This window comes from Ranitomeya imitator, chromosome 6, assembly GCF_032444005.1.
Source record: "Ranitomeya imitator isolate aRanImi1 chromosome 6, aRanImi1.pri, whole genome shotgun sequence".
NCBI classification, from domain to species: Eukaryota; Metazoa; Chordata; class Amphibia; order Anura; family Dendrobatidae; genus Ranitomeya; species Ranitomeya imitator.
Window position 1 is genome coordinate 19,172,097 of NC_091287.1, and position 72,089 is coordinate 19,244,185.

Here is a 72,089-nt window from a genome sequence, read left to right on the forward strand (position 1 = left end):
GCTGAGCGACGTCCTCGGCCAGAGACAGACGCTGAGCGACGTCCTCGGCCAGAGACAGACTGACGCTGAGCGACGTCCTAGTGTAGAGACAGACTGACGCTGAGCGACGTCCTCGGCCAGAGACAGACTGACGCTGAGCGACGTCCTCGGCCAGAGACAGACTGACGCTGAGCGACGTCCTAGTGTAGAGACAGACTGACGCTGAGCGACGTCCTAGTGTAGACAGACGCTGAGCGACATCCTAGTGTAGACAGACTGACGCTGAGCGACGTCCTAGTGTAGACAGACTGACGCTGAGCGACGTCCTAGTGTAGACAGATTGACGCTGAGTGACGTCCTCGGCCAGAGACAGACTGACGCTGAGCGACGTCCTAGTGTAGAGACAGACTGACACTGAGCGACGTCCTAGTGTAGAGACAGACTGACGCTGAGCGACGTCCTCGGCCAGAGACACTGACGCTGAGTGACGTCCTAGTGTAGAGACAGACTGACGTCCTAGTGTAGAGACAGACTGACACTGAGCGACGTCCTAGTGTAGAGACAGACTGACGCTGAGCGACGTCCTCGGCCAGAGACAGACTGACGCTGAGCGACGTCCTCGGCCAGAGACAGACTGACGCTGAGCGACGTCCTCGGCCAGAGACAGACTGACGCTGAGCGACGTCCTAGTGTAGGCAGACGCTGAGCGACGTCCTAGTGTAGACAGACTGATGCTGAGCGACGTCCTAGTGTAGACAGACTGACGCTGAGCGACGTCCTAGTGTAGAGACAGACTGATGCTGAGTGACGTCCTCGGCCAGAGACAGACTGACGCTGAGTGACGTCCTAGTGTAGAGACAGACTGACGCTGAGCGACGTCCTAGTGTAGAGACAGACTGACGCTGAGTGACGTCCTAGTGTAGATAGACTGACGCTGAGCGACGTCCTAGTGTAGACAGACTGACGCTGAGCGACGTCCTAGTGTAGAGACAGACTGACGCTGAGCGACGTCCTCAGCCAGAGACAGACTGACGCTGAGCGACGTCCTAGTGTAGAGACAGACTGACGCTGAGCGACATCCTTGGCCAGAGACAGACTGACGCTGAGCGACGTCCTAGTCCAGAGACAGACTGACGCTGAGCGACGTCCTGGTCCAGAGACAGACTGACGCTGAGCGACGTCCTAGTCCAGAGACAGACTGACGCTGAGCGACGTCCTAGTGTAGACAGGCTGACGCTGAGCGACGTCCTCGGCCAGAGACACTGACGCTGAGTGACGTCCTAGTGTAGAGACAGACTGACGCTGAGCGACGTCCTAGTGTAGAGACAGACTGACACTGAGCGACGTCCTAGTGTAGAGACAGACTGACGCTGAGCGACGTCCTCGGCCAGAGACAGACTGACGCTGAGCGACGTCCTCGGCCAGAGACAGACTGACGCTGAGCGACGTCCTCGGCCAGAGACAGACTGACGCTGAGCGACGTCCTAGTGTAGACAGACGCTGAGCGACGTCCTAGTGTAGACAGACTGATGCTGAGCGACGTCCTAGTGTAGACAGACTGATGCTGAGCGACGTCCTAGTGTAGACAGACTGATGCTGAGCGACGTCCTAGTGTAGACTGACTGACGCTGAGCGACGTCCTAGTGTAGAGACAGACTGACGCTGAGCGACGTCCTCGGCCAGAGACAGACTGACGCTGAGTGACGTCCTAGTGTAGAGACAGACTGACGCTGAGCGACGTCCTAGTGTAGAGACAGACTGACGCTGAGTGACGTCCTAGTGTAGACAGACTGACGCTGAGCGACGTCCTAGTGTAGACAGACTGACACTGAGCGACGTCCTAGTGTAGAGACAGACTGACGCTGAGCGACGTCCTCAGCCAGAGACAGACTGACGCTGAGCGACGTCCTAGTGTAGAGACAGACTGACACTGAGCGACGTCCTAGTGTAGAGACAGACTGACGCTGAGCGACATCCTTGGCCAGAGACAGACTGACGCTGAGCGACGTCCTAGTCCAGAGACAGATGACGCTGAGCGACGTCCTAGTGTAGAGACAGACTGACGCTGAGCGACATCCTTGGCCAGAGACAGACTGACGCTGAGCGACGTCCTGGTCCAGAGACAGGCTGACGCTGAGCGACGTCCTAGTGTAGAGACAGACTGACGCTGAGCGACGTCCTAGTCCAGAGACAGGCTGACGCTGAGCGACGTCCTAGTGTAGACAGACTGATGCTGAGCGACGTCCTAGTGTAGACAGGCTGACGCTGAGCGACGTCCTAGTGTAGACAGGCTGACGCTGAGCGACGTCCTAGTGTAGAGACAGACTGGATGTGAGCGGAGTAAGAAGCAGGAATCAATTCCCCACAGACCAGATGTTTAATTGATAAGATGTGCAAAAAAGCTCCGAGATCCTCAAGGACATCCTCGTCCTCCTCATCACCTAGGAGGAGGCACGTGTCATGAGAGCGAAGGAGCCGCTGCTTAAAGAGGCCGTCCGGTCACATTATTGCAGGACAAGATAGTCCTCTAGATTCTATGTATTGACTCTGTTACATCCAGAGCTGCATTCACAATTCTGCTCAAATCTCGTCCCCCTCCTGCTTGTTCAGTGTCTATAAAGATCATCTGCTACATTGCACTGAAGGAGATGGAGTCGTCCCTCCCAACAGACAGAGGGGCAGAAGCCTCCATCTCCCCCCATGTACCTACACCCAGAGCTGTATTCATAATCCTGAAAGTTGAAGGAGCTCTAACCGGTCATGGTCAGCCCCTGCTGGTTCATGTTCTGCGTGGACAGAAAAGTAATAATCCCAGCCAGCACTGCACTGCACCCTCCATCTGCCATCGTGCACGTTTGCTTCCCAGCTGATTTTGAGAACTATGATCCCTTTAAGAAATGTATCCGCCATTCCCATGTATAATACCGTATATTGTTCTCCGTTATCAGGCAGTCTAATTCAGTAAGTGTTAAAAATTGAAGAAGGTCGGACTGCAGCACAGGGGAATTCTCACTATTGCTCCCTGTTATCAGCCACGTCAGACTGACCGGGACCCTGCATAGAGGACAGGCAGCATATTCTACTGCCACATTCTGCATTCTAGAAGAGGAAAGATCTAGACATTTTATTGCTCTCTGTTATCATGATAAAAACGTCCTCGGCCCGTGATCACAATTCAATTTGCTTTATTGACAATTAAGTCCCGGAAGCTTGAGGTATAAAACAGTCCAGTGTCGGCCGCTCGGGTCTATTTCTTCGCTTGTCCGTCCAGCAAATCCTTTGCTTCGTTAATCTTGGCCGCGATATACGGAGATCCGCCTGGAAAATAGGGAGACGGGCGTATGTAAAACGCAAAGGAAGGACAGACAACAGCCAATCACACTGCACAAATGAGCGACTTCTGCGTCCCCATGACAACTCTGCCTGTCACTAGGAAGTGGTGAAGCTGCAGATTACCATCCAGATCTGCATCGCAGAGGAGAGAACTCCACACAATGTACCAAGACAAGAAGTGTTACCATAGGGTCACAAACATGATTGAATGACAGGCTTCAGGCCCTACATTCTGCACCAACCCCGTATTGTCACGCACATCCATTTCTGTGCACCCATGATAACACTTCCTGTCATCAATGCCCACACATTATGCACACACAGCAGCCACTATTAATGGTAGCTATCAGCCACACACACCGTCCCTGTGACAGGAAGTGTTATCATAAGGACACAGGTGAAGATTGGCTTCAGATCAGTCATTACAGCAGCACATTCCCATTGTTAGAGTTCATCCTCTGTACATTCAAAAAGATTTTAATAAAAATATTCCTTTAGTCTGGAAATTAGGCTTCTGGATTATCAGACAAGTCTCGCATGGAAAAGGTCGTAGATGTCAGAATTTTTGGATTATCAGATGCCAAATCAAACCTTTTGAGAGAGCTAGTTTTCAGGGGGGGTTCCGCCAATTTTTTTTTTTTTGCAGGGACAAGATGCAGTTCTACATTATTTTACTGTATAAAGGACTTACTGCACTGGAAAAAAAAATCCAAGTAAAATGGTAAAAACTAAATTGCAGTTTTTTATTTCCGCAGAGCAGTGTAGTTTACTAGTGAAAGATCATACTGGCAGTTAAAAAAAAAAAAATATTCTCCTCTTTGTACATAAAAATAAAAATCTGAGACCAAGAACTTTTCTTTTATCCTTTATTGGAGGTGCGTCCGGCCTCGTGTTTTGCTCGGTGACCTGAACCTTTTGTTACTATTTTTGGGGTTAATTTGATGTTTAGATCTTTTTTTTTTTCGATTTTTTTTTTTGTGAAGGGTGCGGTGACTTAAAAAAATGCAATTCTAGCTTTTCACTATATTATTTCAAGCAGATTACTGTCTGGGTTACTTTCTTTTTATTTTCATAGTGATTCCAAACATGTATATTTTAAGTACTGAAGTATTTTGGATAGGAAAAGTAGTATTTTTTTTTTTAATATATATCTTTTTAGTATAATTTAATTATATTTCACGTTAAAAAACAAATTGCCTCCCAGGGTAATTGACCGGCGTTTAATAACTTAAAAAGGGAAGGAAGAGGGTGAAAGCAGAGGGCGCCTGATTGTGTCTACGGTAGGTGATGAAGCCATTAAATGCCGCAGTCAGTCAGTGTAAGGCACTGGCATCTAAATGGTTAAGCAGCAGTGATCGGAGCTCTCTGTGATCGCTGCTGGATATACAAACAATGGAACGGTTTCGGGGCGGGCGCGGGAAGGGGATTAGGGACCGCCACACGTGCGTTTACCTTTGTCGGGGTGATTGAGCAGCATGATCCGCCTGTGAGCTTCCCGGATCTTCAGTTTATTTGCCGTGGGGCTACAAGAAAACAGATGGGAGTCAACGCCAGCACGGAGAAGTCACCAACCACCATTTTTCCTCCACTTGTAAGATCTCCGCTTGCTTTCAGTGAATTTGGACACTAGTTTGAATTTAACACGTTCTCCCGCCACAGCTGAGGGTTTGCTCCAATTGTATCCAGTCTACACCATCCCTTAATGTATGGCTGGCGCCTACCTCACTCCGAGGACCAGTGCAGCTTCCCTTTTGGTCATTTTGGGTTCAAATCCACCTTTGTAATAACCGGCAAATGCCTAAAAGGAGAAGAAAGATTCATTTACTTCCCGAAAAAAATAAAAATTATCAAAAAGGGGTTGTTGTTGTAGTCGTCTCAGGACAGATCTGTGCGAGAGGAGAAATGAACCACACAGGGGAATGTATGCCACCAGCTCCAGACCTTGTCACCTAACATGACCATGTGCATGATGCCAGGACGCAGGGTAGATCTCTTACCGACTGGGGCAGGGTCTGGATCGCCTGCTTGACCTGAGGCTCCAGGTGTTTGAAGGCCTGCAGCGCGTACCGGCCTGGAGACAAGAAAGACACGGACTCAGATGTCATGTAATATATTATTATAATCCGGAGGAGGAGCTTCGCGCTTCCATATGTTTATCACACGGCCGCTTTCCTCCGGAAACACCTGTCCACAGAACATGTATTGCTGCTCAGCCTCAATGGAGCTGTAATACCAGACACGACCCAAGGGCACGGGTGGCGCTGTTTCTGGAAGATAGCAGCCATGTTCCTGTACAATGCATTTATTCAACTTGAATTCCTGTATCAGTGTGTTCGGTACCTGCAAATCCCGCCACTGCAATGGTGAGACCGGCTGCGATCAAGGAGCTTGCCTGGGGAGAAAAAAAAAAACAAACAAGAAACGTTTACCTGCTGTGTTTTAGGATAATGGATCAATATCAGATCGGTGCGACTCCTCCACAAATCAGCCGTTTGCAGCCAACATAGCACAGCTCCGTCTAGTGGATGTTCTCGGTACTGCAGCTCAGATCACATTCACTTCTGTAGGAGCTGATTGAGCTGCAGGACCGACTGCGGCCACTATACAGTGTACATCCAAACAACTGAATTCATGGTGCCGGAGGGGCCTCACTCTGCCCTGCGGGGAGGGGGAAGAGAGTGTCCATTCCAAGCCCCCTCAGCCCCATGCGGATGGTGGTATAGAGGCAAGGTGTCAGCGGCGTTTGATCCACTTGGCTCATAGGCGATATTGCAATATTACACTGTGTTGTAAAAGTGATCACGGGTTCATGTCCCCACAGAAACCAATAAAATGGGGGGAAAAGGAATACAAAATTAATTAAATTTCACATCATCCTCTTTTTTCCCCAAAAGAGAAATACAATTTAAAAGAAACAACACTTGGCATCGCATCGTCAAAGGGTCAGAACTAATAAAGCATCAGAATATTTATCTAATATGGTGAACTGCAGAGGGGTGACACCACAGCATCCTCCCCAGCACCAGTGCCCGGGGGCAGAGGGGCGACACCACAGCATCCTCCCCAGTGCTCGGGGGCAGAGGGGTGACACCACAGCATCCTCCCCAGTGCCCGGGGGCAGAGAGGCGACACCACAGCATCCTCCCCAGTGCCCGGGGGCAGAGGGGCGACACCACAGCATCCTCCCCAGTGCCCGGGGGCAGAGGGGTGACACCACAGCATCCTCCCCAGTGCCCGGGGGCAGAGGGGCGACACCACAGCATCCTCCCCAGTGCCCGGGGGCAGAGGGGCGACACCACAGCATCCTCCCCAGTGCCCGGGGGCAGAGGGGTGACACCACAGCATCCTCCCCAGTGCCCGGGGGCAGAGGGGCGACACCACAGCATCCTCCCCAGTGCCCGGGGGCAGAGGGGCGACACCACAGCATCCTCCCCAGTGCCCGGGGGCAGAGGGGCGACACCACAGCATCCTCCCCAGTGCCCGGGGGCAGAGGGGCGACACCACAGCATCCTTCCCAGTGCCCGGGGGCAGAGAGGTGACACCACAGCATCCTCCCCAGCACCAGTGCCCGGGGGCAGAGGGGTGACACCACAGCATCCTCCCCAGTGCCCGGGGGCAGAGAGGTGACACCACAGCATCCTCCCCAGCACCAGTGCCCGGGGGCAGAGGGGTGACACCACAGCATCCTCCCCAGCACCAGTGCCCGGGGGCAGAGGGGTGACACCACAGCATCCTCCCCAGTGCCCGGGGGCAGAGAGGTGACACCACAGCATCCTCCCCAGCACCAGTGCCCGGGGGCAGAGTGGTGACACCACAGCATCCTCCCCAGTGCCCGGGGGCAGAGAGGTGACACCACAGCATCCTCCCCAGCACCAGTGCCCGGGGGCAGAGGGGTGTCACCACAGCATCCTCCCCAGTGCCCGGGGGCAGAGGGGTGTCACCACAGCATCCTCCCCAGTGCCCGGGGGCAGAGGGGTGACACCACAGCATCCTCCCCAGCACCAGTGCCCGGGGCAGAGGTGTGACACCACAGCATCCTCCCCAGCACCAGTGCCCGGGGGCAGAGGGGTGTCACCACAGCATCCTCCCCAGTGCCCGGGGCAGAGGGGTGACACCACAGCATCCTCCCCAGCACCGGTGCCCGGGGGCAGAGGGGTGTCACCACAGCATCCTCCCCAGTGCCCGGGGCAGAGGGGTGTCACCACAGCATCCTCCCCAGTGCCCAGGGCAGAGGGGTGTCACCACAGCATCCTCCCCAGTGCCCGGGGCAGAGGGGTGTCACCACAGCATCCTCCCCAGTGCCCGGGGGCAGAGGGGTGACACCACAGCATCCTCCCCAGCACCAGTGCCCGGGGGCAGAGGGGAGACACCACAGCATCCTCCCCAGCACCAGTGCCCGGGGGCAGAGGGGAGACACCACAGCATCCTCCCCAGCACCAGTGCCCGGGGGCAGAGGGGAGACACCACAGCATCCTCCCCAGCACCAGTGCCCGGGGGCAGAGGGGTGACACCACAGCATCCTCCCCAGCACCAGTGCCCGGGGGCAGAGGGGTGACACCACAGCATCCTCCCCAGCACCAGTGCCCGGGGGCAGAGGGGTGACACCACAGCATCCTCCCCAGTGCCCGGGGCAGAGGGGTGACACCACAGCATCCTCCCCAGTGCCCGGGGCAGAGGGGTGACACCACAGCATCCTCCCCAGCACCAGTGCCCGGGGGCAGAGGGGTGACACCACAGCATCCTCCCCAGCACCAGTGCCCGGGGGCAGAGGGGAGACACCACAGCATCCTCCCCAGCACCAGTGCCCGGGGGCAGAGGGGTGACACCACAGCATCCTCCCCAGTGCCCGGGGCAGAGGGGTGACACCACAGCATCCTCCCCAGTGCCCGGGGCAGAGGGGTGTCACCACAGCATCCTCCCCAGTGCCCGGGGGCAGAGGGGTGACACCACAGCATCCTCCCCAGTGCCCGGGGGCAGAGGGGTGACACCACAGCATCCTCCCCAGTGCCCGGGGGCAGAGGGGTGACACCACAGCATCCTCCCCAGTGCCCGGGGGCAGAGGGGTGACACCACAGCATCCTCCCCAGTGCCCGGGGGCAGAGGGGTGACACCACAGCATCCTCCCCAGTGCCCGGGGCAGAGGGGTGTCACCACAGCATCCTCCCCAGTGCCCGGGGCAGAGGGGTGTCACCACAGCATCCTCCCCAGTGCCCGGGGCAGAGGGGTGACACCACAGCATCCTCCCCAGTGCCCGGGGGCAGAGGGGTGACACCACAGCATCCTCCCCAGTGCCCGGAGGCAGAGGGGTGTCACCACAGCATCCTCCCCAGTGCCCGGGGGCAGAGGGGTGACACCACAGCATCCTCCCCAGTGCCCGGGGGCAGAGGGGTGACACCACAGCATCCTCCCCAGTGCCCGGGGGCAGAGGGGTGACACCACAGCATCCTCCCCAGTGCCCGGGGGCAGAGGGGTGACACCACAGCATCCTCCCCAGTGCCCGGGGGCAGAGGGGTGACACCACAGCATCCTCCCCAGTGCCCGGGGGCAGAGGGGTGTCACCACAGCATCCTCCCCAGTGCCCGGGGGCAGAGGGGTGACACCACAGCATCCTCCCCAGTGCCCGGGGGCAGAGGGGTGACACCACAGCATCCTCCCCAGTGCCCGGGGGCAGAGGGGTGACACCACAGCATCCTCCCCAGCACCGGTGCCCGGGGGCAGAGGGGTGACACCACAGCATCCTCCCCAGTGCCCGGGGGCAGAGGGGTGACACCACAGCATCCTCCCCAGCACCAGTGCCCGGGGCAGAGGGGTGACACCACAGCATCCTCCCCAGTGCCCGGGGCAGAGGGGTGACACCACAGCATCCTCCCCAGTGCCCGGGGGCAGAGGGGTGACACCACAGCATCCTCCCCAGTGCCCGGGGGCAGAGGGGTGACACCACAGCATCCTCCCCAGTGCCCGGGGGCAGAGGGGTGACACCACAGCATCCTCCCCAGTGCCCGGGGGCAGAGGGGTGACACCACAGCATCCTCCCCAGTGCCCGGGGGCAGAGGGGTGACACCACAGCATCCTCCCCAGTGCCCGGGGGCAGAGGGGTGACACCACAGCATCCTCCCCAGTGCCCGGGGGCAGAGGGGTGACACCACAGCATCCTCCCCAGTGCCCGGGGGCAGAGGGGTGACACCACAGCATCCTCCCCAGCACCAGTGCCCGGGGGCAGAGGGGTGTCACCACAGCATCCTCCCCAGCACCAGTGCCCGGGGGCAGAGGGGTGACACCACAGCATCCTCCCCAGTGCCCGGGGCAGAGGGGTGTCACCACAGCATCCTCCCCAGCACCAGTGCCCGGGGGCAGAGGGGTGTCACCACAGCATCCTCCCCAGTGCCCGGGGGCAGAGGGGTGACACCACAGCATCCTCCCCAGTGCCCGGGGGCAGAGGGGTGACACCACAGCATCCTCCCCAGCACCAGTGCCCGGGGGCAGAGGGGTGTCACCACAGCATCCTCCCCAGCACCAGTGCCCGGGGGCAGAGGGGTGACACCACAGCATCCTCCCCAGTGCCCGGGGGCAGAGGGGTGACACCACAGCATCCTCCCCAGCACCAGTGCCCGGGGGCAGAGGGGTGACACCACAGCATCCTCCCCAGTGCCCGGGGGCAGAGGGGTGACACCACAGCATCCTCCCCAGCACCAGTGCCCGGGGGCAGAGGGGTGACACCACAGCATCCTCCCCAGTGCCCGGGGGCAGAGAGGTGACACCACAGCATCCTCCCCAGTGCCCGGGGGCAGAGGGGTGACACCACAGCATCCTCCCCAGTGCCCGGGGGCAGAGGGGTGTCACCACAGCATCCTCCCCAGCACCAGTGCCCGGGGGCAGAGGGGTGACACCACAGCATCCTCCCCAGTGCCCGGGGCAGAGGGGTGACACCACAGCATCCTCCCCAGTGCCCGGGGGCAGAGGGGTGACACCACAGCATCCTCCCCAGTGCCCGGGGCAGAGGGGCGACACCACAGCATCCTCCCCAGTGCCCGGGGGCAGAGAGGTGACACCACAGCATCCTCCCCAGTGCCCGGGGGCAGAGGGGTGACACCACAGCATCCTCCCCAGTGCCCGGGGGCAGAGGGGTGACACCACAGCATCCTCCCCAGCACCAGTGCACAGGCTTTTATCACAGGATTAAACGTTCTCCTTCGCTGACAGCAAGCAGAGATTATGGGGGGGGGAACACAAGATAATTGACAGCTCAGAGCACACAGGTCATGTGACCACATGGGGACACGTGACCACCTGTGTGACAATGTCAGCTACAGAGACACGTGACCTGTCCATGGCGCCTTCCCTGCACCGCAGCCGAGCCCAGTCCCTCCCGTCTCCTCACCATGCTGACAGGCGCTAAACGCACCGGAGCCGCAGCGTCACCGCCCGCACACCATGACCAGCAGGAGCCGCCGCACTTTGCGCCCGAAGCACCTCCCTTTCCGTCACTAACCCCGCCCACTGTATGGGACAGTTAAAAAGTCAAGGTTAGGTTGCGCCAAAAGATTTTTTTTTTTTTTTAAACTTTATTGTTCACAGACACACGGTCACGCATAGATAATTGTCAATCTGATCGCTCGGGATTGTGAGCGACTTTTCCTTCCTTATTGCGCTTTCCTATGGTGTCAATGGAAGAAGTGGGAAAGAGACGATTGTGGCAATCTGATCTGCGATGGAAGATAATGATGGTTATTTACTTACGGTTCATTTATCAAAGAAAAGGGAAAATAAATGTCTGACTATGAATGAGGAGCGTCCACGTGTGACTATGAATGAGAAGTGTGCACCTGTGACTGAATGAGGAGCGTGCACGTGTGATTATGAATGAGGAACGTGCACATGTGACTATGAGGAGCGTGCACGTGTGACTATGAATGATGAGCGAGCACGTGTGACTATGAATGAGGAGCGTGCACATGTGACTATGAATGAGGAGCGTGCACGTGTGACTATGAATGAGGAGCGTGCACGTGTGACTATGAATGATGAGCGAGCACGTGTGACTATGAATGAGAAGTGTGCACGTGTGACTATGAATGAGAAGTGTGCACGGTTGACTATGAATGAGGAGCGTGCACGTGTGACTGAATGAGGAGCGTGCATGTGTGATTATGAATGATGAGCGAGCACGGTTGACTATGAATGAGGAGCGTGCACGTGTGACTATGAATGAGGAGCGTGCATGTGTGACTATGAATGAGGAGCGTGCACGTGTGACTATGAATGATGAGCGTGCATGTGTGACTATGAATGATGAGCGAGCATGTGTGACTATGAATGAGGAGCGTGCACGGTTGACTATGAATGAGGAGCGTGCACGTGTGACTGAATGAGGAGCGTGCATGTGTGATTATGAATGATGAGCGAGCACGGTTGACTATGAATGAGGAGCGTGCACGTGTGACTATGAATGAGGAGCGTGCATGTGTGACTATGAATGAGGAGCGTGCACGTGTGACTATGAATGATGAGCGTGCATGTGTGACTATGAATGATGAGCGAGCATGTGTGACTATGAATGATGAGCGTGCACGTGTGACTATGAATGAGGAGCGTGCATGTGTGATTATGAATGAGGAGCGTGCACGTGTGACTATGAATGAGGAGCGTGCACGTGTGACTATGAATGAGGAGCGTGCACGTGTGACTGAATGAGGAGTGTGCACGTGTGACTGAATGAGGAGTGTGCACGTGTGACTGAGGAGTGTGCATGTGTGACTATGAATGAGGAGCGTGCATGTGTGACTGAATGAGGAGCGTGCACGTGTGACTGAATGAGGAGTGTGCACGTATGACTATGAATGAGGAGCGTGCACGTGTGACTGAATGAGGAGTGTGCACGTGTGACTGAATGAGGAGTGTGCACGTGTGACTATGAATGAGGAGCGTGCACGTGTGACTGAATGAGGAGTGTGCACGTGTGACTGAATGAGGAGTGTGCATGTGTGACTATGAATGAGGAGCGTGCATGTGTGACTATGAATGAGGAGCGTGCACGTGTGACTGAATGAGGAGTGCACGTGTGACTATGAATGAGAAGCGTGCACGTATGACTATGAATGAGGAGCGTGCACGTGTGACTGAATGAGGAGTGTGCACGTGTGACTATGAATGAGGAGCATGCACGTGTGACTATGAATGAGGAGCGTGCACGTGTGACTATGACTGAGGAGCATGCACGTGTGACTATGAGGAGCGTGCACGTGTGACTATGAATGAGGAGCGTGCACGTGTGACTGAAGAGCGTGCACGTGTGACTGAATGAGGAGGGGTGCACGTGTGACTGAATGAGGAGCGTGCACGTATGACTGAATGAAGAGCGTGCACGTGTCACTGAATGAGGAGCGTGCATGTGTGACTGAATGAAGAGTGTGTACGTGTAAATGAATGAGGAGCCTGCACGTGTGACTGAATGAGGAGCGTGCATGTGTGACTGAATGAGGAGTGTTCACGTGTGACTGAATGAGGAGTGTTCACGTGTGACTGAATGAGGAGCGTGCACGTGTGACAATGAGGAGCGTGCACGTGTCACTGAATGGGGAGCGTGCACGTGTGACTGAATGAAGAGTGTGTACGTGTAAATGAATGAGGAGCGTGCACGTGTGACTGAATGAGGAGTGTTCACGTGTGACTGAATGAGGAGTGTTCATGTGTGACTGAATGAGGAGCGTGCACGTGTGACTGAATGGGGAGCGTGCACGTGTGACTGAATGAGGAGTGTGCACGTGTGACTATGAATGAGGAGCGTGCACGTGTGACTATGAATGAGGAGCGTGCACGTGTGACTGAATGAGCGTGCACGTGTGACTGAATGAGGAGTGTGCACGTGTGACTATGAATGAGGAGCGTGCACGTGTGACTGAATGAGGAGTGTGCACGTGTGACTATGAATGAGGAGCGTGCACGTGTGACTATGAATGAGGAGCGTGCACGTGTGACTATGAATGAGGAGCGTGCACGTGTGACTGAATGAAGAGCGTGCACGTGTGACTGAATGAGGAGCATGCACGTGTGACTGAATGAAGAGTGCACGTGTCACTGAATGAGGAGCGTGCACGTGTGACTATGAATGAGGAGCGTGCACGTGTGACTATGAATGAGCGTGCACGTGTGACTATGAATGAGGAGCGTGCACGTGTGACTGAATGAAGAGCGTGCACGTGTGACTGAATGAGGAGCGTGCACGTATGACTGAATGAAGAGCGTGCACGTGTGACTGAATGAGGAGTGTGCACGTATGACTGAATGAAGAGCGTGCATGTGTGACTGAATGAGGAGCGTGCACGTGTGACTGAATGAGGAGTGTTCACGTGTGACTGAATGAGGAGCGTGCACGTGTGACTGAATGAGGAGCGTGCACGTGTCACTGAATGGGGAGCGTGCACGTGTGACTGAATGAAGAGTGTGTACGTGTAAATGAATGAGGAGCGTGCACATGTGACTGAATGAGGAGCGTGCATGTGTGACTGAATGAGGAGTGTTCACGTGTGACTGAATGAGGAGTGTTCACGTGTGACTGAATGAGGAGCGTGCACGTGTGACTGAATGAGGAGCGTGCACGTGTCACTGAATGGGGAGCGTGCACGTGTGACTGAATGAAGAGTGTGTACGTGTAAATGAATGAGGAGCGTGCACGTGTGACTGAATGAGGAGTGTTCACGTGTGACTGAATGAGGAGTGTTCATGTGTGACTGAATGAGGAGCGTGCACGTGTGACTGAATGGGGAGCGTGCACGTGTGACTGAATGAGGAGTGTGCACGTGTGACTATGAATGAGGAGCGTGCACTTGTGACTATGAATGAGGAGCGTGCACGTGTGACTGAATGAGCGTGCACGTGTGACTGAATGAGGAGTGTGCACGTGTGACTATGAATGAGGAGCGTGCACGTGTGACTGAATGAGGAGTGTGCACGTGTGACTATGAATGAGGAGCGTGCACGTGTGACTATGAATGAGGAGCGTGCACGTGTGACTATGAATGAGGAGCGTGCACGTGTGACTGAATGAAGAGCGTGCACGTGTGACTGAATGAGGAGCATGCACGTGTGACTGAATGAAGAGTGTGCACGTGTCACTGAATGAGGAGCGTGCACGTGTGACTATGAATGAGGAGCGTGCACGTGTGACTATGAATGAGCGTGCACGTGTGACTATGAATGAGGAGCGTGCACGTGTGACTGAATGAAGAGCGTGCACGTGTGACTGAATGAGGAGCGTGCACGTATGACTGAATGAAGAGCGTGCACGTGTGACTGAATGAGGAGTGTGCACGTATGACTGAATGAAGAGCGTGCATGTGTGACTGAATGAGGAGCGTGCACGTGTGACTGAATGAGGAGTGTTCACGTGTGACTGAATGAGGAGTGTTCACGTGTGACTGAATGAGGAGCGTGCACGTGTGACTGAATGAGGAGCGTGCACGTGTCACTGAATGGGGAGCGTGCACGTGTGACTGAATGAAGAGTGTGTACGTGTAAATGAATGAGGAGCGTGCACGTGTGACTGAATGAGGAGTGTTCACGTGTGACTGAATGAGGAGTGTGCACGTATGACTGAATGAAGAGCGTGCACGTTTCACTGAATGGGGAGCGTGCACGTGTGACTGAATGAGGAGTGTGCACGTGTGACTATGAATGAGGAGCGTGCACGTGTGACTATGAATGAGGAGCGTGCACGTGTGACTATGAATGAGCGTGCACGTGTGACTGAATGAGGAGTGTGCACGTGTGACTATGAATGAGGAGCGTGCACGTGTGACTGAATGAGGAGTGTGCACGTGTGACTATGAATGAGGAGCGTGCACGTGTGACTATGAATGAGGAGCGTGCACGTGTGACTGAATGAAGAGCGTGCACGTGTGACTGAATGAGGAGCGTGCACGTGTGACTGAATGAAGAGTGTGCACGTGTCACTGAATGAGGAGCGTGCACGTGTGACTATGAATGAGGAGCGTGCACGTGTGGCTATGAATGAGGAGCGTGCAAGTGTGACTATGAATGAGGAGCGTGCACGTGTGACTATGAATGAGGAGCGTGCACGTGTGACTGAATGAAGAGCGTGCACGTGTGACTGAATGAGGAGCGTGCACGTATGACTGAATGAAGAGCGTGCACGTGTGACTGAATGAGGAGTGTGCACGTATGACTGAATGAAGAGCGTGCATGTGTGACTGAATGAGGAGCGTGCACGTGTGACTGAATGAGGAGTGTTCACGTGTGACTGAATGAGGAGTGTTCACGTGTGACTGAATGAGGAGCGTGCACGTGTGACTGAATGAGGAGCGTGCACGTGTCACTGAATGGGGAGCGTGCACGTGTGACTGAATGAAGAGTGTGTACGTGTAAATGAATGAGGAGCGTGCACGTGTGACTGAATGAGGAGTGTTCACGTGTGACTGAATGAGGAGCGTGCACGTATGACTGAATGAAGAGCGTGCACGTTTCACTGATTGGGGAGCGTGCACGTGTGACTGAATGAGGAGTGTGCACGTGTGACTATGAATGAGGAGCGTGCACGTGTGACTATGAATGAGGAGCGTGCACGTGTGACTATGAATGAGCGTGCACGTGTGACTGAATGAGGAGTGTGCACGTGTGACTATGAATGAGGAGCGTGCGCGTGTGACTATGAATGAGCGTGCACGTGTGACTGAATGAGGAGTGTTCACGTGTGACTGAATGAGGAGCGTGCACGTATGACTGAAGAGCGTGCACGTGTCACTGAATGAGGAGCGTGCATGTGTGACTGAATGAAGAGTGTGTACGTGTAAATGAATGAGGAGCGTGCACGTGTGACTGAATGAGGAGCGTGCATGTGTGACTGAGGAGCGTGCACGTGTGACTGAATGAGGAGCGTGCACGTGTGACTGAATGAGGAGTGTTCACGTGTGACTGAATGAGGAGCGTGCACATGTGACTGAATGAGGAGCGTGCATGTGTGACTGAATGAGGAGCGTGCACGTGTGAATATGACTGAGGAGCGTGCACGTGTGACTGAATGAGGAGCGTGCACATGTGATTATGAATGAGGAGCGTGCATGAGTGACTGAGGAGCATGCACGTGTGACTGAATGAAGAGCGTGCATGTGTGACTGAGGAGTGTGCACGTGTGACTATGAATGATGAGCGTGCACGTGTCACTGAATGAGGAGCATGCATGTGTGGCTACAAATGAGCGTGCATGTGTGACTATGAATGAGGAGCGTGCACGTGTGACTGAATGAGGAGTGTTCACGTGTGACTGAATGAGGAGCGTGCACGTGTGACTGAATGAGGAGCGTGCACGTGTCACTGAATGGGGAGCGTGCACGTGTGACTGAATGAAGAGTGTGTACGTGTAAATGAATGAGGAGCGTGCACGTGTGACTGAATGAGGAGTGTTCACGTGTGACTGAATGAGGAGTGTTCATGTGTGACTGAATGAGGAGCGTGCACGTGTGACTGAATGGGGAGCGTGCACGTGTGACTGAATGAGGAGTGTGCACGTGTGACTATGAATGAGGAGCGTGCACTTGTGACTATGAATGAGGAGCGTGCACGTGTGACTGAATGAGGAGCGTGCACATGTGATTATGAATGAGGAGCGTGCATGTGTGACTGAGGAGCATGCACGTGTGACTGAATGAAGAGCGTGCATGTGTGACTGAGGAGTGTGCACGTGTGACTATGAATGATGAGCGTGCACGTGTCACTGAATGAGGAGCATGCATGTGTGGCTACAAATGAGCGTGCACGTGTGACTATGAATGAGGAGTGTTCACGTGTGACTGAATGAGGAGTGTTCACGTGTGACTGAATGAGGAGCGTGCACGTGTGACTGAATGAGGAGCGTGCACGTGTCACTGAATGGGGAGCGTGCACGTGTGACTGAATGAAGAGTGTGTACGTGTAAATGAATGAGGAGCGTGCACGTGTGACTATGAATGATGAGCGTGCACGTGTCACTGAATGAGGAGCATGCATGTGTGGCTACAAATGAGCGTGCACGTGTGACTATGAATGAGGAGTGTTCACGTGTGACTGAATGAGGAGTGTTCACGTGTGACTGAATGAGGAGTGTTCATGTGTGACTGAATGAGGAGCGTGCACGTGTGACTGAATGGGGAGCGTGCACGTGTGACTGAATGAGGAGTGTGCACGTGTGACTATGAATGAGGAGCGTGCACTTGTGACTATGAATGAGGAGCGTGCACGTGTGGCTATGAATGAGGAGCGTGCAAGTGTGACTATGAATGAGGAGCGTGCACGTGTGACTATGAATGAGGAGCGTGCACGTGTGACTGAATGAAGAGCGTGCACGTGTGACTGAATGAGGAGCGTGCACGTATGACTGAATGAAGAGCGTGCACGTGTGACTGAATGAGGAGTGTGCACGTATGACTGAATGAAGAGCGTGCATGTGTGACTGAATGAGGAGCGTGCACGTGTGACTGAATGAGGAGTGTTCACGTGTGACTGAATGAGGAGTGTTCACGTGTGACTGAATGAGGAGCATGCACGTGTGACTGAATGAGGAGCGTGCACGTGTCACTGAATGGGGAGCGTGCACGTGTGACTGAATGAAGAGTGTGTACGTGTAAATGAATGAGGAGCGTGCACGTGTGACTGAATGAGGAGTGTTCACGTGTGACTGAATGAGGAGCGTGCACGTATGACTGAATGAAGAGCGTGCACGTTTCACTGATTGGGGAGCGTGCACGTGTGACTGAATGAGGAGTGTGCACGTGTGACTATGAATGAGGAGCGTGCACGTGTGACTATGAATGAGGAGCGTGCACGTGTGACTATGAATGAGCGTGCACGTGTGACTGAATGAGGAGTGTGCACGTGTGACTATGAATGAGGAGCGTGCACGTGTGACTATGAATGAGCGTGCACGTGTGACTGAATGAGGAGTGTTCACGTGTGACTGAATGAGGAGCGTGCACGTATGACTGAAGAGCGTGCACGTGTCACTGAATGAGGAGCGTGCATGTGTGACTGAATGAAGAGTGTGTACGTGTAAATGAATGAGGAGCGTGCACGTGTGACTGAATGAGGAGCGTGCATGTGTGACTGAGGAGCGTGCACGTGTGACTGAATGAGGAGCGTGCACGTGTGACTGAATGAGGAGTGTTCACGTGTGACTGAATGAGGAGCGTGCACATGTGACTGAATGAGGAGCGTGCATGTGTGACTGAATGAGGAGCGTGCACGTGTGAATATGACTGAGGAGCATGCACGTGTGACTGAATGAGGAGCGTGCACATGTGATTATGAATGAGGAGCGTGCATGTGTGACTGAGGAGCATGCACGTGTGACTGAATGAAGAGCGTGCATGTGTGACTGAGGAGTGTGCACGTGTGACTATGAATGATGAGCGTGCACGTGTCACTGAATGAGGAGCATGCATGTGTGGCTACAAATGAGCGTGCACGTGTGACTATGAATGAGGAGAGTGCACGTGTGACTGAATGAAGAGCGTGCACGTGTGACTGAATGAGGAGCGTGCACGTATGACTGAATGAAGAGCGTGCACGTGTGACTGAATGAGGAGCGTGCACGTATGACTGAAGAGCGTGCACGTGTCACTGAATGAGGAGCGTGCATGTGTGACTGAATGAAGAGTGTGTACGTGTAAATGAATGAGGAGCGTGCACGTGTGACTGAATGAGGAGCGTGCATGTGTGACTGAGGAGCGTGCACGTGTGACTGAATGAGGAGCGTGCACGTGTGACTGAATGAGGAGTGTTCACGTGTGACTGAATGAGGAGCGTGCACATGTGACTGAGGAGCGTGCATGTGTGACTGAATGAGGAGCGTGCACGTGTGAATATGACTGAGGAGCATGCACGTGTGACTGAATGAGGAGCGTGCACATGTGATTATGAATGAGGAGCGTGCATGTGTGACTGAGGAGCATGCACGTGTGACTGAATGAAGAGCGTGCATGTGTGACTGAGGAGTGTGCACGTGTGACTATGAATGATGAGCGTGCACGTGTCACTGAATGAGGAGCATGCATGTGTGGCTACAAATGAGCGTGCACGTGTGACTATGAATGAGGAGCGTGCACGTGTGACTATGAGTGAAGAGTGCACGTGTGACTATGAATGAGGAGCGTGCACGTGTCACTGAATGGGGAGCGTGCACGTGTGACTGAATGAGGAGTGTGGACGTGTGACTATGAATGAGGAGCGTGCACGTGTGACTGAATGAGGAGCGTGCACGTGTTACTATGAATGAGGAGCGTGCACGTGTGACTGAATGAGGAGTGTGCACGTGTGACTATGAATGAGGAGCGTGCACGTGTGACTGAATGAGGAGTGTGCACGTGTGAGTATGAATGAGGAGCGTGCACGTGTGACTATGAATGAGGAGCGTGCACGTGTGACTATGAATGAGGAGCGTGCACGTGTGACTGAATGAGGAGCGTGCACGTGTGACTATGAATGAGGAGCGTGCACGTGTGACTGAATGAGGAGTGTGCACGTGTGACTATGAATGAGGAGCGTGCACGTGTGACTGAATGAGGAGTGTGCACGTGTGACTATGAATGAAGAGCGTGCACGTGTGACTGAATGAAGAGCGTGCACGTATGACTGAATGAAGAGCGTGCACGTGTGACTGAATGAGGAGCGTGCACGTATGACTGAATGAAGAGCGTGCACGTGTGACTGAATGAGGAGCGTGCACGTATGACTGAATGAAGAGCGTGCACGTGTCACTGAATGAGGAGCGTGCATGTGTGACTGAATGAAGAGTGTGTACGTGTAAATGAATGAGGAGCGTGCACGTGTGACTGAATGAGGAGCGTGCATGTGTGACTGAGGAGCGTGCACATGTGACTGAATGAGGAGCGTGCACGTGTGACTGAATGAAGAGTGTGCACGTGTCACTGAATGAGGAGCGTGCACGTGTGACTATGAATGAGGAGCGTGCACGTGTGGCTATGAATGAGGAGCGTGCACGTGTGACTATGAATGAGGAGCGTGCACGTGTGACTATGAATGAGGAGCGTGCACGTGTGACTGAATGAAGAGCGTGCACGTGTGACTGAATGAGGAGCGTGCACGTATGACTGAATGAAGAGCGTGCACGTGTGACTGAATGAGGAGCGTGCACGTATGACTGAATGAAGAGCGTGCACGTGTGACTGAATGAGGAGCGTGCACGTATGACTGAATGAAGAGTGTGCACGTGTCACTGAATGAGGAGCGTGCATGTGTGACTGAATGAAGAGTGTGTACGTGTAAATGAATGAGGAGCGTGCACGTGTGACTGAATGAGGAGCGTGCATGTGTGACTGAGGAGCGTGCACGTGTGACTGAATGAGGAGCGTGCACGTGTGACTGAATGAGGAGTGTTCACGTGTGACTGAATGAGGAGCGTGCACATGTGACTGAATGAGGAGCGTGCATGTGTGACTGAATGAGGAGCGTGCACGTGTGAATATGACTGAGGAGCATGCACGTGTGACTGAATGAGGAGCGTGCACGTATGACTGAATGAAGAGCGTGCACGTGTGACTGAATGAGGAGCGTGCACGTATGACTGAATGAAGAGCGTGCACGTGTGACTGAATGAGGAGCGTGCACGTATGACTGAAGAGCGTGCACGTGTCACTGAATGAGGAGCGTGCATGTGTGACTGAATGAAGAGTGTGTACGTGTAAATGAATGAGGAGCGTGCACGTGTGACTGAATGAGGAGCGTGCATGTGTGACTGAGGAGCGTGCACGTGTGACTGAATGAGGAGCGTGCACGTGTGACTGAATGAGGAGTGTTCACGTGTGACTGAATGAGGAGCGTGCACATGTGACTGAATGAGGAGCGTGCATGTGTGACTGAATGAGGAGCGTGCACGTGTGAATATGACTGAGGAGCATGCACGTGTGACTGAATGAGGAGCGTGCACATGTGATTATGAATGAGGAGCGTGCATGTGTGACTGAGGAGCATGCACGTGTGACTGAATGAAGAGCGTGCATGTGTGACTGAGGAGTGTGCATGTGTGACTATGAATGATGAGCGTGCACGTGTCACTGAATGAGGAGCATGCATGTGTGGCTACAAATGAGCGTGCACGTGTGACTATGAATGAGGAGCGTGCACGTGTGACTATGAGTGAAGAGTGCACATGTGACTATGAATGAGGAGCGTGCACGTGTGACTGAGGAGTGTGCACGTGTGACTATGAATGAGGAGCGTGCACGTGTCACTGAATGGGGAGCGTGCACGTGTGACTGAATGAGGAGTGTGCACGTGTGACTATGAATGAGGAGCGTGCACGTGTGACTATGAATGAGGAGCGTGCACGTGTGACTATGAATGAGGAGCGTGCACGTGTGACTGAATGAGAAGTGTGCACGTGTGACTATGAATGAGGAGCGTGCACGTGTGACTGAATGAGGAGTGTGCACGTGTGACTATGAATGAGGAGCGTGCACGTGTGACTGAATGAGGAGCGTGCACGTGTGACTATGAATGAGGAGCGTGCACGTGTGACTGAATGAAGAGCGTGCACGTGTGACTGAATGAAGAGCGTGCACGTGTGACTGAGTGAGGAGCGTGCACGTGTGACTGAATGAAGAGTCTGCACGTGTCACTGAATGAGGAGCATGCACGTGTGACTATGAATGAGGAGCGTGCACGTGTGGCTATGAATGAGGAGCGTGCACGTGTGACTATGAATGAGGAGCGTGCACGTGTGACTGAATGAAGAGCATGCACGTGTGACTGAATGAGGAGCGTGCACGTATGACTGAATGAAGAGCGTGCACGTGTGACTGAATGAGGAGCGTGCACGTATGACTGAATGAAGAGCGTGCACGTGTGACTGAATGAGGAGCGTGCACGTATGACTGAATGAAGAGCGTGCACGTGTCACTGAATGAGGAGCGTGCATGTGTGACTGAATGAAGAGTGTGTACGTGTAAATGAATGAGGAGCGTGCTCGTGTGACTGAATGAGGAGCGTGCATGTGTGACTGAGGAGCGTGCACGTGTGACTGAATGAGGAGTGTGCACGTGTGACTGAATGAGGAGTGTTCACGTGTGACTGAATGAGGAGCGTGCACATGTGACTGAATGAGGAGCGTGCATGTGTGACTGAATGAGGAGCGTGCACGTGTGAATATGACTGAGGAGCATGCACGTGTGACTGAATGAGGAGCGTGCACATGTGATTATGAATGAGGAGCGTGCATGTGTGACTGAGGAGCATGCACGTGTGACTGAATGAAGAGCGTGCATGTGTGACTGAGGAGTGTGCACGTGTGACTATGAATGAGGAGCGTGCACGTGTTACTATGAATGAGGAGCGTGCACGTGTGACTGAATGAGGAGTGTGCACGTGTGACTATGAATGAGGAGCGTGCACGTGTGACTGAATGAGGAGTGTGCACGTGCGACTATGAATGAGGAGCGTGCACGTGTGACTATGAATGAGGAGCGTGCACGTGTGACTATGAATGAGGAGCGTGCACGTGTGACTGAATGAGAAGTGTGCACGTGTGACTATGAATGAGGAGCGTGCACGTGTGACTGAATGAGGAGTGTGCACGTGTGACTATGAATGAGGAGCGTGCACGTGTGACTGAATGAGGAGTGTGCACGTGTGACTATGAATGAGGAGCGTGCACGTGTGACTGAATGAGGAGCGTGCACGTGTGACTATGAATGAGGAGCGTGCACGTGTGACTGAATGAAGAGCGTGCACGTGTGACTGAATGAAGAGCGTGCACGTGTGACTGAGTGAGGAGCGTGCACGTGTGACTGAATGAAGAGTCTGCACGTGTCACTGAATGAGGAGCATGCACGTGTGACTATGAATGAGGAGCGTGCACGTGTGGCTATGAATGAGGAGCGTGCACGTGTGACTATGAATGAGGAGCGTGCACGTGTGACTGAATGAAGAGCATGCACGTGTGACTGAATGAGGAGCGTGCACGTATGACTGAATGAAGAGCGTGCACGTGTGACTGAATGAGGAGCGTGCACGTATGACTGAATGAAGAGCGTGCACGTGTGACTGAATGAGGAGCGTGCACGTATGACTGAATGAAGAGTGTGCACGTGTCACTGAATGAGGAGCGTGCATGTGTGACTGAATGAAGAGTGTGTACGTGTAAATGAATGAGGAGCGTGCACGTGTGACTGAATGAGGAGCGTGCATGTGTGACTGAGGAGCGTGCACGTGTGACTGAATGAGGAGTGTGCACGTGTGACTGAATGAGGAGTGTTCACGTGTGACTGAATGAGGAGCGTGCACATGTGACTGAATGAGGAGCGTGCATGTGTGACTGAATGAGGAGCGTGCACGTGTGAATATGACTGAGGAGCATGCACGTGTGACTGAATGAGGAGCGTGCACATGTGATTATGAATGAGGAGCGTGCATGTGTGACTGAGGAGCATGCACGTGTGACTGAATGAAGAGCGTGCATGTGTGACTGAGGAGTGTGCACGTGTGACTATGAATGATGAGCGTGCACGTGTCACTGAATGAGGAGCATGCATGTTTGGCTACTAATGAGCGTGCACGTGTGACTATGAATGAGGAGCGTGCACGTGTGACTATGAATGAGGAGCGTGCACGTGTGACTATGAGTGAAGAGTGCACATGTGACTATGAATGAGGAGCGTGCACGTGTGACTGAGGAGTGTGCACGTGTGACTATGAATGAGGAGCGTGCACGTGTGACTGAATGAGAAGCGTGCATGTGTGGCAACAAATGAGGAGCGTGCACGTGTGACTGAATGAGGAGTGTGCACGTATCACTGAATGAGGAGCGTGCATGTGTGACTGAATGAGGAGTGTGCACGTGTCACTGAATGAGGAGCGTGCATGTGGCTACAAATGAGCGTGCACGTGTGACTGAATGAGGAGCGTGCATGTGTGAGTATGAATGAGGAGTGTGCACGTGTCACTGAGGAGCGTGCACATGTGGCTACGAATGAGGAGCGTGCATGTGTGACTTAATGAGGAGCGTGCACGTGTCACTGAATGAGGAGCGTGCATGTGTGACTGAATGAGGAGCGTGCATGTGTGACTGAATGAAGAGTGTGTACGTGTAAATGAATGAGGAGTGTGCACGTGTGTCTAGGAATTAGGAGCGTGCACATGTGGCTACGTAAGAAGAGTGTGCACGTGTGTATGAATGAGGAGCGTTTTAGGTGTCGAGTTCCCGCCGCTGCACAGGGGGAATCTCGAGCCATGTCTGCTGCAGTCTCTCATTCTGCATCGGCCGCAGTGGAGCCTGCTCAGCGGAGACGTCTGTCCCAGCGTCTCGCTCAGTCTGATACGGTGCGGATGGTTACTGCTGCCTTTCCAGGCTCAGCCATTGTAGCCAGCACTGGTCAGTGGCCAGCAGGCTTTTCTGTGACTAAGTCCTGCTTTGCACACACTGAGCTTGTCCACGGGACGACCTCTCATTGGAGGTCGGGGGTCACACGATCAGGTCCTGTAGCGGTTCCTATTGGACCACTAGGAAGGTCCTTGTCTGCTGCAGCTATAAAAGGTTCACATGACCGCAAGGCCATGCCCTAGTATCAACTTATGTTATGAGCTTTTGCTGTCTTGTAGTCATGTATGCATGTGGTCAGGTGTTACGATTCACACCATGACTGTCACCCCTACGTCACGGATCGGGGTGACTTTAGGCCAACAGACGGCTATCACATGTGCAGGGGGGCTTTTCTTAGTATCCCTCCACTGCTACACTGTGATGAAAACACACACAAGGCTTTTGACATCTTAGTTTACCGCAGGGGCTTATTTATGTTATCCCACTGCTCTGTAATATATCACGAACTGCAGGGATTTATGTATATCCAGCTTTACAGTTCTGCTTGAAAACTTGCAGCTCTCTGGTGCCCCCCTTACCCTCAGGTCAGTTTAGGTACTGCACCTAGGGTAATTAGTCACCAGAAAGGCTGCCTGCTATGTACTGGCTATTGGGCACGCTGCAGCGAGACAATATAACTACTCCCACTCAGGCAGGAAAAATAATTACCGCCGCCGCCGCCACGACTCCCAATTACCCAGAACAAGGTATGCTGCCATCAGCTTCGATTACCGGGTCCGAAGCTAACCCAAAACAGTAGCGTAATTCCCTTCCAGAGACTTGGGGTACGTTTTAGAGCAGGAGAATGAAACTAGTATTTTAGATATTTTACTCCGTAAAAGAACAGGCAGTGTTTATAAAAATATTGCAAGGATGTTACAATACGAGACAATTGAAATATGTACAAAGCAATTATAAAAATAACATGGAATAAAGAAGAAAGGTAAAACCCACATGTTCTCAGTTCATTTCAGGCAAAACCATGCTGGCAGGCAGAGCCTAGATGTCCTTGTGCATAGTACAGCTCCTCAGGCAAGACTAAAGGCTGGGTGAAGAGTTGAGACTTATAAACTGCAGCCTCCAGACATCACTAAAGGTCTGGTTAATGATATTCACTGAGGTCAGAGATATTTACATTCTTAGACCCTGGAGACAAAGGAAATTCCTGACTGAGAAGGGAGGGACAACAGGTGGCTTTGCAAGGTTAGTCACCTGCAGTTTATTCCACACCCTGCTCACACACTAGCTTCAAGTTACCCAGTGTCTGCATAGGGCTGGTTTGTTGTATTCAGGGAGGAGAGAGAGATTGAGAGGGGGGGGGGAGGTCACAGCTGCCATGTGCTTTCAGGACCATGGTCAGATGTGCAAAAATCCCTCAGCTATGGTTTTTGCATTATCGTGACATTAGGGTTGGCTGCAATAAGCCCCTAGAATACCGGCACCTCCGGTGAGGAGTTTTGTGTGTATGGATTCAGGGCTGGCGTGTAGCCACTAGAATTCCGGCAGGAGGTGTTCGTGTGCTGGGCTGACTGCATGACCACTCTTTGCTTTGCTCAGTTAGGTATCTGTGATCCTCTGTGAGGTTAACAGGGCACAGCGTTTTCATATCTTTGCGATTCTGTGAAGTAACAGAGTTCGCATATACCACCATATAGTGCTGCCAATTGCTAGCAGCGGGTGTTCCCCGGGTTGTGAATGCACCTATTTAACATATACAGTGGGGCAAAAAAGTATTTAGTCAGTCAGCAATAGTGCAAGTTCCACCACTTAAAAAGATGAGAGGCGTCTGTAATTTACATCATAGGTAGACCTCAACTATGGGAGACAAACTGAGAAAAAAAAATCCAGAAAATCACATTGTCTGTTTTTTTAACATTTTATTTGCATATTATGGTGGAAAATAAGTATTTGGTCAGAAACAAACAATCAAGATTTCTGGTTCTCACAGACCTGTAACTTCTTCTTTAAGAGTCTCCTCTTTCCTCCACTCATTACCTGTAGTAGTGGCACCTGTTTAAACTTGTTATCAGTATAAAAAGACACCTGTGCACACCCTCAAACAGTCTGACTCCAAACTCCACTATCGTGAAGACCAAAGAGCTGTCAAAGGACACCAGAAACAAAATTGTAGCCCTGCACCAGGCTGGGAAGACTGAATCTGCAATAGCCAACCAGCTTGGAGTGAAGAAATCAACAGTGGGAGCAATAATTAGAAAATGGAAGACATACAAGACCACTGATAATCTCCCTCGATCTGGGGCTCCACGCAAAATCCCACCCCGTGGGGTCAGAATGATCACAAGAACGGTGAGCAAAAATCCCAGAACCACGCGGGGGGACCTAGTGAATGAACTGCAGAGAGCTGGGACCAATGTAACAAGGCCTACCATAAGTAACACACTACGCCACCATGGACTCAGATCCTGCAGTGCCAGACGTGTCCCACTGCTTAAGCCAGTACATGTCTGGGCCCGTCTGAAGTTTGCTAGAGAGCATTTGGATGATCCAGAGGAGTTTTGGGAGAATGTCTGATGAAACCAAACTGGAACTATTTGGTAGAAACACAACTTGTCGTGTTTGGAGGAAAAAGAATACTGAGTTGCATCCATCAAACACCATACCTACTGTAAAGCATGGTGGTGGAAACATCATGCTTTGGGGCTGTTTCTCTGCAAAGGGGCCAAGACGACTGATCCGGGTACATGAAAGAATGAATGGGGCCATGTATCGTAAGATTTTGAGTGCAAACCTCCTTCCATCAGCAAGGGCATTGAAGATGAAACGTGGCTGGGTCTTTCAACATGACAATAATCCAAAGCACACCGCCAGGGCAACGAAGGAGTGGCTTCGTAAGAAGCATTTCAAGGTCCTGGAGTGGCCTAGCCAGTCTCCAGATCTCAACGCTATAGAAAACCTTTGGAGGGAGTTGAAAGTCCGTGTTACCAAGCGAAAAGCCAAAAACATCACTGCTCTAGAGGAGATCTGCATGGAGGAATGGGCCAACATACCAACAACAGTGTGTGGCAACCTTGTGAAGACTTACAGAAAACGTTTGACCTCTGTCATTGCCAACAAAGGATATATTACAAAGTATTGAGATGAAATTTTGTTTCTGACCAAATACTTATTTTCCACCATAATATGCAAATAAAATGTTAAAAAAACAGACAATGTGATTTTCTGGATTTTTTTTTCTCAGTTTGTCTCCCATAGTTGAGGTCTACCTATGATGTAAATTACAGACGCCTCTCATCTTTTTAAGTGGTGGAACTTGCACTATTGCTGACTGACTAAATACTTTTTTGTCCCACTGTATATGTACTCGGTGCGTTCCGCCAGCCCTAACAGCGTGCATGTGTGACTATGAATGAGGAGCGTGCACGTGTGACTGAATGAAGAGCATGCACGTGTGTCTGAATGAGGAGCGTGCACGTGTGACTGAATGAGGAGCGTGCACGTGTGACTGGAGCATGCACATGTGACTGAATGAGGAGCGTGCACGTGTGGCTATGAATGAGGAGTGCACGTGTGACTGAATGAGGAGCGTGCACGTGTGACTGAATAAGGAGTGTGCACATGTGTCTAGGAATGAGGAATGGGCACGTGTGGCTATGAATGAGGAATGTGCACGTGTGACTGAATGAGGAGCGTGCACGTGTGACTGGAGCATGCACATGTGACTGAATGAGGAGCATGCACGTGTGGCTATGAATGAGGAGTGCACATGTGACTGAATGAGGAGCGTGCACGTGTGGCTATGAACGAAGAGCGTGCACATGTGACTGAATGAGGAGTGTGCACGTGTCGCTATGAATAAAGAGTGTGCACATGTGACTGAATGAGGAGCAAGCACGTGTGATTATGAATGAGGAGCATGTATGTGTGACTGAAGAGCGTGCACGTGTGATTATGAATGAGGAGCATGCATGTGTGACTGAAGAGCGTGCATGTGTGACTGAATGAGGAGCGTGCATGTGTGACTATGAATGAGGAGCGTGCACGTGTGGCTATGAATAAAGAGTGTGCACGTGTGACTATAAATGAGGAGCGTGCATGTGTGACTGAATGAGAAGCATGCACGTGTGACTATGAATGAGGATTGTACACGTGTGGGTATGACTGAGGAGCGTGCATGTGTGACTATGAATGAGGAGCGTGCACGTGTGACTATGAATGAGGAGCGTGCACGTGTGACTATGAATGACAAGCGTGCACGTGTGACTGAATGAAGAGCATGCACGTGTGACTATGAATGAGGAGCGTGCACGTGTGGGTATGACTGAGGAGCGTGCATGTGTGACTGAAGGAGGAGTCTGCACATGTGGCTGAATGAGAAGTGTGGACGTGTTGCTATGAATGAAGAGTGTGCACGTGTCACTGAATGAGGAGCGTGCACTTGTGGCTATGAATGAGGAGCGTGCACGGTTGACTATGAATGAGGAGCGTGCACGTGTGATTATGAATGAGGAGCGTGCACATGTGGCTATGAATGAGGAACGTGCACATGTGACTATGAATGAGGAGCGTGCACGTGTGATTATGAATGAGGAGCGTGCACGTGTGATTGAAGAGCGTGCACGTGTGACTATGCATGAGGACCATGCATGTGTGACTATAAATGAGGAGCGTGCATGTGTGACTGAATGAGAAGCATGCACGTGTGACTATGAATGAGGATTGTGTACGTGTGGGTATGACTGAGGAGCGTGCACGTGTGACTATGAATGAAAAGCGTGCACATGTGACTGAATGAAGAGCATGCACGTGTGACTATGAATGAGGAGCGTGCACGTGTGGGTCTGACTGAGGAGCGTGCATGTGTGACTATAATTGAGGAGCGTGCATGTGTGACTATGAATGAAGAGCATGCACCTGTGACTGAATGAGGAGTCTGCACATGTGACTGAATGAGAAGTGTGGACGTGTTGCTATGAATGAAGAGTGTGCACGTGTCACTGAATGAGGAGCGTGCACGGTTGACTATGAATGAGGAGCGTGCACGGTTGACTATGAATGAGGAGCGTGCACGGTTGACTATGAATGAGGAGCGAGCACGTGTGACTATGAATGAGGAACGTGCACATGTGGCTATGAATGAGGAACGTGCACGTGTGGCTATGAATGAGGAACGTGCACATGTGGCTATGAATGAGGAGCGTGCACATGTGACTATGAATGAGGAGCGAGCACGTGTGGCTATGAAGGAGGAACGTGTGACTATAAATGAGGAGAGTGCATGTGTGACTGAATGAGGAGTGTGCATGTGTGAATATGAAGGAGGAGCGTGTGACTATAAATGAGGAGCGTGCATATGTGACTGAATGAGAAGCGTGCACGTGTGACTGAATGAGGAGCGAGCACGTGTGGCTATGAAGGAGGAGCGTGTGACTATGAATGAGGAGCGTGCACGTGTGACATCTATGGCTATCAAGGATCCATTGCTGGAGAGGTAGCATTTTACAGTATTTGCTTTGTATTTGGAACATGTTATATGCAATAATGAACACTAGATGGCAGCAAAGAACCAGCATCAGCAAATCCGAAAGAAAGTTCAAGTTCAGTTCAGATCAAGTTCAATCAGACGCCATCTACAGAAAACAGAACATATCGTCCATCTGATATAAATGGTTAATGTATGTGTGGGGCTTCTTTATATATAATACTGCTCCTATGTTCAAGGTTGTGATGTGTGATATGCTATGTGGGTATCATTTTTGTGTATATTTCTATTTTACTTATTTTCATGGTGTTCTCTTGTAGAAGGAGTTATTTGCTAATTGATGAATGGCTGTGTATTGTTTGCTAATATGCTAATGACATGTTGACCTAGCTTGTTGAAACAATGAGCCCCTGAGACCTTCCCCCTCCTGACCTGTGAATGAGGAGGGGGACTTGTAAATATCAGGGAGGTGAGACACAGATCAGTCCTGTGTGGAATGATGATGTGTTCACAGCATATCAGGGAGAAAGAAGAGTATATGGACTATGTTATCCTCTGTCTGCTGGATTGTTGGACTTTTATCCTGTTACTGAACTGCATTCGTGTTCTGGACTATTTTATCCTTTGTGTGGTGGATCGTATATGGACCTTTCGTATTTTTGCCTAAATAAAGGTCTTGATATAGAAAAAGGAAGGCAGGGGGCACTACCAATGGGCCAGGGTGCTGATCACAGCCTGTAGAATGAATCAAATAAGGGGTGCAGCTCAATGCATAGAGATAGCATATGTAGAACAAACAAAGAAAAGACTATGCATAAGTATAGAACGACCTCCCAAACTACAATTAAATAGCAAAAATACCAAATTTATTAGGAAAGACAGAAACCACAAATAAAAACCATATATTAAAATTCAACCAACACACCACTGGGCCTGTAATCAAACAATATGTATAGACGAGTGCGTTCTATACTTATGCATAGTCTTTTCTTTGTTCTAAATAAAGGTCTTGGTCTGGTTTACTATACTCTAGCTCTGTTGATTGTGTGATACCGGACAAGGACCCCATGAGAAAGAATATAACTACTATAATGCTGCCCCTATGTACAAGAATATAACTACTATAATACTGCTCCTATGTACAAGAATATAACTACTATAATACTGCCCCTATGTACAAGAATATAACTACTATAATACTGCCCCTATGTACAAGAATATAACTACTATAATACCGCTCCTATGTACAAGAATATAACTGCTATAATACCGCTCCTATGTACAAGAATATAACTACTATAATACTGTCCCTATGTACAAGAATATAACTACTATAATACTGCCCCTATGTACAAGAATATCACTACTATAATACTGCCCCTGTGTACAAGAATATAACTGCTATAATACTGCCCCTATGTACAAGAATATAACTGCTATAATACTGCTCCTATGTACAAGAATATAACTACTATAATACTGTCCCTATGTGCAAGAATATAACTACTATAATACTGTCCCTATGTACAAGAATATAACTACTATAATACTGCCCCCTATGTACAAGAATATAACTACTATAATACTGCCCCCTATGTACAAGAATATAACTACTATAATACTGTCCCTATGTACAAGAATATAACTACTATAATACTGCCCCCTATGTACAAGAATATAACTACTATAATACTGCCCCCTATGTACAAGAATATAACTACTATAATACTGTCCCTATGTACAAGAATATAACTACTGTAATACTGCCCCTATGTACAAGAATATAACTACTGTAATACTGCCCCTATGTACAAGAATATAACTACTATAATACTGCCCCCTATGTACAAGAATATAACTACTATAATACTGTCCCTATGTACAAGAATATAACTACTATAATACTGCCCCCTATGTACAAGAATATAACTACTATAATACTGCCCCCTATGTACAAGAATATAACTACTATAATACTGTCCCTATGTACAAGAATATAACTATACTGCTTCTATGTACAAGAATATAACTACTATAATACTGCCCCTATTGTTGTGATAGGCAATTCAGTATCACAATGGACATAGCGGTCAGAGCACATACAGTGATCTGACAATAACCCAAAATAATAGAACGAGCTCTGAGACGTGGGAACTCTGCAGACCGCAATCCCTAATCCTCTCCAAACAACACTAGAGGCAGCCGTGGATTGCGCCTAACTCTGCCTATGCAACTCGGCACAGCCCGAGAAACTAACTAGCCTGAAGATAGAAAATAAGCCTACCTTGCCTCAGAGAAATACCCCAAAGGAAAAGGCAGCCCCCCACATATAATGACTGTGAGTAAGATGAAAAGACAAACATAGGGATGAAATAGATTCAGCAAAGTGAGGCCCGACTTTCTTAACAGAGCGAGGATAGGTAAGATAACTTTGCGGTCTACACAAAACCCTAAAGAAAACCACGCAAAGGGGGCAAAAAGACCCTCCGTACCGAACTAACGGCACGGAGGTACACCCTTTGCGTCCCAGAGCTACCAGCAAAACAATAAGACAAGCTGGACAGAAAAAATAGCAAACAAATAGCAAAGAAGCACTTAGCTATGCAGAGCAGCAGGCCACAGGAATGATCCAGGGAAAAACAAGTCCAACACTGGAACATTGACAGGAAGCCAGGATCAAAGCATTAGGTGGAGTTAAGTAGAGAAGCACCTAACGACCTCAACAGATCACCTGAGGGAGGAAACTCAGAAGCCGCAATACCACTTTCCTCCACAAACGGAAGCTCCCAGAGAGAATCAGCCGAAGTACCACTTGTGGCCACAGGAGGGAGCTCTGCCACAGAATTCACAACACCCTATGTACAAGAATATAACTACTATAATACTGTCCCTATGTACAAGAATATAACTACTATAATACCGCTCCTATGTACAAGAATATAACTGCTATAATACCGCAGTATAGAACGACCTCCCAAACTACAATTAAATAGCAAAAATACCAAATTTATTAGGAAAGACAGAAACCACAAATAAAAACCATATATTAAAATTCAACCAACACACCACTGGGCCTGTAATCAAACAATATGTATAGACGAGTGCGTTCTATACTTATGCATAGTCTTTTCTTTGTTCTAAATAAAGGTCTTGGTCTGGTTTACTATACACTAGCTCTGTTGATTGTGTGATACCGGACAAGGACCCCATGAGAAAGAATATAACTACTATAATTCTGCCCCTATGTACAAGAATATAACTACTATAATACTGCTCCTATGTACAAGAATATAACTACTATAATACTGCCCCTATGTACAAGAATATAACTACTATAATACTGCCCCTATGTACAAGAATATAACTACTATAATACTGCTCCTATGTACAAGAATATAACTACTATAATACTGCTCCCTATGTACAAGAATATAACTACTATAATACTGCCCCTATGTACAAGAATATAACTACTATAATACTGCTCCTATGTACAGGAATATAACTACTATAATACTGCCCCTATGTACAAGAATATAACTACTATAATACTGTCCCTATGTACAAGAATATAACTACTATAATACCGCTCCTATGTACAAGAATATAACTGCTATAATACCGCTCCTATGTACAAGAATATAACTACTATAATACTGTCCCTATGTACAAGAATATAACTACTATAATACTGCCCCTATGTACAAGAATATCACTACTATAATACTGCCCCTGTGTACAAGAATATAACTGCTATAATACTGCTCTTATGTACAAGAATATAACTACTATAATACTGCCCCTATGTACAAGAATATAACTACTATAATACTGCTCCTATGTACAAGAATATAACTGCTATAATACTGCTCCTATGTACAAGAATATAACTACTATAATACTGTCCCTATGTGCAAGAATATAACTACTATAATACTGTCCCTATGTACAAGAATATAACTACTATAATACTGCCCCCTATGTACAAGAATATAACTACTATAATACTGCCCCCTATGTACAAGAATATAACTACTATAATACTGTCCCTATGTACAAGAATATAACTACTATAATACTGCCCCCTATGTACAAGAATATAACTACTATAATACTGCCCCCTATGTACAAGAATTTAACTACTATAATACTGTCCCTATGTACAAGAATATAACTATACTGCTTCTATGTACAAGAATATAACTACTATAATACTGCCCCTATTGTTGTGATAGGCAATTCAGTATCACAATGGACATAGCGGTCAGAGCACATACAGTGATCTGACAATAACCCAAAATAATAGAACGAGCTCTGAGACGTGGGAACTCTGCAGACCGCAATCCCTAATCCTCTCCAAACAACACTAGAGGCAGCCGTGGATTGCGCCTAACTCTGCCTATGCAACTCGGCACAGCCTGAGAAACTAACTAGCCTGAAGATAGAAAATAAGCCTACCTTGCCTCAGAGAAATACCCCAAAGGAAAAGGCAGCCCCCCACATATAATGACTGTGAGTAAGATGAAAAGACAAACGTAGGGATGAAATAGATTCAGCAAAGTGAGGCCCGACTTTCTTAACAGAGCGAGGATAGGAAAGATAACTTTGCGGTCTACACAAAACCCTAAAGAAAACCACGCAAAGGGGGCAAAAAGACCCTCCGTACCGAACTAACGGCACGGAGGTACACCCTTTGCGTCCCAGAGCTACCAGCAAAACAATAAGACAAGCTGGACAGAAAAAATAGCAAACAAATAGCAAAGAAGCACTTAGCTATGCAGAGCAGCAGGCCACAGGAATGATCCAGGGAAAAACAAGTCCAACACTGGAACATTGACAGGAAGCCAGGATCAAAGCATTAGGTGGTGTTAAGTAGAGAAGCACCTAACGACCTCAACAGATCACCTGAGGGAGGAAACTCAGAAGCCGCAGTACCACTTTCCTCCACAAACGGAAGCTCCCAGAGAGAATCAGCCGAAGTACCACTTGTGACCACAGGAGGGAGCTCTGCCACAGAATTCACAACACCCTATGTACAAGAATATAACTACTATAATACTGTCCCTATGTACAAGAATATAACTACTATAATACCGCTCCTATGTACAAGAATATAACTGCTATAATACCGCTCCTATGTACAAGAATATAACTACTATAATACTGTCCCTATGTACAAGAATATAACTACTATAATACTGCCCCTATGTACAAGAATATAACTACTATAATACTGCCCCTATGTACAAGAATATAACTGCTATAATACTGCTCTTATGTACAAGAATATAACTACTATAATACTGCCCCTATGTACAAGAATATAACTACTATAACACTGCCCCCTATGTACAAGAATATAACTACTATAATACTGCCCCTATGTACAAGAATATAACTACTATAATACTGCTCCTATGTACAAGAATATAACTGCTATAATACTGCCCCTATGTACAAGAATATAACTACTATAATACTGTCCCTATGTGCAAGAATATAACTACTATAATACTGCTCCTATGTACAAGAATATAACTACTATAGTACTGCTCCTATGTACAAGAATATAACTACTATAATACTGCCCCCTATGTACAAGAATATAACTACTATAGTACTGCTCCTATGTACAAGAATATAACTACTATAATACTGCCCCCTATGTACAAGAATATAACTACTATAATACTGCCCCTATGCAGAGGCGTAGCTAGAGCTTTTGCCGCCCGGGGCTGATCCCGAGTTTGGCGCCCCCCCCCCCCCATCCCCCCCTCCCCAGCTCAATACACACAAAGGTTACCAAAAATGGTTTTCCTGTTTTGTAGAACTTAAACTGGGCCTAATGGTGTCACCCCCACATGCCACACCTGTGACTTAATACCACCACACCATGACCAGGCCACATAGTGACCGAATAATACTACATACAAGGGACAAATACCACCGCACCATTTCCAGACCACATATTACCACCACATAGTGACTGAATACTACAATACTGATCAGTAATAAAAAAAACCCACAATACTATCACCATAAGTGCCAGTATTCACAGGAGATCTGTACTTAGTATGCAGTGTCTGTGTAGAGGTAATACAGAGATCACTGGTGACATTATACACAGGACCTCTATATAGTATACAGTGTATAGTGTCAGTGTATAGGTAACACTGACTCACCAGTGACGTCTCTAGGTGAAGTCCTTCATCTTTCATCCAGCACAGACCGCCATCATTCCTTCCAGCCAGGACTCGTTTCTGCAGGAAATAACACAGTTATCTCGAGCTCCGCTTGCAGAACACATTACTTAATTTTTCACAACTTCTACATTACACCACATGAAGAAAAAAAGGTGATATAGTGTCACTCTGCACAGTAACAGGACCGCCCCCCCATTTAAAACAGTATACTCAAAAAATAAAATAAATACATCACTGCAGTAACAATATCCCTTAATTATCCCCTATGGTAATAATATTCCCCACCCTGGCCCCGTTTATCTCATTCCTGGCTCCAGCCATATGTTGTCGTATCCTGCCCTCATGAGTATCCATTCTACCCCATATGATCTCCCCATCCTGCCCCACCAGCCTCCATCGTATCCGTCCTGCCCCATGATCCAATCCTGCCCCGTGTCTCCAATCATGCCCTGTATCTACATTCTGCCCATGCCTCAAGTCCTGCCCCCAGTGTGTCCAGCATATTACCCCCATGTTGTCCAGCAATCTGCCCCAGTGTGTCCAGCATATTACCCCCATGTTGTCCAGCAATCTGCCCCAGTGTGTCCAGCATATTACCCCCAGTGTGTCCAGCAATCTGCCCCAGTATGTCCAGCATATTACCCCCAGTGTGTCCAGCAATCTGCCCTCAGTGTGTCTAGCAATCTGCCCCAGTGTCCAGCCTTTCCCCAGTGTGTCCAGCAGTCTGCCCCAGTGTGTCCAGCATATTACCCCCAGTGTCCAGCATTGCCCCAGTGTGTCCAGTATATTACCCCCAGTGTGTCCAGCAATCTGCCCCAGTGTCCAGCATTGCCCCAGTGTGTCCAGAAGTCTGCCCCAGGGTCTCCAGCATTGCCTCAATGTGTCCAGAAATCTGCCCCAGGGTCTCCAGTATTGCCCCAGTGTGTCCAGCAATCTGCCCCAGGGTCTCCAGTATTGCCCCAGTGTGTCCATCAATCTGCCCCATGGTCTCCTGTATTGCCCCAGTGTTTCCAGCATTCTGCCCCATGGTCTCCAGTATTGCCCCGGTGTGTCCAGCAATCTGCCCCATGGTCTCCAGTATTGCCCCAGTATGTCCAGAAGTCTGCCCCAGGGTCTCCAGCATTGCCTCAATGTGTCCTGAAATCTGCCCCATGGTCTCCAGTATTCAGTGTGTCCAGCATTCTGCCCCATAGTCTCCTGTACTGCCCCAGTGTGTCCAGCATTCTGCCCCATGGTCTCCAGTATTGCCCCAGTGTGTCCAGCAATCTGCCCCATGGTCTCCTGTATTGTCCCAGTGTGTCCAGCATTCTGCCCCATGGTCTCCAGTATTGCCCCGGTGTGTCCAGCAATCTGCCCCATGGTCTCCAGTATTGCCCCAGTATGTCCAGCATTCTGCCCCATGGTCTCCAGTATTGCCCCAGTGTGTCCAGCATTCTGCCCCATGGTCTCCAGTATTGCCCCAGTGTGTCCAGCATTCTGCCCCATGGTCTCCAGTATTGCCCCAGTGTGTCCAGCATTCTGCCCCATTGTCTCCAGTATTGCCCCAGTGTGTCCAGCAATCTGCCCCATAGTCTCCTGTATTGCCCCAGTGTGTCCAGCAATCTGCCCCATGGTCTCCTGTATTGCCCCAGTGTGTCCAGCAATCTGCCCCATAGTCTCCTGTATTGCCCCAGTGTGTCCAGCAATCTGCCCCATGGTCTCCTGTATTGCCCCAGTGTGTCCAGCATTCTGCCCCATGGTCTCCAGTACTGCCCCAGTGTGTCCAGCAATCTGCCCCATGGTCTCCAGCATTGCCCCAGCCCCAGACAGTCAGACATAAAGAAAAAAAAAAAAAAAGTAAAATCCTCACCTCTCCCGTTCCCAGCGCAGGTCCGGTGCAGTCAGCGTCTCTCCGGCTCTGCGACGCTCAGGACAGAGAGGCAGAGCAGCGCGCACAGTAGTGACGTCATCGCGCCCTCTGCTCTGAGACGTCGCAGAGTCAGAGGACGCTGAAGCCGCAGGAACCAGGAGAGGTGAGTATTAGAACGGGGGGCGGGGGCGGGGGCGGGACCCGGGGGTGGGGGGAGCTGGCCCTGGTCGTGGCGGCGGACGGCGCCGCCCGAAGATTTAAAGGGGCGTCTTTTTTTTTTTTTTTATCTTCTTCTCCTGCAGCGCCGGCCGCCCCCAGCATTGTGCCGCCCGGGGCGGACCGCCCCCCCCGCACCCCCCTTCCTACGCCACTGCCCCTATGTACAAGAATATAACTACTATAATACTGCCCCTATGTACAAGAATATAACTACTATAATACTGCCCCTATGTACAAGAATATAACTACTATAATACTGCTCCCTATGTACAAGAATATAACTACTATAATACTGCCCCTATGTACAGGAATATAACTACTATAATACTGCCCCTATGTACAATAATATAACTACTATAATACTGCCCCTATGTACAATAATATAACTACTATAATACTGCCCCTATGTACAAGAATATAACTACTATAATACTGCCCCTATGTACAAGAATATAACTACTATAATACTGCCCCTATGTACAAGAATATAACTACTATAATACTGCCCCTATGTACAAGAATATAACTACTATAATACTGCTCCCTATGTACAAGAATATAACTACTATAATACTGCCCCTATGTACAGGAATATAACTACTATAATACTGCCCCTATGTACAATAATATAACTACTATAATACTGCCCCTATGTACAAGAATATAACTACTATAATACTGCCCCTATGTACAAGAATATAACTACTATAATACTGCTCCTATGTACAATAATATAACTACTATAATACTGCCCCTATGTACAAGAATATAACTACTATAATACTGCCCCTATGTACAAGAATATAACTACTATAATACTGCCCCTATGTACAAGAATATAACTACTATAATACTGCCCCTATGTACAGGAATATAACTACTATAATACTGCCCCTATGTACAATAATATAACATGCTTTGCAAAAAAAAAAAAAAAAAGAGCATGAACCGCACATCCCAAAATCATACGTTGATCTAAAGCCGCTAGGCAAAAATTAATATAACTGAATATGAGGTTTTCAGTTTAACATTCTGATCAGACTGTATGAAGCCCACTGCCCCTTCACGGCAAACCTCGTAGTGGGTCCTATCGCCCTAACAGAGCAAAGCAAAGCATGTTCTAGTCTTCTTCTTGGACCAGCACTCCTCCCATTTGGCTCAGGTGATCTTAATTAGCAGGAGACTGCAAAGTAAGGGGTCTAGCCCATTTTGGCTCTCACTGAAGAGCTGGAGGAAGGTGAGTTTAAAGTGCCCCTTTCATTTTGGTGTTGGTGCTGTTTGGCGGCCATTGCTGTGGCTTTGTGCTGGTGGGGCGGCGCGGTCTGGAGTCATGGGGGCTCAGTCTCGCAGCATGGGTGCTGTGGGGCAACAGGCCATCCGCCCTGCTGGTGCATGGCCGCTGTGGCGGTGGTCGCCGCACGGCTCCGCTCCGTTAGGGCGATAGGACCCACTACGAGGTTTGCCGTGAAGGGGCAGTGGGCTTCATACAGTCTGATCAGAATGTTAAACTGAAAACCTCATATTCAGTTATATTAATTTTTGCCTAGCGGCTTTAGATCAACGTATGATTTTGGGATGTGCGGTTCATGCTCTCTTTTTTTTTTTTTTCTTTTTTACAATAATATAACTACTATAATACTGCTGTCATGTAGAACATCTCCTATAGTACGTCTCTGTGGACAGATATATGTCCTCGCTGTTCTCTCACGTTCTATGACTTTGTATCACTCTATATTATCACACACTTATTGTAGCAGATGGTAATATTATATTTTGCACATTATTTTCTCCATTATTTTTGGGAATCACAGATGTTTCATTCTGCGGATTCATTACCATCTGCTATCACATTGCTCGGTGATATTATCCGGACATTATCCTCTCTTCGTCTATTATTTCCTCTTTTTCTTCTTTATGACATGTCGGAGCTGCAGTTCCTTGTCCTCGGCGCTGATGCTGGAGCAGATGACGGTGCCTGTGGTCGCTCATTAGGGGCACGCTGCTGCTGCTGCTCCAGATGTGAGGGTCTCACACATTTGTCGCTCGACTTCAGTATAAAGCAGCAAGTAACATCTGTCTCCCAATACAGTAATAATAACTTCTTAAAGGGGAAGTCCACTTTTAAACCCTAAGGCTATATTCACACTTTGCGGATTTTGCTGCGGATCCGCAGCGGATTTGACCGCTGCGGATCCGCAGCAGTTTCCCATGAGTTTACATTTCAATGTAAATCTATGGGAAACAAAAAACGCTGTGCACATGCTGCAGAAAAATCCGCGCGGAAACGCTGCGGATTACATTCCGCAGCATGTCACTTCTTTTCTGCGGATTTTCAGCTGCTCCAATAGAAAACTGCAGTTGAAAATCCGCAGAAGAAAACGCAGTAAAAACCGCGATAAATCCGCAGTAAAAACCGCGATGGGTTTTCACTGCGGATTTTGCAATTCCGCTGCGGAAAAATCCGCAGTGGAATCTGCAAAGTGTGCACATAGCCTAAGTGTCAGTTTATTGTCAGACTGTTACAGAAGAATCATTATCAGGGTACATATAAGGGTAACGGACCCAGGAAGCTGAGATAGAAGGGTCTGTTTGTTGAAGGGTCCGTCCACTGTAGTGCGCTGCGACGCGCAGGGAACACTGATTGTCACAAATTTTGAAAAGAGGTGAAGATTTCTTCCAACGGCATCTTCCATCTCCGCTACCTCAATATATGTAGCTGTGTGACATAGATAGCGGCATGTTCTGCGTGAACATTGTTTCTGCTTTCTGATCTGTATGTACAGTATGATCGCATCATTTATTACTGCGACTTTAAATCGGAAGTAACATCCCTATTCGGCCATATTGGAGGGATGTCGCTCATTTTTAAGGTCACGCGGTCACACACATGCACCCAAGCATCCGCCGCCTTGTACCCATTCATCCTTTTTGCACCCCGTCACCTTCTGACCCCTGGATCCAGAGTCCTCCGGTTACAGCTGCCCCTTCTGCCCCGCGGGTCACTGTGCCACGTGTCAGACACCGGCGGGTTACTCTATAGCGGTTGTGAGGCCGTGTAATCCGGGAGGGTTTTGCAGATGGTATCCTGATCTTCGTTATTGTGCCTCCAGTAATCACCGAGGTTTCAGGTTGCGAATATTTGGGCGCACGAATCCCACAGACTGAACGAGGCTTAGGCTGGATGTTATAACCTGGTGTGTGCAGACGACAGCTGCTCGGGGGGTCCCTGTCTCACTATGGACTTTACACCCTCTTTTTGGATCCTTATGTGACCCCGTCCTATCGTCGCCCTATAGCACAACTCATGCAGCGTTGTCCCTCGCAGGGTCGTCCACAGAATGGGGGCCATGTGCCATTTATGACACTAGTGACTGCAGAAGCTTGGACTCTATCGGGTACCTGGAGCCGACTGTGACCGCTACCTCTGCACCCCTAATATAAGACCCTCGTCCCTGTTATATACAGGGTGGTCCAAAAGTAGGTGGACAGTATGTGTAATAAGGTTATGAAGGGGGAGATTTATCAAACATGGTGTAAAGTGAAACTGACTCAGTTGCCCTTAGCAACCAATCATATTCCACCTTTCATTTTCCAAAGAGTCTGTGAAGAATGAAAAGTGGAATCTGATTGGTTGCTAAGGGCAACTGAGTCCGTTTCACTGTACACCATGTTTGATAAATCTCCCCCTTCATAACCCTATTACACATACTGTCCACCTACTTTTGGACCACCCTGTATATTCCCATAAAGCCAATAAAGTCTTCTGAAGCCGCGGTTGATGTCATCACAAGCCTGTGTCTAAAGATATGGACATCTGGTAAATGGCCCAAGGACTGGACAAGATTCGTGCTTATTCCTATACCTAAGACTGGAGATGCTACTGACTGTGGAAACTATCGGACCGCTGCGCTCACACCTCGCGCCAGCAAAACAGTACAGAAAATCCTACAAAGACGACTAAAGCCTTCCTGATGAAGAGCGGCCTGAGGAACAAGAAAAGGCAGAAGAGATGGATAATAGAAGAGGTCAAATAATACAACATGGAGATCGATTTTTGCTTCATCAACTACGGCAGAGCCTTCGACTGTTGATCACCAGGATACCACCATGAAGGATCTGGGTGTGCCAAAGCATCTGATCAGTCTCATTAGGAACCTTTACATTGACCGAGAAGAAGCAGTCTGGACAAAACACAGTGACCCGACTCAGAGCAGAGCGAGGCGATTGACAAGGCGGCTGGACAAAACATGGTGACCCGACATGGCTCAGAGCAGAGCAAGGCGTCCGACAAGGCGGCTGCACAAAACACGGTGACCCGACATGGCTCAGAGCAGAGCAAGGCGTCCGACAAGGCGGCTGCACAAAACACGGTGACCCGACATGGCTCAGAGCAGAGCGAGGCGTCCGTCAAGGCAGCATCCTGTCACCATCACTCTTCAGTTTATATGCAGGAGCTATGGTCAGGAAGGCCGGACTTGCCGAAAAAGAAATCGGAATTGCTGGGAGAATCATCAACGATCTTAAATACTCAGGTGATACAACATTGGTAGGAAGTCAAGATGGAACATGGGACGGCTACTCAACACAAAGACTAAGATATTGGCTTCTACCAGGTACGGTCGGGACATTTTTGAGATAGACGTTGATGAACTGGAAGTTGTAGAAGACTTCAACCTACTCGGATCAATGATCAGTCAAGATGCAGCGATGACAGCAGAAGTCAATAGGAGAATAGCTACGGGCAAATCAACAATGGATTCAACGAACAAGGTCTTCATTCCGAGGAACATTTCACTGGCGATGAAGACACGGCTCATACATAAATGGTCTTTTCTTTAGTAACATATGGACGCGAAACGTCAACGATAAAGAAATAAGACAGAAGAAGAATCAGCTTCTTCGAAATGTGGTGCTGGAAAAGGAGGTTATCAATACCATGGATGGCAAGAAGAACAAGCAAATCAATCTAGGAACAAATCAAGCCAGGCTTGTCACTGGAAGCAAGAATCACCAAGTGTCATGGGGCTACCGCGACAGAGAGGTTCCAGAGAACCGCAGCCCTCTGGGCCTCGTTCACACACAGTGAACAGAAGCTCTTCACCTGTATTCTGACCTGGCTGCTTTGTGCCAGCAGAGCAGGAGTTAACCTTATTGCTGAGTTGCTGAGCGCTGGGTCTCTCTCAGCTGAAGTGGATTTTGTAATCTGATCCTCTATGTAGACCCAGTCCTGACTTCAGCTATTGTCAGTGATCAGTTCTACTGCCTGGCTTGGAGGTTGAAGGAGCTTAGTGTTGGTGTTGGAGGTTTATTTACAGAGATTGGTGTCTGCTGTTTTGGTTGCATGTTTAACCTGTTTTCCTTCCTAGTTTTCTCCTTCTCTTCCCTTCTATGTGTACCCTCTGTGGTTGAGTGAGCATTTGGTGAGTTTGAGACTTTTAGTTACCTTGTCTGTATACCCTGTTATTTGTTGTATTGTTACACTGGTGCAGTCCACCTCATTTGGGGGGAGAGGGGGCCACTGATAGGGCCTGCACAGGAGACAGGGATACGCTGGCGGCTCAGGTCTCCTAACCATCATAGGTACCCCTGAGATAAGGGAAAGCCAGGGCCCCATTATAGTGGTAGGGACATGTGCGGGTCCCGGTATGCCGTCCTGCCCCTTTATCGCCGCTTACGGCGTGACACCAAGCTACGACTTGCGTACTTTGGACACACGAAGAGAGCGATCACTGGAGAAGGACCTCATGGTCGGAAGAACAGAGCTAACAATGCGAAAAAGAAGACCAGCAACACGATGGCTAGATACAATCAAGATAATGTGGAGAAGACCCTATTTAGGCTTGTACAAGATCGATCTTCCTACAGAGCGTTCATCCATCAAGTCGCCATGACTCGATATTGATCTGAAGCCGTTAAAATAACAAATATTAGTAACTAGCCACTGCTGACAACCGTGAATTTCTGCATGCAGCCACTAGATGGCAGCACCGCGCCTCTGTCCGTTTTCTGCGCTATACTGATCATTTCTCCATAGCAGAAGATGGATGTAATGTCAGGAGGCGGACGGCACCAATGATGCGGCAGGTCTGAACAGGAGGTGAACGATGAGAGCGTTACAAAGTAACAAAGAAACTAAGAAAGTTCTAAATGATTAATAATTGGAATTATAACTAAAGCTGCGTCCACACGTTGCAGCTCTGGTGCCGTACGGTAGAACCACAGTATTTTAGCCGCAATGTATAAAAAGTTGTGGTTACAACATGTGAACGCGGCTTTAGGTAGAATTATGGTAGAATGATTGATAATGACCTGGGGAAAAGGGGCAATTACTCTCCGCCTGATTATCAGGAGTGGGAATTATCATATCAGGACATAAGAGGATGCGTGGATGAATAGATCTCTGTCTCCTGGGTCAGACGGGCGCTTCAGGAACTGCAAGGCAGAGTTCACACCTGGCAGGTCCGATATCTCAGGCAGTGGGGTCTAGCAAGGACTAAAGGTAGGATGGGTTCCTTATCTCAGGCCGGGAGGCCTAAAGGTACTGTCACACTAGACGATATCGCTAGCGATCCGTGACGTTGCAGCGTCCTCGCTAGCGATATCGTCCAGTGTGACAGGCAGCAGTGATCAGGCCCCTGCTGTGCTGTCGCTGGTCGGGGAAGAAAGTCCAGAACTTTATTTGGTCGCTGGACTCCCCGCAGACATCGCTGAATCGGCGTGTGTGACACCGATTCAGCGAGGTCTTCACTGATAACCAGGGTAAACATCGGGTAACTAAGCGCAGGGCCGCGCTTAGTAACCCGATGTTTACCCTGGTTACCATCCTAAAAGTAAAAAAAAACAAACAGTACATACTTACCTACCGCTGTCTGTCCTCCAGCGCTGTGCTCTGCACTCCTCCTGCTCTGGCTGTGAGCGTCGGTCAGCCGTAAAGCAGAGCGGTGACGTCACCGCTCTGCTTTCCGGCCGCTGTGCTCACACAGACAGTACAGGAGGAGTGCAGAGCACAGCGCTGGAGGACAGACAGCGGTAGGTAAGTATGTAGTGTTTGGTTTTTTTTACTTTTAGGATGGTAACCAGGGTAAACATCAGCGCGGCCCTGCGCTTAGTTACCCGATGTTTACCCTGGTTACCGGCATCGTTGGTCGCTGGAGAGCGGTCTGTGTGACAGCTCTCCAGCGACCAAACAGCGACGCTGCAGCGATCCGGATCGTTGTCGGTATCGCTGCAGCGTCGCTAAGTGTGACGGTACCTTAAGGCAGGGACTAAGCTGAAGGAAGGATTTATTATCTCCGATAATTATCTATACTAGAAAAGGAAATAGAGCGTCCCCACTCTGGGACACGAGTTCTCCTACGTAGAGCTGAAGTGTATTTTTGGCCTTTAATCTTACTCATTTCTCTCTATTTCATCTGGTCCTGGCCTGCCAAGTCAAGCGGCAGCATGGGGTCGGCAGAGAGCACAGCCAAAGAAACAGCAGCACATACCCCCAGCCAGGACCCTCATTTTCCTGTAGCTTGGGGGGCGCGGATGATGCTCCTCTCGCCCACGTTACAAATTGAACAGTGCTCCATGAGGTGTTAAGAGATGGGACTATTTTTTTTTATAACCTAACTCTTCGCCGCAGCTTTATCCCTGACCTGTCTGGTGAGCTCATTGGTTTTCATGATGCTGTTTGATCCCCAATATTCTCACACAAACCTCTGAGGCTTTCACGGAACAGCTGTAGTTATACTGAGAAGGAATCACCCCCAGGACGGCACAATGTACTAATTATGTGACTTCTGGGGGTGATTGGTCACTCAGGATTTTATTTAGGGGTCTCAGACTACTGGGGGCTGAATACAAATGCACCTCACAATAATCAGATTTATATTTTTAAAATAATTAGAAAACCTCATAACATTTCCTTATATGTCACAAATACTTGTTATTTTGTGTTGGCATATTACATAGAATAAAAAAAATACATTTAAGTTTTTGGGTGTAACATGTAAAAATTTAGAAAAGTTCACTGGGTATAAATAGTTTTGCAAGGCACTGTACAGACTAAGCTTAAAATAACATTTATTTCTTGTACCATTTTTTTTCATCTCACGCCTCAGTGCATCCAGCCTCACAAAGTTAAATGAGTGGTCCTATTCTTATCTGCTAAAACTACATTTTTTACAGCACCTTGCTTTTCCTCTGTGCTGCAGACACAACCCTTTCTGTCCCCTCCATATAGAGCCCATCCTGCAGTAGATCTCTCCTTTCTGTTCCATCTATATACAACCCCTATTGATGTATATGTCTACTCTCAGCCCCTCTTTTTACGGCTTATCCTGCAGTACATCTTTCCTTTGTCTTCTCTAAATACAGCCCCATCATGCAGTATATCATTGCTCTCAGATTCTGTATATAATGTCCATCCTGCAGTATATTTCTCCTTTATGCCTCTTTTATGTACAGCCCATGCAGCAGTATATTTCTTCTTTCTGTCTATTCTATATGCAGTCCATTCTGAAGAACCTCTCACCCTTTTGTCCCCTCTATATACAGCCCCTCCTCTTCTTTCTTAGCCCCATCTATATACAACCCATTCTACTTTACATCTCTCCTTTTTTCCTTTCTATAAACAGTACAGTCCTTCAGAATATTATTTTTTTAGCCCCTGCATAAAGACCTATCCTGCAGTACATTTTAGAATCTCTACATACAATCTTAACCTTGCAATATATAACTACTCTTAGACCCTCTATATACAGTCCTATCCTGCAGTATATCACTTCTCCTAGACCCTATATATACACAATACTGACCTGCAGTATATCACTCATCTTAGACCCTCTATATACAGTCCTATCCTGCAGTATATCATTCCTCTTAGACCCTATATATACAGCACTATCCCGCAGTATATCACTCCTCTTAGACCCTCTATATACTATCCTATTGTGCAGTATATCATTGCTCTTAGACTATATACAGTTCTATCCTGCAGTATATCACTTCTCTTAGATCCTCTATATACAGTCCTATCGTGCTGTATATCACTTCTCTTAGACCCTCTATATACAGTCCTATTGTGCTGTATATCGCTTCTCTTAGACCCTCTATATACAGTCCTATCCTGCATCACTCTTCTTATAGCCTCTATATACAGTCACATCCTGCAGTATATCACTCGTCTTAGACTCTATATACAGTCCTATCCTGCAGTAGATCACTTCTCTTAGACCCTACTTATACAGTCGTATCCTACAGTATATCACTCCTTTTGGACCCACTATATACAGTCCTATCGTGCTGTATATCACTCCTCTTAGACCTTCTATATACAGTCCTATCCTGCAGTATATCACTCCTCTTACACCCTCTATATACAGTCCTATCCCGCAGTATATCACTCCTCTTAGACCCTCTATATACAGTCCTATCCCGCAGTATATCACTCCTTTTAGACCCACTATATACAGTCCTATCGTGCTGTATAGCACTCCTCTTAGACCCTCTATATACAGTCCTATCGTGCTGTATATCACTCCTCTTAGACCCTCTATATACAGGACTATCCCGCAGTATATCACTCCTCTTAGACCCTCTATATACAGTCCTATCCCGCAGTATATCACTCCTTTTAGACCCACTATATACAGTGTTATCGTGCTGTATATCACTCCTCTTAGACCTTCTATATACAGTCCTATCCTGCTGTATATCACTCCTCTTAGACCCTCTATATACAGTCCTATACCGCAGTATATCACTCCTCTTAGACCCTCTATATACAGTCCTATCCCGCAGTATATCACTCCTCTTAGAACCTCTATATACAGTCCTATCCCGCAGTATATCACTCCTTTTAGACCCACTATATACAGTCCTATCGTGCTGTATATCTCTCCTCTTAGACCCTCTATATACAGTCCCATCCTGCAGTAGATCACTCTTTTCAGTCCTTCTATATACAGCCCAAACCTGCATTATATCTTTCCTCTCAGACCCTTGTATATACAGCTCCTTCTGCAGTACAGTACACTTTTCTTAGTCATCAGCACACAGGTACCACTGCTTCCTCCACCTTTTTCGATGCCCTATTTCCTCTCAATGATTGACCAGGATTACTGGAACTATGGGTTGGTTCCAATGGCAGATTAATGGGTTATATTGACACAAATTAATATATATACACATTATTATAAGTCCAAATTGAGATTTTGTGAATACCCCTGTAATCCTCACCACATCTCCTACACCGTTTGTAGAAATGCCACCCCAAATTTGCAAGGAGCCACCACCATGAACTTGTCATGGCCCCAATACTGTAATAATGTCCCCCATCCTGAGCCTTTCCTAGAATAAAGTCCCCCATCCTGGGCCTTTTCTATAATAATGTCCTCTGTCCTTGGCCTTTCCTATAATAATGTCCCCCATCCTGGGCCTTTCCTATAATAATCTCCCCCATTCTGGGCCTTTCCTGTAATAATAATGTCCCCTATCCTGGGCCTTTCCTATAATAATATCCTCCATTCTGATTCCATTCTTGTAATAATGTCCTCCATCCTGGGCCGTTCCTGTAATAATATCCCCCATCCTGGGCCTTTCCTATAATAATCTCCCCCATTCTGGGCCTTTCCTGTAATAATGTCCCCTATCCTGGGCCTTTCCTATAATAATATCCTCCGTTCTGACTCCACTCCTGTAATCATGTCCCACATCCTGGGCCTTTCCTATAATAATGTCCTCCGTTCTGACTCCATTCCTGTAATAATGTCCCCCATCCTGGGCCTTTCCTGTAATAATATCCCCCATCTTGGGCCTTTCCTATAATAATCTCCCCCATCCTGGGCCTTTCCTGTAATAATATCCCCCATCCTGGGCCTTTCCTATAATAATGTCCTCCGTTCTGACCCAATTCCTGTAATAATGTCCCCCATCCTGGGCCTTTCCTATAATAATGTTCTATGTTCTGACCCCATTCCTGTAATAATGTCCCCCATTCTGGGCCTTTCCTATAATAATGTCATCTGTTCTGACCCCTAACCTGTAATAATTTCCCCCTTCCTGGGCCTTTCCTATAATAATGTCCTCCGTCCTGACTCCATTTCTGTAATAATGTCCCCCATCCTGAGCCTTTCCTATAATAATGTCCTCCGTTCTGACCCCATTCCTGTAATAATGTCCCCTAACCTGGACCTTTCCTATAATAATGTCCTCGGTTCTGACTCCTATCCTGTAATAATGTCCTCCATCCTGGGCCTTTCCTATAATAATGTCCTCGGTTCTGACTCCTATCCTGTAATAATGTCCTCCATCCTGGGCCTTTCCTATAATAATGTCCTCCGTTCTGACCCCATTCCTGTAATAATGTCCTCCATCCTGGGCCTTTCCTGTAATAATGTCCCCCATCCTGGGCCTTTCCTGTAATAATCTCCCCCATCCTGGGCCTTTCCTGTAATAATATCCCACATCCTGGGCCTTTCCTATAATAATCTCCCCCATCCTGGGCCTTTCCTGTAATAATATCCCACATCCTGGGCCTTTCCTATAATAATCTCCCCCATCCTGGGCCTTTCCTATAATAATATCCCCCATCCTGGGCCTTTCCTATAATAATATCCCCCATCCTGGGCCTTTCCTATAATAATATCCTCCGTTCTGACTCCATTCCTGTAATAATGTCCCCCATCCTGGGCCTTTCCTGTAATAATATCCCCCATCTTGGGCCTTTCCTATAATAATCTCCCCCATCCTGGGCCTTTCCTGTAATAATATCCCCCATCCTGGGCCCTTCCTATAATAATGTCCTCCGTTCTGACCCAATTCCTGTAATAATGTCCCCCATCCTGGGCCTTTCCTATAATAATGTTCTCTGTTCTGACCCCATTCCTGTAATAATGTCCCCCATTCTGGGCCTTTCCTATAATAATGTCATCTGTTCTGACCCCTAACCTGTAATAATTTCCCCCATCCTGGGCCTTTCCTATAATAATGTCCTCCGTCCTGACTCCATTTCTGTAATAATGTCCCCCATCCTGAGCCTTTCCTATAATAATGTCCTCCGTTCTGACCCCATTCCTGTAATAATGTCCCCTAACCTGGGCCTTTCCTATAATAATGTCCTCGGTTCTGACTCCTATCCTGTAATAATGTCCTCCATCCTGGGCCTTTCCTATAATAATGTCCTCCGTTCTGACCCCATTCCTATAATAATGTCCTCCGTTCTGACCCCATTCCTGTAATAATGTCCTCCATCCTGGGCCTTTCCTGTAATAATGTCCCCCATCCTGGGCCTTTCCTGTAATAATCTCCCCCATCCTGGGCCTTTCCTGTAATAATATCCCACATCCTGGGCCTTTCCTATAATAATATCCCCCATCCTGGGCCTTTCCTATAATAATATCCTCCGTTCTGACCCCATTCCTGTAATAATATCCCCTAGTCTGCCAATTTTTCCAAAACATTTTAACAAAAAAAAAAAAAAAATTCTTCTTACCTCGCCTTGCTCCAACGATGTGTGGCGTCCTCTCTTCCATGACACCGGCATCGGCAGGCCACAATCCTGCATGATCGTTATACCCCTGTAGATAAATAATATTAGATCAGCTAAATAGGTGAATGGGTGCTAGATGTTAGGTAGATAAATAGTAGAATAAATGGCTCCGCAGGGATCTCCATTCTGGGCACAGATAATAATCAGACTTCTTTTGCTTTTCTCGATATCTGACCAGCAGATGTCATTATAATGTTTTTCAGCATATAATTTCCAGCGACAGCGACTGATCCCAGTTTAATTCCTGTCTGGTTACCAGTTTAATATTTGTAAGATGAAAGGATTAAAATGCATTGAAATGTCACATCCTTGTGGAAAATACAAGACGCTGCGGAGAGATCAATGTAGAATATTCTGTGCCGGATCCTCTACCTCTAATACAGACTGACACCTGCACCCGTGATATCATTATAATATACCAGCACTTGTGACATCATCATATGCAACACCTGTACCCGTGACATCATAATATATAATACACCTGCACATGTGATATCATCATATAATATATCTGCACCCGTGACATCATCATATACAACACCTGCACATGTGACATCATCATATAATACACCTGCACATGTGACATCATCATATAATACACCTGCACCCGTGACATCATCATATACAACACCTGCACATGTGATATCATCATATAATATATCTGCACCCGTGACATCATCATATACAACACCTGTACCCATGACATCACAATATATAATACACCTGCACATGTGATATCATCATATAATATATCTGCACCCGTGACATCATCATATACAACACCTGCACATGTGACATCATCATATAATACACCTGCACCCGTGACATCATCATATACAACACCTGCACATGTGATATCATCATATAATATATCTGCACCCGTGACATCATCATATACAACACCTGTACCCATGACATCACAATATATAATACACCTGCACATGTGATATCATCATATAATATATCTGCACCCGTGACATCATCATATACAACACCTGTACCCGTGACATCATAATATATAATACACCTGCACATGTGATATCATCATATAATATATCTGCACCCGTGACATCATCATATACAACACCTGTACCCGTGACATCATAATATATAATACACCTGCACATGTGATATCATCATATAATATATCTGCACCCGTGACATCATCATATACAACACCTGCACATGTGACATCATCATATAATACACCTGCACCCGTGACATCATCATATACAACACCTGCACATGTGATATCATCATATAATATATCTGCACCCGTGACATCATCATATACAACACCTGTACCCGTGACATCACAATATATAATACACCTGCACATGTGATATCATCAGATAATATACCTGCACCCGTGACATCATCATATACAACACCTGTACCCGTGACATCATCATACAATACACCTGCACATGTGATATCATCATATAATACACCTGCACCCGTGACATCATCATATACAATACCTGCACATGTGACATCATCATATACAACACCTGTACCTGTGACATCATCATATAATACACCTGCACATGTGACATCATCATATACAACACCTGCACATGTGACATCATAATATATAATACACCTGCACATGTGATATCATCATATAATACACCTGCACCCATTGACATCATCATATACAACACCTGCACATGTGACATCATAATATATAATACACCTGCGCATGTGACATCATCATATACAACACCTGTACCCATGACATCATCATATAATACACCTGCACATGTGACATCATCAAATACAACACCTGTACCCATGACATCATCATATAATACACCTGCATATGTGACATCATCATATACAACATCTGCACATGTGACATCATCATATACAACACCTGTGCCCGTGACATCATAATATATAATACACCTGCACATGTGACATCATCATATACAACACCTGTACCCGTGACATCATAATATATAATACACCTGCACATGCACATGTGACATCATCATATACAATACCTGTACCCGTGACATCATGATATACAACAACTGCACATGTGACATCATCACATAATTCACTTGCACATGTGACATCATCATATAATACATCAGCACATGTGACATCATCATATAATACAACTGCAGTGGTGACATCATCATATAATATACCTGCACATGTGACATCATCACATAATTCACTTGCACATGTGATATCATCATATAATACATCAGCACATGTGACATCATCATATAATACAACTGCATCGGTGACATCATCATATAATACACCTGCACATGTGACATCATCATATATAATACACCTGCACCCATGACATCATCATATAATACACCTGCACATGTGACATTATTATGTAATACACCTGCACATGTGCACATGTGACATCAGCAATCATGTAATATACCTGTACCTGTGATATTATCATATAATACACCTGCACATGTGACATCATCATATAATACAGAATTTCACTGCAAGCTCCAGTTAATGCTGCAATTTTTTTACACTAAATATACCACAATGTTCTCCTGAAGGTGTTAGTAAAAGTACAATTTGGAGCCCTAGCGACAATATATGTACAGTATATACGCGATGTTTCGACCCTCCCGAGTCTTTATCCAGGAGTCATTGAAAAAACACAACAGGATATTTAAGAAGTGATAAATCGTAGATATTTACAGTGTATACATTATATACAGGCAAATTAATAATGAACCAATTCTTTTAGGCTACTTTCACATGTTCAGTATTTGTTCAGTATTTTACATCAGTGTTTATAAGCCAAAGCCAATAGTGGAACAATCAGAGAAAACCATATATATAATAGAAACACGTCACCACTTCTGTATTTTTCACCCACTCCTGATTTTGGCTTCTAAATACCAATGTGAAATACTGACCGAATACTGAATGTGTGAACGTGGCCAAAGAGTAATTGAAATGTGGAGACAGCATGTATACAATATAATATTACTCAACTGAAAGATGAGGGAGGGTAAATCCACACAATAGAGGAATCAAGGGAAATCATAGATCAGTTTGGTACCATAGAAACATATGAGAGCGATATGATATTTGTTAGTGTTCGGAGATTAAGTTTTCATCCCGGCAGCTGAATGATTTACAGCTATTAGTCAGGCTAAGTACATGTGGGGGTTCCTGTAAATCATTCAGCTGAGGCGATAAAAACTTAATCTCCGAACACTAACAAATACTCGGAGATCACCCGAGCGTGCTTGGGGAAAACCAGAGTAATGAGTATATTCGCTCATCACTAGTGCTGAGTTTACTCTGTATGTTTTGGGTCAAGAAAACAAATTTATGCGTGATGATGGTTCAGAGTGAATAATAACTCAGCTCTGATATTGTTGACAGAAAATATAAAATTCGCAAGTGCAACCTGAGGACCATTCCATATAAAAATACATTGTCAATATATCTGTGCCAACAAATAGCATATTGGTTGTAAAGATCATTAGTGTACACATATTAGTTTTCTAAATAACTTGTATTAGTGTACCGGGGGTTACATTGGACCCCATTGCGGTCCCACAGGTCTGAACATAATAAAAATCCCCAAAGAGAAAGAAGTCTTCCCATAAAATTGATTGTATTAACTGAACATAGATTTACAGAATTGGATTGCAAGAACACTGTTCGGGAGAACAAATGACAACATCTTGTAAGTGGCTGATGTGGAGAATGAAAGACTTGGTATTTGGGATATGGGTGAGAATCTTCTCAAGAACTATGGAAAGAGGTAGTAGAATAGAGTCAGTGGAGGCCACTATAGGTCATCCAGGATGTTTATGTATATACATATATATGTATATGGATTTTTTTGTTCCAGTGCTGGAGTGGCGCTTTAAATGTAAGCTCCCTGCCCCCTTTTTTTATACTTACCTTCTGGTGGCTTCACCTTTTACTGATGCCACTCGGGTCCCACGGCGCCATCTTATGCCTGTAACTTCTGACTGGCTGTAAGTCAGAATTTACCCCACAAGTATTGAAGGCTAGTCTATGAAAGGCCAGAATGAGGCACTTATAGACTTATATTGAAAAGTGACCTCCAACTCGCTCCATGAAATACTTGAGGGTAGGGTTGAGCGAAACGGATCATTCATTTTCAAAAGTCTCCGACTTTTGGCAAAGTCGGGTTTCATGAAACCCGACCCGATCCCTGTGTGGGGTCGGCCATGCGGTACGCGACTTTCGCGCCAAAGTCGCGTTTCGTATGACGCGCTTGGCGCCATTTTTTCAGCCAATGAAGGAGCGTGAGCAGAGTGATGACATAGGTCTTAGGGGCGTGGACGCCTATCGTCATCTTGTCGATTGTGCACAGTAGCGATTTGCAATGTGTAACACCAGCTTTTCTGTTCAGGGACGGAGGAGAGAGAGAGAGGGAGAGGGAGAAAAAAAAAATTCCCATTGACTTTGCATTGGGTTTCGTGTTTCGGTCGATCCCCGACTTTTCGCCATAATCGGCCGATTTCACTCGACTCGACTTTAGAGATAGTCGGGTTTCGCGAACCCGACTCGACCCTAAAAAAGTAAAAGTCGCTCAACCCTACTTGAGGTCACTTTTTGTCAGAGACCGACGGGAGCGACACTGTAGAAGGATGAAAGCGGCAGCAAGTGAGTATGAGACGGGGCAGGGGACTAACATTTAAAGCACCGCTCCACCGATGCAAAAAAAAGAAACGCTGGAGTGGTGCTTTAAAATGTCAATTATGAGATTCGGTATGGATTCGTTATAAATCTTTTTGTCACTGACAATCCTATTTTGGTATCAAACATATGATTAATATTATTTCTAATGGTGGGTAGGATTTTCCTGAATACATTGCTATCTGACCGTTGTATAAACTTTGCAATTCATAACCACCGTGGCACCTGCTTTATCTACAAGTTTAACTATAATGTCTTTATTGTGTTGTAGGGTATGGATGGCAATTTTTTTCTGGCCTAAGGTTATAGTATATTGGGAGGTCATCTTCTAACACCTGCATCGATTACATATATCAAATACCCTGAAAGCTGTTGGATTAGTAGGTAATAAACCAAAGAATACAGCAGCCACTGTGTGCAATAAGATGCATGCAAACATTGAATTTCTGACATTTAGACGGCACTACTCCCATATGGAATATACGTATAAAATGAAGGGACTTAATGCTCAAATTGGCCAATTCCTGTGAGCCCACCAGCCACGGCAAGGAGACCTTTCTCCAGGAGCGTAACGACTGGGCCTATGCGAGAGGGGGCCACCGATGTCTACTTCAGCTGGCTGTGTGTCAGATGATGTACCCTCCACTGAACTGTACTGCGGCACAGGGACCCCCCGACTCCCTGCAATACATGATGCCAATCAGAGGCTGCCAGCTGATGGCGGCGTGAAAATCACGAGTGGCGCATGGCAGTGATGCTATGCGCTGCCTGACTCTTGCAGGCTGAAGTCAGATGCAAGTTCCAGAAGACAATGCCGCATGTCGTGGGAGTGGAGGAAGGTAAGAACAATAGGGTCTAGGATGGGGGTCATTATACTACGACGAAGGTGATTAGACAAGGAAGGGGCCCAGGATTGGAGTCATTGCAGATTGGGGTCAGGAAGGGGCCCAGGATTAGGGTAATTGTGGTTTCCAAGCCACAGGATTTGGGATTAGGATCATTATACCAGAACGGGGTCCAGTATGGGTATCATTACAGATTGGGGACATTGGGAACCCCAGGATTGGGGTCAGGAAGGGGTCCAAGATTAGGATCATTGGGGTCCCCAATCCCCAGGATTTGGGATTAGGATCATTATATCAGGAAGGGGCCCAGGATGGAGGTCATTATACCAGAATGGGGTCCAGGATGGGAGTCGTTATACCAGGAAGGGGCCCAAGATGGCGGTTATTATACATTATTACAGTAAGGAACAGTATATCAAAAAGGGGCCCAGGATGGAGGAAATTATATCAGAAAGGGGCCCATGAGAGAGGACATTATACATAGAAGAGGGACATCATAGCAAGAAGGGACCCATGATAGAAAATAATATAATAGAAAGTGACTTAGGGTGAGAGACGTTATTACAGGATGGGGGATATTATTACAGAAAAGGGTCAGGGCAGGGGACATTGTTACAGACAGGGGCGAGAATGGATGACATTGTTACAGAGAGGGGTGAGGACAGGGGACATTGTTACAGGGAAGGGCGAGGACGGGGGACATTGTTACAAGGAAGGGCGAGGACAGGGGACATTGTTACAGAGAGGGCCGAGGACAGGGGACATTGTTACAGGGAGGGGCGAGGACGGGGGACATTGTTACAGGGAGGGGCGAGGACGAGGGACATTGTTAATGAGAGGGGCGAGGACAGGGGACTTTGTTACAGAGAGGGGCAAGGACGGGGGACATTGTTACAGGGAGGGGCGAGGATGGGGTCACTATTACACATGTGTTTATAGGATCTATAACGCTACTAAGGCCCTGACCAACATGAAGGAGAGGACCACGTCCAAATTTTGCATCGGGGCCCCAGGACTCTGTTATGCCGCTGCCTTTTTCTGATGGGATCCTATTAATTTCTAGCAGACAAATGTCAGGTAGGATTCAGCAATAAATAAAAGCAGCCTTAGGCCGGTTTCACACGTCAGTGTCTCCGGTACGTGAGGTGACAGTTTCCTCACGTATCGGAGCCACTGACACACGTAGACACAGTGAAATCAATGCATTTGTTCAGATGTCATTGATTTTTTGCGGACCGTGTCTCCGTGTGCCAAACATGGAGACATGTCAGTGTTCGTGGGAGCGCACAGATTACACGGACCCATTAAAGTCAATGGATCCGTGTAAAACACGTACCGCACATGGACGTTGTCCGTGTGCAGTCCGTGTGCCGTGCAGGAGACAGCGCTACTGTAAGCGCTGTTCCCCCCACTGGTGCTGAAGCCGCCATTCATATCTTCCCTGCAGCAGCGTTTGCTGTAGAGAAGATATGAATAATCGTGTTTAAAATAAAGATCCATGACCGCATACAGTAGAAGGTGCGGCCAGGATAGGAAGCTGCGCCAGCCAGCGAGGGAGCCGGGTGAGTATTTTAAGAACAGCGGGGGGGGGGGGCGCACAGGGAGTGGGAGGGGGCGGGGACATGGAGCTTCATTTTAAACACGAGAAACTTAAAAAAATAAATATTCATATCTTCTGTACAGCAAACGCTGCTGCAGGAGGGAAGATATGAATCGCGGCTTCAGCACCAGATGCTGGTGCGTGTGGTACCCAGCACAGTGCGTGTGGTACCCAGTGGGCACATGGGCGGCACACGTGTGCCACACTGATGTGCCACAGAAACGCACGGGCACACGGACACGGATAATTCTGGTACCGATTTTTCCGGTACCTGAATTATCTGGACGTGTGGGACTGCCCTTAGACTAATGGGAGGAAAGCACAGGCGATTATAGAGGCAGTCACACATCCAAATGTATGGCACTGAGAAACAAATTTGACCAGCACCTCCTAACAGAGAAGTGACCATTTTGTCATCTACATACCTTCATTTTATTCCGCTAGTCTATATGGCAGTAATGCAGTTTATTCAGTGCTTGGTGTACGTTAGTGCACTCAGAGGCTGCCGTGTACATTATACAGTCAGGAGCTTGCGCCTGTTCACACTTCATTCTATTAGGAAATGCTGGAAACACAACATTTCCCAAAAATCAATACGCCTATGGGATTGAAGAGACAGAGATGTGGATATTTATTTAAAAAAAACTGATATTTTATTGAAAATTATTAAAAAGTAAAAAAAATTACATAGGGATTTCTATATGTAGCAGAAATATCTAATAGCTAAGTCTAGGCACAAATATCAGCGCAGGACCAGTAATAGGAGATTGTGGCTTTAATGACAAATCTTATATTTTAAAGCTGTTTTATCATAGAGTAGAGGATGTAATGAATAAGAAAAAATGTATAGATTTATTTCAAACAAGGTTATAATAAAGTTCATGTGCCTTATGTAATACTAAGATGTCAGCTTTAATAGCCAAATATATAGATGATTGGGAATAATAATGGATAGAATGTGATATAAAGATGCATTATTATTCATGAAATTAGTATATCCCATTAATTGAGGTTTCCATTATTAATGAAATGACAGCTATAATCATTAAATTACTTACAGTGTACTTACATTAAAGTGCCGCAGCTTTACATACCTCGCCGCTACCACACCGACATACTAATCATTTTCAATAAAATATCAGCCACATTAATGGCTCTTCAATCCCATAAGCATATTGATTTTTGGGAAATGTGCTTCTAATGCCTTGGAGGTTTATGTAACTACAGTACTATTGTGACTTATTTGTTGTGATCATATTAGGAAATACTGGTCAGATTATTTAGTCTTTATATAATTATCTAAGACATCTGCACATGTGACATCATATAATACAGTGACAAAAGTGACATCATCATATAATACAGCGACAACTGTGACATCATCATGTAATACAGCCACAACTGTGACATCATCATGTAATACAGCGACAACTGTGACATCATCATGTAATACAGCCACAACTGTGACATCATCATGTAATACAGAGATAACTGTGACATCATCATGTAATACAGCGACAACTGTGACATCATATAATACAACGACAACTGTGACATCATCATATAATACAGAGACAACTGTGACATCATATAATACAGCGACAACTGTGACATCATCATATAATACAGAGACAACTGTGACATCATCATATAATACAGCGACAACTGTGACATCATCATATAATACAGCGACAACTGTGACATCATCATATAATACAGAGACAACTGTGACATCATATAATACAGCGACAACTGTGACATCATCATATAATACAGAGACAACTGTGACATCATCATATAATACAGAGACAACTGTGACATCATCATATAATACAGAGACAACTGTGACATCATCATGTAATACAGAGATAACTGTGACATCATCATGTAATACAGCGACAACTGTGACATCATATAATACAACGACAACTGTGACATCATCATATAATACAGAGACAACTGTGACATCATATAATACAGCGACAACTGTGACATCATCATATAATACAGCGACAACTGTGACATCATCATATAATACAGCGACAACTGTGACATCATCATATAATACAGCGACAACTGTGACATCATCATATAATACAGAGACAACTGTGACATCATATAATACAGCGACAACTGTGACATCATCATATAATACAGAGACAACTGTGACATCATCATATAATACAGAGACAACTGTGACATCATCATATAATACAGAGACAACTGTGACATCACATAATACAGAGACAACTGTGACATCATCATATAATACAGAGACAACTGTGACATCATCATATAATACAGCGACAACTGTGACATCACCATATAATACAGAGACAACTGTGACATCATCATATAATACAGCGACAACTGTGACATCACCATATAATACAGAGACAACTGTGACATCATCATATAATACAGAGACAACTGTGACATCATCATATAATACAGCGACAACTGTGACATCATCATATAATACAGAGACAACTGTGACATCATCATATAATACAGAGACAACTGTGACATCATCATATAATACAGCGACAACTGTGACATCACCATATAATACAGAGACAACTGTGACATCATCATATAATACAGAGACAACTGTGACATCATCATATAATACAGCGACAACTGTGACATCACCATATAATACAGAGACAACTGTGACATCACCATATAATACAGAGACAACTGTGACATCATCATATAATACAGAGACAACTGTGACATCACATAATACAGAGACAACTGTGACATCACCATATAATACAGAGACAACTGTGACATCATCATGTAATACAGAGACAACTGTGACATCATCATATAATACAGAGACAACTGTGACATCATCATATAATACAGAGACAACTGTGACATCATCATATAATACAGAGACAACTGTGACATCACATAATACAGAGACAACTGTGACATCATCATATAATACAGAGACAACTGTGACATCATCATATAATACAGAGACAACTGTGACATCACATAATACAGAGACAACTGTGACATCATCATATAATACAGAGACAACTGTGACATCATCATATAATACAGAGACAACTGTGACATCACCATATAATACAGCGACAACTGTGACATCCTATAATACAGCGACAACTGTGACATCATCATATAATATAGGACAACTGTGTCATCATATAATACAGCGACAACTGTGACATCATCATATAATACGACAACTGTGACATCATCATATAATACAGCGATAACTTTGACATCATCATTAAATGAAGGAAAGGGCAAAACCCGTCACTGGAGCCAGGACAAGTAACAGCCATGTTTATTGTTATACAGCGCGGTTGGTAGAAGACTAATTACTAAATCTCCGCAGTCAGTGTTTTCTATTTTTGGGGGTTCAGGTGCTCAGACCCCATTGATCACTAAAATAGAGGGGGGCAGAGACTCCAGCTGAGCACTTCTCAGTGTGAGGATGGGCTCACAGATTTTCTAACTAAATTTTCCTTGGTTGTTTCTGAAAAAAATATTGCAATTGTTGCCAGTTCTTCACATGATATCTGGGGGCCCAAGAGAACCCAAGAAAACTTCCCACCAAAATTAGGGCCCCAGTTCAATCTTTGGCTATGGGGCCCATATTCTGCTATAAGTACTACAGGCTATGGACAGGTTAGGGCATCGGTACGACCACAGTGGCGCCTGCCCCCCCACATCTGCCCTACTCCCTGTAGTCGTTGATTAACAGATATGTTCCATGTAGACTAATCTATATGGCAATGGGTAACACATGGACTCCTCCCGGAAATTGTTCGGATACAAACATCAATTTTTTTGTAACAATCAGGAAGAGTGACAAGCGACTAATGCCGCCAGACACAAAAATAGCTCAATCTGTGCTGCAAATGTCACGTACATTAGCGCTGCTCAACCTGCAGGGATACATTCTAGTTCTAAAATCTCAAAAAATCAGAAGTCAATAAATGTCCAAATGAACCTTTTCTTAAAGGGAAATACTGGTTATATGTGACGATTATGCATCTTTAGAGAGGACCGCGGCACAGCTTGTTATATTCCTGTACATAGAGGCAGTATTATAGTAGTTATATTCCTGTACATAGAGGCAGTATTATAGTAGTTATATTCTTATACATAGGAGCAGTATTATAGTAGTTATATTCTTGTACATAGGGGCAGTATTATAGTAGTTATATTCTTATACATAGGAGCAGTATTATAGTAGTTATATTCTTGTACATAGGGGCAGTATTATAGTAGTTATATTCTTGTACATAGGAGCAGTATTATAGTAGTTATATTCTTGTACTATAGGAGCAGTATTATCTAGCTTAGGGAGACTTCGCTTCTCCCAGAAGGCACCTGGAATATGCAAATTAGCCTCCTGAAGCTTGAATCCCTGGTTTGGTGATGCTTTCGAAGCAGCTGGTCCCGGCTGTACCCAACGATCTTCTAGCTTAGGGAGACTTCGCTTCTCCCAGAAGGCACCTGGAATATGCAAATTAGCCTCCTGAAGCTTGAATCCCTGGTTTGGTGATGCTTTCGAAGCAGCTGGTCCCGGCTGTACCCAACGATCTTCTAGCTTAGGGAGACTTCGCTTCTCCCAGAAGGCACCTGGAATATGCAAATTAGCCTCCTGAAGCTTGAATCCCTGGTTTGGTGATGCTTTCGAAGCAGCTGGTCCCGGCTGTACCCAACGATCTTCTAGCTTAGGGAGACTTCGCTTCTCCCAGAAGGCACCTGGAATATGCAAATTAGCCTCCTGAAGCTTGAATCCCTGGTTTGGTGATGCTTTCGAAGCAGCTGGTCCCGGCTGTACCCAACGATCTTCTAGCTTAGGGAGACTTCGCTTCTCCCAGAAGGCACCTGGAATATGCAAATTAGCCTCCTGAAGCTTGAATCCCTGGTTTGGTGATGCTTTCGAAGCAGCTGGTCCCGGCTGTACCCAACGATCTTCTAGCTTAGGGAGACTTCGCTTCTCCCAGAAGGCACCTGGAATATGCAAATTAGCCTCCTGAAGCTTGAATCCCTGGTTTGGTGATGCTTTCGAAGCAGCTGGTCCCGGCTGTACCCAACGATCTTCTAGCTTAGGGAGACTTCGCTTCTCCCAGAAGGCACCTGGAATATGCAAATTAGCCTCCTGAAGCTTGAATCCCTGGTTTGGTGATGCTTTCGAAGCAGCTGGTCCCGGCTGTACCCAACGATCTTCTAGCTTAGGGAGACTTCGCTTCTCCCAGAAGGCACCTGGAATATGCAAATTAGCCTCCTGAAGCTTGAATCCCTGGTTTGTATAGTATAGTATATATAGTATACTATATACTATATAGTAGTATATAGTAGTTATATTCTTGTACATAGGAGCAGTATTATAGTAGTTATATTCCTGTACATAGGGGCAGTATTATAGTAGTTATATTTTTATACATAGGGGCAGTATTACAGTAGTTATATTCTTGTACATAGGAGCAGTATTATAGAAGTTATATTCTTGTACATAGGAGCAGTATTATAGTAGTTATATTCTTGTACATAGGAGCAGTATTATAGTAGTTATATTCTTGTACATAGGAGCAGTATTATAGTAGTTATATTCTTGTACATAGGAGCAGTATTATAGTAGTTATATTCTTGTACATAGGAGCAGTATTATAGTAGTTATATTCTTGTACATAGGAGCAGTATTATAGTAGTTATATTCTTGTACATAGGGGCAGTATTATAGTAGTTATATTCTTGTACATAGGGGCAGTATTATAGTAGTTATATTCTTGTACATAGGGAGCAGGATTACAGAAGTTATATTATTGTACATAGGAGCAGTATTATAGTAGTTATATTCCTGTACATAGGAGCAGTATTATAGTAGTTATATTCCTGTATATAGGAGCAGTATTATAGAAGTTATATTCTTGTACATAGGAGCAGTATTATAGTAGTTATATTCTTGTACATAGGAGCAGTATTATAGTAGTTATATTCTTGTACATAGGAACAGTATTATAGTAGTTATATTCTTGTACATAGGAGCAGTATTATAGTAGTTATATTCTTGTACATAGGAGCAGTATTATAGTAGTTATATTCTTGTACATAGGAGCAGTATTATAGTAGTTATATTCTTGTACATAGGGGCAGTATTATAGTAGTTATATTCTTGTACATTGGAGCAGTATTATAGTAGTTATATTCTTGTACATAGGAGCAGTATTTTATTAGTTATATTCTTGTACATAGGGGCAGTATTATAGTAGTTATATTCTTGTACATAGGAGCAGTATTATAGTAGTTATATTCCTGAACATAGGAGCAGTATTATAGTAGTTATATTCTTGTACATAGGAGCAGTATTATAGTAGTTATATTCCTGAACATAGGGGCAGTATTATAGTAGTTATATTCTTGTACATAGGAGCAGTATAATAGTAGTTATATTCTTGTACATAGGGGCAGTATTATAGTAGTTATATTCTTGTACATAGGAGCAGTATAATAGTAGTTATATTCTTGTACATAGGGGGCAGTATTATAGTAGTTATATTCTTGTACATAGGAGCAGTATTATAGTAGTTATATTCTTGTACATAGGAGCAGTATTATAGTAGTTATATTCTTGTACATAGGGGCAGTATTATAGTAGTTATATTCTTGTACATAGGGAGTAGTATTATAGTAGTTATATTCTTGTACATAGGAGCAGTATTATAGTAGTTATATTCTTGTACATAGGAGCAGTATTATAGTAGTTATATTCTTGTACATAGGGGCAGTATTATAGTAGTTATATTCCTGTACATAGGGGCAGTATTATAGTAGTTATATTCTTGTACATAGGAGCAGTATTATAGTAGTTATATTCCTGAACATAGGAGCAGTATTATAGTAGTTATATTCTTGTACATAGGAGCAGTATTATAGTAGTTATATTCCTGAACATAGGGGCAGTATTATAGTAGTTATATTCTTGTACATAGGAGCAGTATAATAGTAGTTATATTCTTGTATATAGGGGCAGTATTATAGTAGTTATATTCTTGTACATAGGGGCAGTATTATAGTAGTTATATTCTTGTACATAGGGGCAGTATTATAGTAGTTATATTCCTGTACATAGGGGCAGTATTATTGTAGTTATATTCTTGTACATAGGGGCAGTATTATAGTAGTTATATTATTGTACATATGAGCAGTATTATAGTAGTTATTTTCTTGTACATAGGTGCAGTATTATAGTAGTTATATTCCTGTACATAGGAGCAGTATTAAAGTAGTTATATTCTTGTATATAGGGGCAGTATTATAGTAGTTATATTATTGTACATAGGGGCAGTATTATAGTAATTATATTCTTGTACATAGTGGCAGTATTATTGCAGGTATATAGCGCCAGATGATGGGTTGTTTATCTTTTATTGCTGTGCAGTTGCTGACAGATGATGATACTTTTCTGTGTAGATATTCTCCTGCTCATTACCACCTACCTCGTGTATTTTTCTTCATCTTCTCCATCAATTATTAGAAAAGTATTTTTTCCAAGTGTAAGAAAAGGTCATCTATGATAGATTTCGGCTTCTTCTCTCTTGTTTACTTCTTATTATCCTGCGCTGTTAAGCCTCTGTGACTTTTAAGAATTATTGTCCTAATTGTTAGAGAACTTTTCTCATTCTCAACATGCAGCAAAAATACAGAGAGAGATTTGCACAGTTTATTGTAGTCTCATGTGCTTGATTTTTGCAGTTATAAATTTCTTTCAGTCTCAGGAAGAAATATATAAAGTTTGTATCTTATATTTTATTTTGCGCGGACATTTAATATTATAAACTTCCCCAGCAGTGGCCATATTAGATAACTACCCCTTAAAGTACAGAGAAGTGTGCGAAAATGGTTATTATTGTTTTATAGAATTATCATCTCTTCACGGTCCGAGTAAACAGTCTGACATGTGCGCGGCCCTATAGACTAGCATTGGCCCTAGCGTGATCCGATGTTTTGTCGGATCGCACTTACCCTAAGAGCTCATTCTTACATGCGAGAAACTCACACGTCAATACCCGGCAACCAGGAGCGGAGCGTGCTGCTGCATGTATTGCGACGCGGCCGCAAGCTCCGCACGCTCCGATCCGAGTGCCGGGTATTGACTGGAGGCCGGCCAGCATTTTATAATGAGCATGACTCTACTCTCCCCACCCAATAATGATAATAAGTTTTATTTGCTGCCCTGCGTGTGGCAACTCTGATGATCGCGTCCTTTCATGATACTGAGATGACTCTGCTGAGCTCGTTCCAATCTATACAGCAAAGTTGACATCATGGATAATTCATTTAATAAAACAAAACTGGAGTTGGTGAGAATTGATTTGCACAGCCCGGGTTATTGGCTGCGTCGGTCATTTGTGGCCGCTGGATGTGAGCCCTGTCTCTTACATGACGGCATCTGGTGCTCTTTTGAGTGTCCGGCTCTGTTGTGACATCATTCTTATGTCACAGCGCACATTTGATGTCATTCAAGGCTGACAAATCAAAAGAAGAGCTTCCAGGTAGGATGGGGTTCTCAGGGCTCCTGTCCAGTGTCCCTGAGTCCGTACAAGAAACAAAAATCACAGCTTTCATGATTTGTGTCCGATTGTCAAATCGCACTCTGCCATTCATACCTATGGATCCATGGAAAAAATCCAACTGCGCTTGGATGACAGAATGGAGAAGATGGAGAATATTTTTTTTATTTCTCTGCATCTGAAAAAATTGGATCAAACTCTGACCTGACTCTGGCCTGACTCTGGCCTGACTCTGACCTGACTCTGACCTAATTCTGACCTGACTGACCTGATTCTGACCTGACTCTGACCTGACTCTGACCTGATTCTGACCTGATTCTGGCCTGACTCTGACCTGATTCTGACCTGATTCTGACCTGACTCTGACCTGATTCTGACCTGATTCTGACCTGGCTCTGACCTGACTCTGACCTGACTCTTGCCTGATTCTGGCCTGACTCTGACCTGACTCTGGCCTGACTCTGGCCTGACTCTGACCTGATTCTGACCTGACTCTGACTTGACTCTGGCCTGACTCTGACCTGACTCTGGCCTGGTTCTGGCCTGACTCTCACCTGACTCTGGCCTGATTCTGACCTGACTCTGACCTGACTCTCACCTGACTCTGGCCTGAGTCTGACCTGACTCTGACCTGATTCTGACCTGACTCTGACTTGACTCTGGCCTGACTCTGGCCTGACTCTGACCTGACTCTGACCTGATTCTGACCTGACTCTGACCTGACTCTGGCCTGACTCTGGCCTGACTCTGACCTGACTCTGACCTGATTCTGACCTGATTATGACCTGACTCTCACCTGACTGGCCTGATTCTGACCTGACTCTGACCTGACTCTGACCTGACTCTTGCCTGATTCTGGCCTGACTCTGACCTGACTCTGGCCTGACTCTGACCTGACTCTGGCCTGACTGTGGCCTGACTCTGACCTGATTCTGACCTGACTCTGACTTGACTCTGGCCTGACTCTGACCTGACTCTGGCCTGACTCTGGCCTGACTCTGGCCTGATTCTCACCTGACTCTGGCCTGATTCTGACCTGATTCTGACCTGACTCTCACCTGACTCTGGCCTGAGTCTGACCTGACTCTGACCTGATTCTGACCTGACTCTGACTTGACTCTGGCCTGACTCTGGCCTGACTCTGACCTGACTCTGACCTGATTCTGACCTGACTCTGACCTGACTCTGGCCTGTCTCTGGCTTGACTCTGACCTGACTCTGACCTGATTCTGACCTGTCTCTGGCCTGACTCTGGCCTGACTCTGACCTGACTCTGACCTGATTCTGACCTGACTCTGGCCTGTCTCTGGCCTGACTCTGGCCTGACTCTGACCTGACTCTGACCTGATTCTGACCTGACTCTGGCCTGACTCTGGCCCGACTCTGATCAGAGTGTGATTAGCATAATTGGACAGATTTTTTCAAATGATAGAAAATCGATCGTGTGACCCTAGCCTTAAAAAAAAAGTCCTTTTTTTTTGCACCAGGGTATGGTCACACATGGCATTATTTCAGCATATTTTTTAAAACATTTTTGGGAGGGCGGAAAATAAGCTGCGTTTTACAGCACCTAGCAAAAACAATGACATTTTGGAAATCTGATGCAAATGCAACTTTCTTTTCCTGACTGCATTTGAGCATTGCGGCATTTTTGAAAAAAATCTGCAGCAGTCAGTTCTTTCAGAGTTTTTGCAGCATTTTACCCACTATACTGCAAAAATGCTGAAAAAAACACAGCATAAGATATGTTTTGTGTTTTTGCTGCATTTTTGATGCACCGTAGAAAGATCCCAGCTAATCCGCCTGAAACATGCGCCACATAACACAGCAAAAATGCTGCAAATAACTGTTTTATTCTGAGCATTTTTGCTGCTAAGAGGGTAGGTTGTGGTTGCAGAAAAAAAAATGCTGCAAAAACGCCATGTGTGGATAAATGTGTGGATATACCCTTTCTTTCTTTTTTTGCAATAACAGGTTGGAGCTCAGTGCTCTGGAGCGAATCTGCTATACAGTAACATTTGTCTCCTCGCTGTCAATAGTTATTTTGCATCTATAATCTGTTTCTCTATTGTATCTGTCTCACATGTAGATACAAAGTTGCTGAGTGCACACTCTGCTCCCGGACGATCAATCTCACAATTTGCTGACTGTCTATTTTTTATTATTTTTTTTTTACTTCACTTTGGCCAATAATGCGATGATGAAGATTTTTGCTTACACTCAAATTCACCGGCTCTGTGCATGAGACTGATTCAAAAAAAAATAACCGCGGTGCATAAAATATAGCTTCCCGACAGCAAGCGGCGGTTCTGATGGATGAAAACGATGACAGCAAATGTTTCTATAGAATAAGCTGTGATGAATCTGCGCTCGCCGCCTCTGCACCGCGCGCTCCTTATGCCAAGATCCGAAAAAAAAATTCTGGCGTCCGTACAAGTCCCAGAGAAAACAAACATCATTCATTGCTGATTTTACACTCAGGTTCAAAGTTTCCTTCTAAACGCAACGTATCCCTGAGAGCATTACACCCTCATTTATCACCATCCATGTTCTTCCTACCTGAGGAGTTACCGATTAATGGCGGCTAACACTCAAAAAAGGCAACATTTCTGCTGATATTTTATTATCCGCCAACTCCTGGAAAAAGAAAGGTACAGATCTTAATAGAAAAATAGAAAGCAAACTAATTTTTTTTACTAATTTCTGAAGTTCTATTTTTTAGCATTGTTTATAAAAACTGATTTTTATGGTCAGTAAGAACTGTCAATGGGTGTTTGGCCCCTTCAAGGAGGTTCCTCCACTCCTCCAGAGACAACTTGACTGCAAGAAGTTCATGATTGCTGATGTCATAATAAAGTTCTGGGGAGAGAATTTTCGGGGAAAAAAAAGCACAAGGCCTCAAATACGTTAGGGTTGTGGAACCATGGGAGAGCACCGCTCCCATCCCTACTTCCACCACAAAAGGCTTATTGACCTCAGACTGGACCAAAACTGGAGCTGAGCGAAAGGCCTTCTGAAGTGTATCAAAAGCCTTAATGGCCGCCAATCTCCAAATAGACACGTCTGGGTTATGGGTAAGATCGGTGAGAGGTTTCACCACCATAGAAAAACCCTTAATAATTTTCAAATCCCCCAAAACAGTTCAATGCCTTGAGGATAACAGGCTGTGCCCGCACTAACATCACCCTCAGCTTCTCAGGGTCCATACAAAACCCCATGGGGGAAAGAACGGCTCCCAGGAACCCCAACTCCTGCACTTTGAATGCACATTTTTCTCTTTTGACATAAAGATGATGATTCTCTAATCTTTTCAAGACACTGCAGACATGGACCCTATGGACAGCCAGGTCTCTGGAGAAGATGAGAAAATCATCGATGTAAACTATAGCACAAATACCCAAAAGATCACGGAAAACTACTATAATACTGCCCCCTATGTACAAGAATATAACTACTATAATACTGCCCCTATGTACAAGAATATAACTACTATAATACTGCCCGCTGTGTACAAGAATATAACTACTATAATACTGCCCCCTATGTACAAGAATATAACTACTATAATACTGCCCCTATGTACAAGAATATAACTACTATAATACTGCCCCTATGTACAAGAATATAACTACTATAATACTGCCCCTATGTACAAGAATATAACTACTATAATACTGCCCCTATGTACAAGAATATAACTACTATAATACTGTCCCTATGTACAAGAATATAACTACTATAATACTGCCCCTATGTACAAGAATATAACTACTATAATACTGCCCCCTGTGTACAAGAATATAACTACTATAATACTGCCCCCTATGTACAAGAATATAACTACTATAATACTGCCCTCTATGTACAAGAATATAACTACTATAATACTGCCCCTATGTACAAGAATATAACTACTATAATACTGCCCCTATGTACAAGAATATAACTACTATAATACTGCCCCTATGTACAAGAATATAACTACTATAATACTGTCCCTATGTACAAGAATATAACTACTATAATACTGCCCCTATGTACAAGAATATAACTACTATAATACTGCCTCTATGTACAAGAATATAACTACTATAATACTGCCCCCTATGTACAAGAATATAACTACTATAATACTGCCCCCTATGTACAAGAATATAACTACTATAATACTGCCCCCTATGTACAAGAATATAACTACTATAATACTGCCCCTATGTACAAGAATATAACTACTATAATACTGTCCCCTATGTACAAGAATATAACTACTATAATACTGCCCCCTATGTACAAGAATATAACTACTATAATACTGCCCCTATGTACAAGAATATAACTACTATAATACTGCCCCCTGTGTACAAGAATATAACTACTATAATACTGCCCCCTGTGTACAAGAATATAACTACTATAATACTGCCCCCTATGTACAAGAATATAACTACTATAATACTGCCCTCTATGTACAAGAATATAACTACTATAATACTGCCCCTATGTACAAGAATATAACTACTATAATACTGCCCCTATGTACAAGAATATAACTACTATAATACTGCCCCTATGTACAAGAATATAACTACTATAATACTGTCCCTATGTACAAGAATATAACTACTATAATACTGCCCCTATGTACAAGAATATAACTACTATAATACTGCTCCTATGTACAGGAATATAACTACTATAATACTGCCCCTATGTACAAGAATATAACTACTATAATACTGCCTCTATGTACAAGAATATAACTACTATAATACTGCCCCTATGTACAAGAATATAACTACTATAATACTGCTCCTATGTACAAGAATATAACTACTATAATACTGCTCCTATGTACAGGAATATAACTACTATAATACTGCCCCTATGTACAAGAATATAACTACTATAATACTGCCTCTATGTACAAGAATATAACTACTATAATACTGCCCCTATGTACAAGAATATAACTACTATAATACTGCCTCTATGTACAAGAATATAACTACTATAATACTGCCCCTATGTACAAGAATATAACTACTATAATACTGTCCCCTATATACAAGAATATAACTACTATAATACTGCCCCTATGTACAAGAATATAACTACTATAATACTGCCCCTATGTACAAGAATATAACTACTATAATACTGCTCCTATGTACAAGAATATAACTACTATAATACTGCTCCTATGTACAAGAATATAACTACTATAATACTGCTCCTATGTACAGGAATATAACTACTATAATACTGCCCCTATGTACAAGAATATAACTACTATAATACTGTCCCCTATATACAAGAATATAACTACTATAATACTGCTCCTATATACAAGAATATTACTACTATAATACTGCCCCTATGTACAAGAATATAACTACTATAATACTGCCCCTATGTACAAGAATATAACTACTATAATACTGCCCCTATGTACAAGAATATAACTACTATAATACTGATCCTATGTAC

General features: G+C 46.4%; 1 protein-coding gene across 1 annotated transcript; it reads right to left on the reverse strand.

Moving 5' to 3' along the window:
* Positions 1-3,147: 3,147 nt before the first annotated feature.
* On the reverse strand, positions 3,148-10,804 carry DNAJC19 (DnaJ heat shock protein family (Hsp40) member C19). The gene is made up of 6 exons (XM_069729276.1): positions 10,691-10,804; positions 5,653-5,704; positions 5,310-5,383; positions 5,034-5,110; positions 4,765-4,835; positions 3,148-3,297 (listed from the first exon to the last, which is right to left on the reverse strand). Exons 1-6 carry the CDS (start codon positions 10,691-10,693, stop codon positions 3,227-3,229), a joined length of 348 nt encoding a protein of 115 aa, XP_069585377.1. The 5' UTR covers positions 10,694-10,804; the 3' UTR covers positions 3,148-3,226.
* Positions 10,805-72,089: the final 61,285 nt, after the last annotated feature.

Excerpts from the sequence above, each read along its gene's own strand:
- DNAJC19 (XM_069729276.1), bottom strand. Across the intron at positions 5,111-5,309 it reads TCCAGACCCTGCCCCAGTCG|GCATTTGCCGGTTATTACAA; the intron begins GTAAGAGATCTA and ends TTCTCCTTTTAG. Across the intron at positions 3,298-4,764 it reads GCTCAATCACCCCGACAAAG|GCGGATCTCCGTATATCGCG; the intron begins GTAAACGCACGT and ends CCTATTTTCCAG.